Raw genomic sequence first — 71722 nt, forward strand, 5'->3', positions numbered from 1 at the left:
TCCTGAGCTCTGGAATTACATGCTTGTATCGCTCTGCCCAGCTCTACTCTTGTTTTCTTACCAGGGACCTATGATCGCTTGGATTTCAGTTCTTGGCACTTATTTGAGAATATGTTGATAAAGAAAACTTTTTAGAAGAACATTACCCTGTATGTATGTATGTATATATATATATATATATATATATATATATATGTATATATCCTGTAGATACAGTTCTGTATCTAACCCATGCCTCTCAGGGATGTCTGGAGCAGGCAGGAGAGGAACAGAGGTCTGGGCACTATGCCACAGGGGAAAACCAGCCATGGAAGTTGGTTTCACTCAACTGAAGTGGACCCTGGGCTTTGTCTTACAATTTGAGTGCAAGCTTCATCTCTCTCTTCAGTTTCTGCTGATCCCCTTAGTCCACTTTTTACTGAGAAATAAGGTCAAATGGAATATAAATTCCATAACTCCTCTTTACCATCTGACTTCTACGTGCCTATCTCGGGTATCATCTATGGCTGTTGTGTGGTGTTGGCTACATCTGGTTATCTCTCCACCTAAGAAAGACTTGGGAGTCTTTCTCCAGAGTCCCCATTAACATACAAGCCTGCTCTGATATCTTTTCATCTTTTTATTTTTGTTTTGCTTTGTTTGGGGGCAGAGTGTTGCTATGTTGCTTTTGCTGCTCTCAGTCTCCTGCTTCAAGTGATCTTGCCTCGTCTTCCAGAGTCATTGGGACTACAGGTGTGTTTCACCACGTTCAGCAACTTCTCAGCTTTCAAGACAGAAAGCAGAGCTCAGTTTCTTCATTGGTTCTGAATCTATTAGCACCTATTTGCCCCATTACGGTGGAAGTCCTCAGAAGGTCCTCAGAGTCTGCCACTCACATTCCCTGCCTCCTCCATCCCCTCTACCAGACCTTCACTGACTTCACTGTCAAATAGTCACTAAGGTCATTGGTGATGCCGCTGGCTTTCCAGCGGTCTGTGCATCTTCTTCAATTCTACACTTGACACATTCCTGAGTGCTTACTTTGCCTTGGTTTCTGGGACACTATAGATTTGTTTTCTGCTTATGTAAATGACCGTGGGTCATCTCCAGTCTTTGCAGCCCCTCATATCTCTGTATCTCAAGACTAGAAACCTTGTGACTTAGCCCCCGGGGCCTCTGTTCCTTTCCACACACTCACTCCCTTGAGTCTCATGGTTTTCAAGGTTGTCTATAGGTTTGCTGGTGACTGTGGCTTTATCACCCACCTCATCCTGGGATGGAGTGTCTGTCTGCTTTGTCATTTGGTTCTCACAAGATCTCCAAGCAAACGTGTCTCAACAACCACCTGATTCAATCCCTGCCCCAAAATATGCAGGCTTCCTTTGGCTAATTCCTTCCTTCTACTTGTTCAGGCTGAAATTCTTAGTATCAACTTTGACTCTTCTGACCCAAACTGTCTAGGGTCCTGTTGGCTCCATCTCTCTCTCCCCACAGCACTGCCAACCTTGTTCATACCACCGTCTCCCTCACGTAGATTGTGGCAAACTTCCAGCTAATCTGTCTGCTTGGCTTTCCCCACAGTTTCCTTTCCCAAATCTATCTTCCATGTGATGTTAAATTGACAACATATAATTCTCAAATCATCCTCCTATGGCTTCCCATCCATTCCATGATAAAGCTGAGACCCTGGCTTATGAGACCCTCGGCTCACTGGCCTCTAGCCCCCAGGTCTCTTCATTATCAATGTCTACACAGCATGCTTGTTCTTCAGGGCCTTTGCGATGGGCACTGTGCCCACAGCTGGAATCCTCTGCCAGGGATTACACTGCCTTCAGCCTCCTTTCCTTCATCACCTGCTTGGGTTCCAGCCCAGGGAGTGATGTCTTGGAGAAGCCGTGGCAGAGGAGAATGAGAGACCAACTAGATAAAGTAGGACATGGAGAGCCCTGCTAGTTGGATGGATCTCCTGAAACTCAGGGAGTGTCCCAAGAGCTTTCTTCACTGTGGCCTATAGAAAGCAAAGCTAGTTAAGACACATGACAGGATCCTCCTGCTGGCCCAGGAAGGGACAGAAATGACACTTAGTAAAACGATGGAGGAACAAGAACAATAGTTTTGTAAAAAGAGTGAGGATCTAGGTGAAAGTATTCAAATCTCCTTTCTATGCCATGAGCCTGAAACAGGACCACTGGGGCTTTATACTTCAGTCTTAGAACTCAAGATACTTCACAGTTTAATTTCCTCCTAGGAGGTCTTGTCTCACCCAGCAGTGCACTGGAAGATGCTGGGCCCACTTGAGTCTTCATCCAAAGTGGCTGAACCAGCCAGCAACCCAGTTAAAGTTCTAATCTTCTTTGCTTTTGTTCTGGATTCTAAGGGGGAGTCAAAAACTGTCTAGCAACTCCTACCCTGAAAGAAAAGATTCTTGTGAGTTAACTCAGAGTCAAAAGAGAGGGAAAACTCAGAATAAAGCAAGGAAGAGACAAATCTGCAAACAAAAAAAGCAAGCTGAGAAAGTGATCGCCTACACTATGAAAGAGCACACCGCTATTAATATCACCCGAGAGAAGGGCATTTCCAATGTACGACTCATTTACTCATTCTATGTGTACATTCTTTAATTATGATGATTTATTATTATTATTTTGGTCTAGATTTGGAGAGGGAACACTGCAGGTACTAGACGAAGTACAGGAGTAATGGTTAGTCATCTTAGCAGCAACAGTTCTGGGAAGGAGTCTGTTTATTTGAACCTGAGGAGGCTGGGGGAGGAAACTATCAGACAGTCTTGGGACATCATCTTGGGAATGAGCCCTATAGTACCAAGTGAATGCCGTTGTAAAATGAAGTCGTGTTCCTGGGAAGCAGGGAGTTACGTGACCTTCAATGGCTTCAGTAACTCTTCCCTGCCTGACCCAAACATTCTAGACTTTATATTTGTTTAGCATTCTGTCCTCTGTAATTATTACCCAAATCAAGTCAATTAAAAAAATCAGCCACACCCTTTAATGTCTGCTCCCACACAGATGAGATAAGGATGGACCTTTCATGTATCTGAGGTAGCAGGAGACAGATTGAGACGGGTGACACGTTGTTATCATTTATTAACTTTAAATTATTTGAGATTCAAGGTCTGATCCTTTATTTGCTCCTCTTCAAGGTTTAGTTTTGACTGAACTGAGACTTAGAAGCAGATCTCAGCGAGGACAGCGGATGTTTAGTATGGTCTGCAGCCTCTGTCTCTCTCTCTCTCTCTCTCTCTCTCTCTCTCTCTCTCTCTCTCTCTCTCTCTCTCTCTCTCTCCTCTAAGATCAGGTCTCTTTATTAGTCCTGGCTATCCTGGTGTTTGCTATGTAGACTAGGCTGAGATTCTCCTGCCTCTGCCCCTGTAGTGCTGAGATTAAAGGTGTGCACCACCACACCTGGAACCCTGTGCATTAATTCTTCAGCACGATACATCAGTCAGTGTTTGTGTCCCAGGACACTCGGAGTAACAAGATGCTGAACCTCGGCTGCTTTGGCCCTGGGCTTCTTACCGTCCTTGTTTAAGGGCGTTCTCACAGTATATTGGTGGACACTCCTCTTTAGAGAGATTGACGAGCTTTTGGATTCTGCTAGCTCTTTTGGGCTCCAGCTTTCAAAGACACAGTAGTGATCTGTCAGTCCCAACATAACCCCATCCCCCCTTCAACAATAACCAAGTTGAAAACAGTCAGATTGGCACCCACAGACATGTGTTCACTCTCCACGGTTCACCTTGGTCTATAACAAGAAAGCCCCTCACTCAGCAGCAGGCGTGCTCTGACACCTTGCTTCATGGGAAAACCTTGTTTGTCATCCTCACCGACTCAGACCACATAACCCTTCCATTCTTTACCTGGAGCAGCAGCAGCTACTTCTATGGCCATGTGCTTCTCAATGGAAAGTACAAAGTTTGTGTTCGTTGTCCACCCAGTGAGTGTCTGACAGTGGGTGGCTGGGAAGAAGATAGTCAGCTTCATTCTGATGAAGCTGGCCTAGGAGGTGCCGCAAAACAGAGCAGTCACTGTTATTGTTAAGATACTGGCTGGCTTGTAGACCAGGCAATGAAAGTCCGATGTCCCTGAGACACAGTCCTGCATGGTTTCCTTTATTGACTAGAGTTTCCAAGCTGTAGTCACTGGTGGGTAAACTAAGGCAGACTCAGCAGTCTCTTGAGTTAAGCTAAATCTGAGAGTTTGAGGAAGAGAGGCTGTACAGGGAGAGATCTGTGGAGGTCAGCAGAGGGGCCCCTTAGAGATGATGGCAAGTACCAGTCACTGTGTAATAAAGCAAAGGTGTGAGGAAACTAGCCAGGACTGGGCAAAGATTCACCCAGGAGGGCTGCAGGGGGAGATTCCCTGACAACTGTATAGAAATTCTTAGGTATCCCTGGGGATGGAGAGATGGCTCAGTGCTTAAAGAGCAATTGCTGTTCTTCCAGAGGACACAAATTCAGTTCCCAGCATCCATATCCTGTCCAGTCCTCTTCTGGCTTTTGTGGTCTCCCTCATACAAATGTGTGCCGTACATACATACATAGGAATAAAACCTAAAAAAAACAAATCACACACACACACACACACACACATACACAAAACACAAACCTAAAACACCCCAAATCACCAGGTAGCCAGTTAATGTGAACAAAACCAAATCTTGGTGTTAAACTATAGGAAGAAAACACTCACGGCCTCCTTTTGATCATGAGCTAGGCAAAGGCGTCTTAGCTACAATACTGGCAGTGAGATCCTTGACATTTTAAAATGAGCATATCAGCTTTATTGATAATGATACAAAACTGGCCACAGGCCCACAGGTGTTAGGTCGGTCTCTTTGATTTTAGTCACTTAAGTGGGTGGAAAAGGATGTTGGTAATGTCTTGATAATGTCCTTTGAAGTTTTGAATTTTAATGAAGTCCAATGTCTTCTTACTGAGTTTTGTACTTTTGCTGTCGTGTATAACACATTTCTATTTAACCTGGAGTCATAAAGATTTACATATATTTTCCTAAGTGTTTTATAGTTTTATCTTTCTTTGTGTAAGTCTTTGGCCCCCTTTCGGTTAGTTGTTTAAAGTTAGGGAAGGAAGTTCTTTATCGTGAAACAGTGATGGGCTATCAAATTGTAAACAGTATATACAGTTTACTGTATGCCAATAACACTTCAAAGTCAGTTCAAAACTGATTCTTTCAAATGATGTAAATGCTGTATAATTATGATGGAAACTTTAGAAAAGGGTATATAGATTTTTGCTTTTTTATTTCAATTTTTGTCAGCTTTTTAAAACTTAAATCTTAGTATGGGGATATAGTTCAGTTGGTAGAATATGCCTACCTAATAACCTGCAAGCATTGTCTAATATGCACAGGGCCCCGGCTTCAATCCCCTGTACTATAAAAAGGAAGAAACAAAATTCTCAAGAAAATTATTATTCTAAACATTAAATAACAATGAACATTTTAAAAACATAAACACTTATTTCATTATCTAAAATGTCAAAGCCCATTAAAATAATAAAGGCATAAAAGTCAATGCATCCCATATTTGAAGAATCTTAGACTAGAAAAGGACTCAAGTCTTTACTGAGAAAAAAAAATTCTCCTAACTCTTTTTGTTTGTTTGTTTGTTTGTTTGTTTGTTTAAGTTGGGGTCTCATTATATAGCCCTGGTTGTATTAGAACTATCTATGTAGACCAGGCTGGCCTCAGACTGAGATACCTATTTCTGTCAGGTACTGGGAGTAAAGGCATGCACTTCCACCCACCCCTACCCTACCTTTTATTTATTTTTTTACAGTATGTATCTATCATCTTTTAATAAGACATAGTGATTGTCAGTGAAATAGGTTTAACCTTCCTCTTGTCTGTCTCTAACATATCACTGAGGCCTCTTGTGTCCTTTCCTGGCCTTCCTAAGGTTAACCCTGGCTGAGACCTTTCTCAGCAGTGAAGTTAGAATGGACCTGCCTCAGGAAATGAGGGCCTGCAAGCACACTGGGCCTTACAAGACCCTCTGAGCTGAGCAGCTGGAGCCTGCTTGACTTTATCACATGCTGGATGTGGCCAAGAGATAGTCAGGGGAGTAGTAATGAGCTAGAGGCTTTCCATCCACATCTAAGAAGTCCAGGAGATGGGTATGACCTGACCTCCTCCACTCCCAGGTTGCTGTGCTGTCTCACAAACAGCTCAGCTTGGGACACACCCATTCTTTCTTCTCTTTCAGATGGGATATCTCTATGAAGTACTGGCTAACCCAGAAGGCTCTATGTAGATCAGCCCAGGCTTAAACGCAGAGATCCTCCTGTCTCTCAGAGCAGCTACTGGCTGTGGAGAAGAAGCAGGCAGGGGGAAGCAGCCCCAGAGGTCCCGCAGGAGAAGCAGCTTCTTGTTTCCCCCAAAAGTGTTGTCCTAAGCTCTCGTCTATGATAAAATCCTCGGAGAGGAGCATCTTGGGAGATGAAGGGTCTGACTTAGCTCCAAGAGCACATCTGTGGCGTTTGCCTTTTCCTTTCCCGTTGTCAAAGTGGCCTTCCCTGGGACAGAGCCCAAGCCTCAGCTGAAGGAACGGAGGCAGAAGGCAGTGCAGTAGCTGGGAGAGGACACCAAGCTGAGGGGACCGGGTACACCAGGAGGATGAGGAGGCAGAGGAGTGGAAGAGGAGGGGGGCGAGGGGAGGAGCTGTGTGAGGGGGGTACTGAGAAGAGGGGGAGCTGATAACGGGATGTAAGGTGAATAAATAAATAATGAAAAAAATGAGCAAATTACAAAAGTAATTTCAAGTACTATGGGGAAAATAAAACAGGACAAGGTAACAAAGAGACTTAGCAAAGAATGACTACCAGGGTCTGGGTAGGAAGTGTCCTACAAGAAGCTCGTGTCTCTGTCCTCAGATGGTAATGCAGTCCCCGGAAGTGACTGGATCAGGGGTTCAAACTTCATGAGTGGATTAATCCACGGATGGATTCATACTCTATTATTGGGAAGTGGGAGGTGGTGGGAGGCTTCCTGGGCGTGAGCCTTTAAGGTGCTTCTTGTCTGTGGCTCCTCCGTGGTCTACTCTCTCTCGGCTGCCATGAGCTGAGTGACCTTTGCCTCGTATCTCTGCTGCTGGGATGTTTTACCTCATCTTAGGCTCAAAGCAATGCAGTGACTGACCTCGGGCCCAAACTTAAACCTGGAGTCAAAATTAAGTCTTTCCTCAGAGATCTGTAACAGTGACCAGAGATTCAACAGAATCACTTGGTGAACAGTTGTGGGCAGCAGGAATCTACAAGACTAAGGTAAGCCCCACTGGCTGCTGAGGAAGAGCCACTCTCCTCTGGGGGACATGGCTGCGGTGTGTTGCCCATGCCTCACTGGATGGACACATTTCCACAGTGCATATGGGCAGATCTGACTGAACGTGTGCTTATGAATAACAGTAATGAAAAGAACAAAGTCAGGAGAGGGACGGGCTGGAGGGGGCTGCAGGGTTGGAGGGGAGGTAGTAATGTGTGGATATGTGATCAGTAGACTTTGTATAAATGTATCCAACATTCAAAGAATAAAAACACTGCTTAAAAAGACAAGCCCAGCTGGGCAGTGGTGTCGTTCACCTTCAATCCGAGCAACCAAGAGGCAGAGGCAGGCAGATCTCTGAGTTCCAGGCCAGACTGGTCTACAGAGTGAGTTCTAGGATAGCCAGGGCTATAGCTAAACAGAGAGATCCTGTCAAAAAAAAACAAAAAACCCAAAAACCAAAAAAGCTCTAAGCACTTTCAAAAAGCCGCATCTGAGGCATCTTTTCTTTGTAGATGTCATTCCCTCTAAGCTGTTGTAGACTGAAGAGCTAGCTCCAAGATGTGCAGTCCTGGAGTTTAATGCTTAAAAAACAAAACAAAACAAACTAATAAAGGAGTTGTTTTAAAACCAGTCTGGGCTCTTCATGGTATGTTTGTTTAACATTAAATGTGTCACTGTCCACACTTGAGGAGAGATCCTTCAAGAACAAAGACTCAGTGTTTCAGTTGGAAATTTTCCTCATCTTAAAAGTGGAGCTTTATTGGAATGTTTATCCTTTAGGGATGGGCCGTGAACAGACAGAAGAAACATCACCATGTTAGTACTACTCAAACATTCGGGCCTTTGTATGGGACCTCACTTTCCTAAGTAAGTATATGGAACGGCAAAGACACATCAGAAGTTTTATGAGAGCAGTGGTAGACTCTCAGCTTGGCCTGGCTGCATCCCATGTACAAGACCCAAGACCTAGGGGCCAGAAAATCTACAGGACAGAATTGGATTCTTCTTCTTCTTCTTCTTCTTCTTCTTCTTCTTCTTCTTCTTCTTCTTCTTCTTCTTCTTCTTCTTCTTCTTCTTCTTCTTCTTCTTCTTTTCTTTTCTCCCTCTCTCCCTCCCTCCCTTCCTCCCTCCCTCTGTCTCTCTCTGTCACTGTCTCTCTCTCTCTGTATGAATTTGAGTGCCCATGGAGGCCCAAACTGTGTCAGATTCCCTGAAGCTGAAGGTACAGGTGGTTGAGTCACCTGATGTGGATGCTAGACCTGAACCCAGGTCCTCTGCCAGAGAAGCAAACGTTCTTACCTGCTGAGCCATCTCTCCAGCCAGCCCCGCAACGCTCTCTTAATACTGGGGTCAGTTGGAAGAGTGGAAAGCAGGGAAGGTGGGCTTGTATACAGAAACCTGTTCCTGGCGGTCTCCAGTGGCTCAGTGTGTGAAGAAGCCCAAGTGGACGCTGCGTTCTCTGCTTGCTTTGACTTTGCTCTGGGCTTCTATTGCTGGTGTGACCCACATACCAGAGAAGGTGGCAACAGTGATTTGGGCTCACAGTTTCAGAAGGTTGAGCCTATAGTCACTTAGTCTGTGCACTTGGGCATGGCATCATCATGGCTGCGAATGTGTGTGCCTGAGAAGAGTTGCTGATCTCAGCCAATCAGGAGGCAGAGAGAACACAAAACAGCAGGCAGATACAGACAATCAGCCTCAGTGTCCTCAGCTGCCAAAAAGGATGATCATCTGTGCTTCCTCCATGATGGGGATTATGATTTAAATGAGGTCATTTGGATGATAGATGGGCCTGTGTTGTCGCTGGATGCAAGTTGTATGGTTAACAGTGGGCTCTTAGATGAGGTCAGAAACCACACACACACCCACACAGTCATACACACAGTCATTCATACACATACATGCACAGGTACACACACACACACACACAAAGTCACACACATGCACACGCACACACTCACACATGCACAAATGAAAACAAAGCAGCAGCAAAATCAGGTCAGGCCGGTTCTTGGTGTTGTGACTGGAGCTAGTCCCTAGGGTGACTTGAGTACTCTGTTAGAAGTTTTGTGGCAAAGACCTCATGATTTAGCTCTTTCTTAGCTAGCTGTAACACAAGATCCTCTTGGTCCTGAGAACTTCCATCAAGACACCTAATCCCACCCACTTTCATTCTTACTCTCCCGGCCTTTCTAAGGAGGAACAGTGTGTACCACAAACCTGTGTGTGTGTGTGTGCTACATGTATATGTCAGGGTGTGCCCACACACACATGGAGGCCAGAGGTCACTCTTGAATGTCTTCCTCAGTTGCTTCTTCATTTTATTTTGAGGCAGAGTCTCTCTCTGAAACTAGAGCTCAACAGTTGGGCTGGACTGGCTGGCCAACTGGATGGCTCCTGCATCCTTTTGTCTATCTCCCCGGTGCTGGGATTGCAGGAGCGCATGTGTCCCATACTTGTTTTTCTATGTGGGTGTTGGGGTGTCCACCCTCGGGTCCTCATGTTTGTATGGCTGACCAATCCATCTCCCCAGCCCACCTTTTGAGTCTAACTTTCCTTAAAATCCTTCTTCCTCTTGTTGAGTTGGAGCTGGGCAGAGAGAATCTCAAGTGAGCAGAGATATCCCCAGTGCCATGTGGGGATGAGATGGTACAGTGTGACTCTGACAGGCAGAGCCTAACACTGGTTTATCTTCCCCTCACACTGTTGCCTTTAAAGTCTATTTATTGGGCCGGGGGAGACAGCTCAGGCAGTAAAGTGCTTGCCATGCAAACAAGAGGCCCTGAGTTTGATTCCCAGAACCCATAGTGGCACGTGCTTAAAATCCCAGCACCGGGCGGCATTGACAGGCACACCCCCGAGGCTTACTGGCTGTGCAGCCTGGACTCTGGGGGAGCCCCAGGCCAGTGAGAGACCCTGTCTCAAAAACTGAGGTGGGTGGTGCCTCAAAAATGACATCTAGAACTGTATTCCAGTCTCCACATGCATGCATATCCATGTCCACATGCAACTGAGCACACAAGCATACTACCCCATGAACATGAACACATACATATCAAAAATAATTTTAAAATTAATTTATTGTTTGAAATAACTATAGATTAACAGGAAAGGTACAACAATATCGAGTTTCTATATGTTCTTCATTCAGTATCCCACGATGCTATAAGCAGAACTATTTGCCGAAGCTAAAATGTTAAAGCTAGGATAATAGCCCAAAGGTCTCTGCCACACCCACAGCTTCCTCCTGGGGAACATAGCCTCAGTTTTCCCCATCTCAACTCTGGGTGCCGGGAGGGTGGAGCCCAGCACACAGGCTCAGTGCTGTCACCTGTACCCCATATGGTTTTCTAGGCATCACAAGGGCAATCAAAACAATGGGCCAGGCAGAAGGGAACTTGATCTCCAAAGTGGACTTGGTCTGCACGGTGATGGAAACAAGCCAACAAGAGCCTGTCCCTCCCTAGGTGAAGACTAGCCGCATGTGCCCCAGCGATCCGGAGTCCAGCAAGGATGTGCCTGTGTCTGTGATACCCAGCCATACACCAGTTGTCTTAGGGTTTGTATTCCTGCATAAAAACGTTATGACCAAGAAGCGAGTTGGGGAGGAAAGGGTTTATTCAGCTTATACTTCCACATTGCTGTTCATCACCAAAGGAAGTCAGGACAGGAACTCACACAGGGTGGGAACTTGGAGACGGGAGCTGATGCAGAGGCCATGGAGGAGTGCTGCTTACTGGCTTGCTTCCCCTTGGCTTGCTCAGCTTGCTTTCTTATAGAACCCAGGACCACCAGCCCAGGGATGGCACTATTCACAATGGACCCTCTCACCCTTGATCACTAATTGAGAAAATGTCTTACAGCTGGATCTCATGGAAGCATTTCCTCAAGGGAGGCTCCTTTCTCTGATAACTCCAGCTTCTGTCAAGTTGACACACAAACCCAGCCAGTACACCAGTGGAGTAGATGCTCTGAGAAATGGATTTACTTCTTGACTCAATTCAGTTCACCCTTTACCCAACAGCCAAATACTTTAGGGAATCTGGCTTCTGGGGCAGGACCCCATTAACCCACATCATTAAAGTGGTCTGATTTCTCTCAGCGGCGATTGGCTTAGGCGAGGGCAGGAGGAGATGGGAGGGGAAACGTGGTCTCAGAAAGGAGCAGCATCAGAATACAGTTTCGTTATTCTCAACAAGAGACTCAAAGGCACAGTGGCTTCTCATACTGAGTATGGGTCATGTGTACCTGTCTGCAGCTTTGGCATCTACACTGTGAATGAAAACAACGGGACTGAGAATGACAAGAACTGAGCTCTTCCATGACATCACTAGTCACCTAGACCCACCTGCCATAGGACTTGTGTGTAAGCTAAGTTGATTTGGGTTTTCTATTACTTGAGGTTACAAACACCCACCACCCCCAGTGCCAGGAGACCTGTGGCCTGGGAATCTGAAGTCCACGTCGCCAGGCTGGGTTCCCTCCCGGTCCTGACTCATCACTGAGATCTCTACAGTAATTTCCTATTTCAATTCGGACTTTTTTTTTTTTTTTTTTTTTTTTTTTTTTTTTAACTTTAGTGGCTTAAATCAAAACACATTTACTCTCTCACCATTTTGGAGGTCAAAAATCTGAAACTCAATGTGCTGGCAAGGCTTTCTTAGAAGCTTCTGGAAAATCTGATTGCTTCTCTTTCTCAGCTGTATTCCTTTTTCCTTCTGCGAGGACCTTGTGACTGCACTGGGCCCACCCAGGTCATGCAGCATGATCTCTCCGGCCCCTTAGTCCGTCTGCAGAGCTCCTTCCTCGGGTAAGGCAGAGTATTCACAGGCATTAGGGACTGGCATCTTTGTAGGCAGCCATTCAGTTTAAGGTTGCCTTCATAAAAAATGATCTGAGTATCCCCCTCCTGGCTTCATAGAAGCTGGTAGTTTTTGTGGTGTGTCTTCCAGGGCTCAATTTATGTGCATCCCAGCCAGCCCCAGAACACTTAGTTTTTCCGACAACAAGCTTTGGAGGCAGGCCCTGCTTGGATGGAGTGTCTACTCCTTCCGAGCAGCGGTGGAGGTGGATGGAGTTGGAGGCCGTGCATGCAGAATGAACTACTTCAAAGTTGAGAGAAATGGGGGCCTTATTTTTTTTTCCGTAGTAGGGAAGTGGAGAAAGATGTTGTAGATGGAGGTCCCAGATGGTTTAGATGGGCTTAGCTTTTCCTCAGAAGCTCATTGCTTTGAGGGCCTTCACTGACGTCAGAGCTCCAGTAAGTCTGAGTAATCATGGTGCTTGGGCGTCTCTCAGGGAGGCTGAGCTATGGAGTTGTCCTCTAGGATCGGCCGGCCACTGACCTGTTTCTCATCTCCTCCAGTCTTTGGCTGGATTTGTGCAGTGAAGAATTCAGAGTTTACGCTAGCCAGTTTCCTTCTCCAGGACACACGCTGGGCTTTAAGGCTGGGCCAAAGGATCTCATAGACGAAGCACAAGTGTACTTCCCACGTCTCAGCCCTGAATGCATCACTACTTGATCCTCTGCTTTTGTCTTTGCATCAGGTGACTGTGAAACGAGGGGTTGAGAGCAGTCTTTGAGAGCTTTATAGTTGGAATAGGGGTACAGAAAAGAAATCTTTGGAGTCAGAAGCAACAAGACCCACACATTCTAGACATTGATAATACGACCCCTGACCCCAAAACAGGAAATAGAGGGAGAAGATACTATGTTGCAAACCCCTTCCACACCAAGCTGGGATCTTAACTCCTTGCCACTGAGGTCTCAGCAAATCTCACTGCATCTTCACTACTCACCCCGGCTCTCTCTCTCTCTCTCTCTCTCTCTCTCTCTCTCTCTCTCTCTCTCTCTCTCGTCTGGTGTAAGGGCCTGGGTGAGATGATGTCACCACCCACCAGGTCACACCAATCTGTGGGAAGACTTGAAGAGCACAGCGCCCTAAATCCTCCTGAAGAACACGCCCCTTCTTAGAGGGGAAAGCTGTAACTTCCTTTTGTCGGTCTAGATTCTGGTGGTTGGAATATTCAGTAGCCGACAGGACAGAAGGAAAACACCAAGAGTACTTTTCTAGGACAGAATAAGCCACGTGGGTGGTGACATCGGAAGTTGATATGGACACGTCACCAACGGCCCTAAGTGGGTATGATGTTAGCTAGTGAGCTCTACTGTGCTAGGACCAAGCCTCACATTTTGAGGTTACAGAATCGATGCCTCTCCTACTTTAATGGAAGCCATGACGGGTCACGTGACAAAAACACTTTTTGGAAAAGATGAGACTATTGACCAAGAATTTTATACTCAAGGGAGTGTGTGACACTCATGTCCCTCAACCTCCACTGAACCTAGCGAGTCTCTTCAGCTTACCACACATGTAATTAATGCAAGGAGGCCTCCGGGAAGTCTTAGGATCCTCAGACACAGCCCTAAGTGAAGAAACAACACATTCTGGGGGCATAGTTTGAATATTTGTCAGTGATGATGGTTAGAAGTTATCCTGGGCTTGTGTGTGAGTCACGCTGAGTGTCTTTATCAAGAGCGGCTTGAGGAACCACTGAGGAGTTGCCAGGGACACGGGGTTTGAGTCACCCAGTGTCAGCCCCAGGTGACAATTTCATCCAATACCAGGCAGAGCGCAGTAAACGGAGCAAACAAGACCCAACTTATGAGATGCTTCGACGAAGTTTCAACAGCAGGCACTTTTTCTCTGTTTTCCTTCAATGCAGCAAGCAGCTAGAGAGCTGCAGGCCCTGCAGAGTCCTGGGGAAGAGCAGGCAGTGCTGAGGGACAGCTGGGTTTTCCCTGAGCCAAGATAAAGTGGGAAGCCGGAGGGCGCATTCATCCACAGCGAGACTTTATAGTCGGCAGCTGGAGAGGCGGCCAACTTCTGGAGCTCTGCAATGGGAAGCTGGGAGTATCAGATGTCATAGCTCAGCAGGAGGCCATGGTGTCCACACTGTCCATGGGCCAGGGCGGCCGGATACTCGATACACTTGTCAGAACTGCAGATATGAAGGCCTAAAGGAATTCCCTCCTAGCCAAGAAAATACAAAGTCATTTTTATCAGACAGAGTTTCTAGCAGCAAGCAAAAGCAAGTGATCACACAGCTAAAGGAGCAGGCGGGGCTGATGAGCAAGACAGTGGGCTGCTCTCAGGGTCCCAAGGCCACTTTGTACCTTTCTGGAAGTTGCACAGCCGGGTGGAGCATCCTAGCCCCTGACACCAAACCCACATGGCAAAGATACCCTTTCCTCTGCTGTAGCACCCACTGTGGCACTCTCTAGACACTGACCTATCTGCTGCTATGGTTGCAACTGCCTCTCTTTGGAACAGTATGTGCAGGTCAGGGGGTGGAGGAGGGGTTCTTCTAGTAAGGGGCAGAGGCAATTTACCCATTCCCTGGCAAAGAGACTAGAGAAGCCAAGGGATGGAGGCTAATTGTGTTCATCTAAGATATAAAATTGAAGATGCATGATGCAGGAAATGATTGCATGCACACATACATGACAAAGTGATTGCATGCACACATACATTACAAAATGAATGCACACATACATTACAAAATGGTTGTTATAATCAAATCAGTTAATGCATCTGCCTCTTAGTAGCTGTGGGTGTGCTACCACGTTAGGTATAATGAAAACATGTGCTAAGAAGCCAGGTATGGCATCACCAACATTTAAATCTAGCACTCAGGGGGTAGAGGCAGGAGGATCTTCAAGGCCACCCTAGTCTACTTAGCAAGTTTCTAGGACAACCAGAGCTATGCAGAGAGGCTCAAATAGAGCCTGTTTAAAGAAACAAAACCAAAACCAAAACCAAACCAAACCAAACCAAACCAAAACAAAAAACCCAAAAATGAATAAAACACACATTGAGGCATAATTAATCAATATGTTTGGGCTGGTTTGTTTTTGTAAACTGGACACCAACGGGAGTCACCTGGGAAGAGGAACTTCAGCTGAGGAATTATTCCATCAGATGGTCCTATAAGCGCATCTGTGGGGCATTCTCTTGATTAACGATTGACGTGGAGGGCCAAGCCCACTGTGGGCAGTACCAACCCTAGGCAGGTGGTCCTGGGTAGTATATGAAAGCAAGCTGAGCAGGTCATGGAGGAAGATGCCAGTGGAAAGTAGTCCTCTGTGGTCCCTGCTCTTGCTTCTCTTGATGGACTAGAATGTGGAAGTGTAAGTTGAATCAGTCCTTTCCTCTCCCAAGTTGGTTCTGATCATGGTGCTCTTATCACAGCGATGGATGCCAAACTAGGACAGCGTAGAGTATTGCTGCAATGGACCTGACCCTGTGGTGGTGAAACTTTGGGCTAAAAATGCCTAGAGTTTATTGAGTGGTTGTGGGAGCTTTGGGTGATAAGAATGTGTAAGAATGAGAGTGCTGGGTGGTGGCAGCGCATGCCTTTAAGCCAGCACTCAGGATTAAAGAGGCAGAGGCAGGTAGATCGTTGTGAGTTCGATGCCAGCCTGGTCTACAGAGTGAGTTCCAGGACAGCTAAGGCTATACAGAGAAACCCTGGCTCAAAAAGCAGGGTTGGGGGGAGAATGAGAGAAATACAAATGGTGGAGGCCTGGCTTGTGAAGATTCAGAGAGAAGCTCTATTGAAGCCATGTGTGTGATATTTGAATTAGGAATCACTGGAAGTGAAATGTGTGCTTCCTTGGGACAATAAATGCCCATCAACCGGGGCTGTGATTCGTAAGAGGTCCCATCATTGAGGTGAAGTCTTCTGAGAACTGTTTCCTTAGGGTCGGCACACTGAAGCTGTGGTTCAGAGATGGCCAAGGCTGTGTATTTGCCTGGCAGCAGAACTTGGCAAGTAGGATGTAAAGTCTCTCACATGGTGCTGGCTTTGAAGGCAGGAAGAGCAACTGAGGCTTGGCACCAGGAAAGTCCAGGAGAGGCCACTGGTGAAGGCACTGCAGTCTCAGTTGCTGTAGAAACCCCAGGACAGTGGACATGCTGGGATAGTAGGGTATCTGTCAAGGATAGGAGCTGATGTGGAGAGGGCTGACCTAAGCCTGGAAGACAAGCTGTGTGTGCTGCAGACGGCAGAAGGAGCCGTGTAGCATTGGAGTCCAGGAGATGTTAAGTCCAGAAGTTGGCCAATGAATTATTTACACTGCTGGGTTTTGGTTTGATGTGATTACAAGTATAGCCTGATTCTTCCCTCTTGGAATAAGAATTTCTTGTCCACCCCCCCCCCCCCCATGGGCACCCATGCAGCTAAGAGTTAAATATTTTAAAGAGATACTGAACTTTAAAGTCAAACTGTATTTTATATTGTGTTATTAATAGTAATGTGATCTTAGGGACAAACAAAAGAGGAAATGTTATGGTTTAACAGTGATGTGTTTTGTTTGTGTGTCAAGTTGACAAAGTGTCGGTCAATTGGGCAGGTTAGTTTTTGTCACAAGGTAGAGTCTCCTGGGAAAGGGAACTGTCTTCATCAAGTTGGTCTGTAGGCAAGTCTGTGGTGCATTTTCTTAGTTAATGACTGATGTGGAAGGCCTATCCCACTGTAGGCATTGCCTACCTTGAGCAGGTGGTCCTGGGTTGTAAAAAAAAAAAAAAAAAAAAGCCAAACTTGAAGAAGCAGTGGCGAGCAGGGTAGTGATTAGCACTCCTCCATGGTCTCTACTTCAGTTCTTGCCTCCAGGTTCCCACTTGAGTACAAGTCCTGGCTTCCACTGGTGATGGGCTGTGGTATGGAAGTGTGAGCCAACTAAACCCTTTCCTCTTTCCAAGCTGTTTTCGGTCATGGTGTCATAGCACAGTGAAAGAAAATGAAGGGAGTTTGCAGAAGGTGATGGGCTGGTGCCTTCCTGCATCAGAAAGCCTCAGGCCTTTTGCAGACATTCAGCATACTAAACCAAACCTGTATGGACCAGGTAAAACACCAGAGTCATTTTACTAAAGGAAGGGGAACTTAGGAAGCCCGTGCATGAGTATAGAAGGCATGGGTTTTTCTTTTAACCCATCCATTTATTTCTCTTGCTTCCCAATTCCTTCGTGTTGTATTCTGTACTCTTGTCCAGGTTGGCGGCGGGCTGGGGTGGGGGATGGGGTAAAAGGGTCTGCACTTTGTAAACAAGTACCTTTGGTTGTGAGTCCTAGCTGCATGGCTCATCTGCCCAGTGAGTGAGTGACCTTGGTCTGTGGTTCCCCTGAACCTCTCTTTTTCATCTGTAATATAGGAGGTGATGACACTTTGCTCACAAGGTTCAAGGCTGTGATGAGGACTTAATGTCACAGTAGATGTAGCTGGTGCAGAATTCTGGTCAGGTTGGTTGGCTTCTCCTTCCACTTAGAATCCCACTGATATCATTATGGAAAAACATTTAAAAGTGACACGTTTTTAATTGTGTTAGAAGACATAATTGACCAGTCACTGAAGGACGGCAGATACAGCTGTCTGGCATAGAAGAGGACTTCATCTCTGCTTTCCTTTATTTCTTCAACGCCTCATTTATTTTCATCATTGGTTTTTTTCTTTGTTTGTTTTGTTTGAAACACGGTTTCTTTGTGTAGTTCTGGCTGTCCTGGAACTTGGGGATTCCAACTGCCTCTGCCCCCCAAGTGCTAGTATATGCCTCTGTGCATATAAAAGTATATGCCTCTGTGCCTGGCTATAGTCACCTTTCTTGAAGATTAGTTATTTTCATTTCTTCTGCCCTGTGTTGACTCTAGGAACTTGGATTTTCTTTTCTTTTCTGTTTGATTCAGCACAATTCCATGGAAACTCTTATTGTACTGCCTAGCCTTCTGTCTTGGTAAATGAGATTGGTTAGCCACTTCCTGAAACACAGTGTTGTTTCCATGACAACTCCTGTCTCTGGTGTCCTCCACCTTCCCTGTGGCTTCCCTCTCTGTCTGCTGGGCTTTCTCCTCTCCATTGCCTAATCCCTGAAAGTGTTCTACTGTTTGCTTCCACGCTGCTCCTTCTGGTCCTCCCTGTCAGTCTTTGGTAGCTCAGCCATTCTCATACCTGCATTCCAAAGGCTTCTAGATTTTTGTCTCCATTCTAGGTTTGTCCTTGGAGTTCCGGACTGGCATGCTCAGTTGCATAAAAATCACACTGATTCTTTCATTCTCGCCCCTCCCTGCGGCTCCCTCCTTCCCATGTGGGAAGACAGCTATTTACAAGCTAGGAAACAGGCCCTCACCGGATACAAGAGCTCGGTTAGCACCGTGATCTTGGACTTAGAAGTCCAAGAATTTTGAGAAATAAATGTTGGCTATTTAAGCCAGGCCCTTTAAAATGTTTTCACTGGAGAAATATTTACTTGACCATAGGCATATGGATATGTAAATAGGTATACAAATAAGATATTTACTGATAATATAATGTTTATTTTTAAAAATCTTTGATATACATATGTGTTTACGACTTATTAGTCTTGAAATTTTCTTTAGTCTTTAATGAGATGGATTGTTTGTTTTTACACAGAGATTAAATCTTGGCTAAGTGTTTTCTACTGCTGGATATAGAGCACTGTGAAGTTTTTCAGAATTGACTGATATTTTGATCTTATAATTGTGAATGCTAACAATGCCATTTTGCCTAAGTATGTAAAACAAAATGGCAGACGTGTGTTTAGGACCATTTCAGAAATTGTAGAGAAGTCTCTCCTAATCCCAAGCCTAAATTCAATGAGCAATTAAAAAAAATCAAGTCAAGCATTGAAACAGCAATTTTTAAAATCAAACGTTTTAACACAATATAATGATATCTTCCATGCTATAATCCAACCATTGTTTCTATTAAAGTCAGAAACTTTGTATATGCAGTGAACATAACTCTCCACAGCTCATGATATAAAAGAGTCTCAATTCTGAGGCGCTAACAGGAAGTGTTCACAGGTGCTGTGTGACTCTGGGCAAAGCGGGCACACGGCAGTGTGTTCTGAAACAAGGCTGCAGTGCAGTCACGTGATACCAGGGTGAGCACGCAGGAAACATCCAGGTTTGTAACACAATTAATTTTTGAGCTGAGTTTTGTTTGGGTGTGTATTCAGAAGCCTTGTAGTGTTGCCAAGCGTTTGCAACCCTGCCCCCACATTCAGTTACGTGGCTCTACATGGCTGGTGACACAGTTTAAGAAGGTGTAGTTTAAACCACTAGCTCTAGGGTAACTGTTACAGCAGTTCATACAGACCAAGACAAAGACCACACCCTTCTCACTTCCTTAGTGAATGATTCTAGGCAAAACCAGTACTTAACCTTATAAAATAAAACCAGGAAAGCATCTGATTTCCAAGAACTTAACATGTATCAGCAAAGAAGTGCCCCCCATTCTCTTTTCCAGTTTCTTAAAAGGTATTTATTTTATGTGTATGGTGTTTTGCTTGCCTGTATGTGTATGACATATGCACGTTTGGTGCCCGAGGATGGCAGCAGAGAGGATATTAGGTTCCCTGGAACTGGAGTTAGACTGTTGTGAGCCATCACGTGGGTCGGGGAATCAAGTCAGGATCCTCCAGAAGAGCAGCCAGAGATCTTAACTGTTGAACCTTCTCTGTAGCCCAAAAGAACATTCTAGAACAGTGGTTCTCACCCCCCTGGAGTAAACCCCTTTCACATGTGTTGCCTGAGACCATCGGAAAACACAGATATTTATACTATGATTCATAACAGTAGGAAAATTGCAGTTGTGAAGTAGCGATGAAATAGTTTTATGGTTGGGGGTCACCACACAATGAGGAACTGTATTAAAGGGTTGCAGCATTAGGAAGGTTGAGAACCATTGCTGTGGAAAAAAATAGTTCAACAAAATACCAAGAAAGTAAATCTGCATAGCAACTAGATTTAAAAAAAAAAAAAAAAACCCTCCACTATAAGCAAGGTCAAAAGAATGACAAACCAGGAAAAGTATTTGCCACAAAAATTAAAATGTTGATTACAAAAATGTATTCTTTTAAGTTAAAAAAAAAAAAAGGCTATTTGTGGGTCGTGGGGCGGAGAGAGGGGAATGGGCTGGATCGATGGCTCAGTGTTTAATAGCACTTGCTACTTTTGCAGAGGACCTTAATTTGGTTCCCAGCAACCTGAGGCAGCTCACAACAGCCTATAACTTCAGTTCCAGGGGGTCAGCTGCCCCCTCTGTGGGCCCCAGGCACTCAGGAAGTGAACTACATAAATGCAGGCAGTCACTCATACATGTAAAATAAAAGCAAAGCTTTGAAGTAAAAAAATAAGAGAGGAACAGATAGTTCAGAGAAAAAGAAATCTAATCAATTCTTTTTTGTTTTTTGAGACAGGGTTTCTCTGTATAGCCCTGACTGTCCTGGAACTCACTCTGTAGACCAGGCTAGCCTTGAACCCAGAAATCCTCCTGCCTCTGCCTCCCAAGTGCTGGGATTAAAGGTATGTGCCACCACTGCCCAGCTGATCTAATCAATTCTTAAAGGCCCTAATTCTCAAACCCACACAGACTCTCAACCCTGCCCAGGCTCCTGGGGAGCTGGGGGGCTCTTACTTTTGCTCGAGGAGAGGACTGGATTTTCCTGTAAGGAGTATGTTCTAAATCCTTAGTGAGCTGACATTATAAAAGATGCTCAGTGTGATGGAAGAAACTGGAAAAACTTGCAATTTAAATGGTAAGATTTTGTAAATATGAAGATAATTATTCAGTAGCAGAGTAGGTACACACACACAAAAATTAGGATTGCTATAATTATCAATTCCATCTTCTGACTGACAGTGATTCCATCTTGTGGGGAGATGTGAACTGTGGTCTGCAGTATGAGAGAAAGCAGTGGGTGCAATATAGGGTTTTCCACAGCAGGCCTGTTCCCCAGTCTTCTGCCATTCTTAGTCTGTAAGGGGTAGGCTGAGGGAATGGGTATGGTTGGGAAGGTGCAGGGATGGCTAGCAAGACTGCTGCCTTCTCATGGTTCAACCTACCGCCCAATGCAGGTCAGTCATCTCCAGGTCATCCTGAGTGATGTCACCAGGTCTTTACTGGGTGATCTGGATTTGAGTGACAGCTTATAGAATGAGTTCTGGAAGCTGTCCTGCCTGTCCCTGCTTGCCACTTGTTTTTTGATTGGCTTATTTTATTGGTGCCGTTGGCCAGTTTCTCTCCCAGGTGAACAGGTCTGAGATGCCAGCCAGCAAAGTCTCTCTGCTGGGAAAAGGTTTCTTCCCTCCAGCTGCTCTGGACTCTGCTGAAGGATGTACACTGTAGTACCCCTGAGGCAGTGTTGGTGTCCTGACTGTTCTATCTGGAGACTTGCTGGGGCTGAGTGGAGAGAGCATCAGGCTTAACCTGTCGCGCAAAGCTGCTGAGGGCGAGTGTCTGTAGCATGTGCGCCTCAGCTCAAAGTACAAGTGGAATGGCCAGCATCAAATCTCACATCTAGACAGACAGCATCAAGTTACACGCTTCTGTGTATTGAAGGGTTGCCATAGAGTCTTGCTTTAGAGGGGTCAGCCCAAGGTCATTAGACCTAAGTCGGAGCTTCAGGGGTTGCTCACCTCCAGGGAGAATCTCTCCCTTCCCCACCAGAGATGAACATCGAGACACTGGGGCTAAGAACACGATATTGTTTTGTATTTAAAATTAAAAAAAATTTTGTGTAGCAGGATATTTGATATCTTATAAAACTTGTTCTGGCTGCCCTCTGGACCAGTCAGCTCTTGTAACCAACAAAGGGTCCCGACTGAAGCATGTCTGAGATGCAGACCAGCCCTGCAGCTTGTCTGTCTCTGGCCCATACACCTACCTGTGCAGGTACTATCTCCTGCCATAGTCAACCCAGGAGCTGAGTCGCTGGAATCGTGTGGACACTATTGAAACTAGCTCCACTCAGAGCCCTTGCTTTTCCCCAGGAGATTCCAATAAAATCACAGGTTAAGTCCATACCTCTCCTCCAGCTTTTATATCACCTGCTCTCTCCTTTCCCTGTGGCTCACTGAAGCCCAAGACTGTAATGAACTGGAGTTTCCTAGGGTTTCCTCTGCCATACCTGACTACAGGACACCTAAAGGAGCCCAGAGCATGGTGCTGAGCTCGTCGCTCAGTGCTCTCCTCAGTCCACAGCTGCATCTCTCCTGCAGCCGCCTGTTTCTCCCCAGCCCCCAGTTTGCAGGGTGACTGGCTCGTGACCCACATCCTACCCTTAGGAACCCGTTCCCACTGCATGGTGGTGGTTATGTTTTTGTGGTGGAGATCTGACAGGCGGGTAAAATTCTGTCATAAATTCAGACCCCTTTTTGGCCTGACTTGATGTCATAAAAGGAAAAGCTTGCGTGAGGACAGAAAACCCATCTTGTCAGAGTAGGTTTGCCTGAGCAAAGTTCTAGTCAAGGAGGATTTGTCTTTTAGCTCCTGGATAGTCATGAAAGATGTGTGTGCGTGTGTGTGTGTGTGTGTGTGTGTGTATGTGCATGTGCGTGTGTGTGTGTGTAGGGGGGGATGGGACATAATTGCTTTGGGGATTACAAGGGACCTAGTGTATGATCCTGGTTCTTGTGCAGAGGGGGAGGGTCTGAGACACAGGGAAAGGTTCTCAGCACAGATCTCAGAACACACCTGGCTGAAGCGCTTACCTGCACTTCATGGTTGAGTGGAGAAAGGGTTGTACTACAGGCCACTGGTGCCAGCGGGGCCTCATGGCTCCCGGGGGATGGGCAAGAGGGGTGGGTAGCAGCAGCAGACACACCCTCCCTTTGAATCCTTTCAAATGTGCATTCTTCTCTTGGTGTTACCCTTGTCTCACAGGCTAGACTTTGCAGAGTTTAAACTTTTTTTTATTCTACTATTTTTTTTTTATGGGGGGTGCATTCTCTCCTACTCTTGTTTAACAAGCAAGTTCAAGCAATGACTCTCTCCTCTGGATTCCCATGGGACATCTATTTGACACTTGCTGAAACCGTCTGACACCCATTCGCTCCTCATGTCTCAGGCTGGCAGACGTCACCTGTATGCACAGCTGAGTTCTCACCTTAAGGCTGCCTCCTGAGCACCCTGAGCTCAGGGCTAGCCACTCTACAGGCGGTGGCCACACCTCTCCGGCCTCCACCATATGATCATGGGCAACAGATAGCTTCCTATGGAGTGGTGGTAGGACCCAGGATGAGGCTACTTAACTTCCTGTCTTAAGTTCTCCTGTGTTCTGGGAGCCCCGGCTGTTCGCACATTCTGACTCACTGCTTGAAGGTTAGACTGTCCTGTCCTGGAATCAGATGCTGGCTCACTGGAGCCTTGGAGTCGCTCTCTCTCTCGGCGTTCGATGACCCCAGCATAACTGAACAATAAGAGGGTAAAAATAGTTGTGGTTGGCTCTCGTTAAGACTAACTTACATTTGTGGCCAGATTAACTTTGATCTGGCAGACTAGGCATTTTGTGAACAATCTTGACTGCAAGCAGGGCTGCAGGGGTCAAACACATCTGCATCCAGTGACTTTCCTCTGCAGCACCCGCCCACCTAAGGCTGGTTGATGTCCACAGCCTCTGCAAATTGAGGGCTTACTCTAGCAAACAGCTTCTGGGCATTTCCCTCTCGGGAGAAGGGTGTGTGACAAAGTCTTACTATGCAGCCCAGGCTGCCTTCAAACTCTGAAACTCCTACCTCAGCCTCCTCACTGCTAGAACTACAAGTATGTGTCCATTGCCGTGCCTGGCCTCTTGGGCATACCACCCCAGCTCCACCACTTACTGACTATGATATTGGTCAGTCTGCTTAATGTTCTCTCAAAAATTAGGATTGCATAGGCCTGTCCCAGAGCTGAATTATAGGAGTTTACATTATCTAGCATGTCACATATTCTAAGTCACTACTGGTTGTGATTTCTGTGGCCACTTCTCATCCACCCAGTGTTCTAGTTGCATGTTTACTTTCTTCATTTTCGCTCTCATCCCATCTCTGGGCTGTCCGTCTCTGACACCACAGACTGGTTGGATGAATGAAAGGATGTGGTATGAGAGTCAACAGCAGCTTGAGCTGTGGCTACCCAGGACATAGTCAAAAGCCTCGGGTTTCTGAGGGCTACAGTAATAACCTGCCAGGAAAGATGTGCCCCTTGCTAAATAGAGGCGTGAGTACTAATGAGTAACCACTGGCTTTCTGATCGGAATGGAGATCCATTCCACAGGGGTGACTCATACCAGGTACTATAAATGTGGTTACGGGTAACAACTGGGAAGACACAGGCCTTAGGGAAGAACCCACTATTGTTGTTTTGCTCAATAGAAATAATATCAAAATGCCTTCTAAACACCCACTCTTATGCACATGATTCTGTTTTCAGCCTTGTTCAGAGAAGCTTCTTCTTTTTCTTTTTTTAAATTTATTCAGATGAGTATAGTACACTATAGCTGTCTTCAGACACACCAGAAGAGAGCATCAGATCCCATTACAGATGGTGTAAGCCACATGTGGTTGCTGGGAATTGAACTCAGGACCTCTGGAAGAGCAGTCAGTGCTCTTAACTGCTGAGCCATCTCTCCAGCCCCCCCCCCCCCCGAATTGCAAATTGAGGGCTTACTCTAGCAAACAGCTTCTGGGCATTTCCCTCTTGGGAGAAGGGTGTGTGACAAAGTCTTACTATGCAGCCCAGGCTGCCTTCAAACTCTGAGACTCCTACCGCAGCCTCCTCACTGCTAGAACTACAAGTATGTGTCCATTGCCGTGCCTGGCCTTTTGGGCATGCCACCCCAGCTCCACCACTTACTGACTCTATGATATAAAAGAAGCTTCTTTTAACTGATCAAAGTATTGAGAATGAGTGTTGAGCACTCAGCCCTAAAAAGACATCTACATCAATCCCTCCCAAGAAGCAGTGAACATTGTGAAAAAAGGGAACAAAAAAAGAATTTAAGAGCCAGAAGATAGCCAGGAATACCTCAAAAATATGTTTTCAAAAATATGAAATAGTCTTCGGACCATGAACTCACAGAAGCTGTGGTTACCAGCACAAGATTGGGCCAGTAACCATTCCGTCACCAGTGGTGGAAGGGCTCCTGTGTTCCAATTGATATTTGATCATAATCCAGTCAATAACCAAACTCAAGAAAGCAATCTACTTCAACTCTGTGTCTGTCTTTCACGCACACACACACACACACACACACACACACAGCTGGAGAGCTGGCTCAGTGGTTTAGAGCACTTGCTGCTCTTGCAGAGGACTTGTGTTTGATTTCTAGCACCTACAAAGAGACTCACAGTCTCCTGTAACTCCAGATGATCCTGAAAGTTCCAGGGGATCCAGTGCCCTTATGACTTCCATGGGCAACAGGCAGGCAGGCAAAACCCTCCTACACATAAAATAAATAAAATATATAAATTTTAAAGAAGTGTGAAAATGGGAGGGGAGCTTGCTGGAAAAAGACTTGGGGGGTGGCGGGTAGCAAGGGTGAGAGAGCATAACGGGTGAAAAAGACCAGTTCATATGTATGGAGCTGGTTTTCCCCGGTTCTCAAACACACATACATTTCTCATACAATGTAATCTGAATACAGTTTCCCCTCCCTCTGCTCCTCCTAGTCCTCCCCACCTCCCTTCTCATCCAGATCCACCCTCCTTCTGTCTGTCACTAGAACAGAACAGTCTTCTAGGAGATAACAACCAAACATGACAAAATAACGTATAGTCAGATAAAATGAAAACCCTCATGTTGATGTTGGACAAGCAACTGTGGCCTCTGTTCCTTCTGTTTCCCTCCCTCCTCCTGCCTCCTCTGCTACAGAGCTCTCTGAGCTCTGAGGGAAAGGGTTTGATGGAGACATCCTGTTTAAATCTGTGTGTGGCAAGGTGTCTCTTTCTACGTAGTGTCTGGCTGTGGGTCTCTGTATCTGTTCCCATCTGCTGCAGGAGGAAGCCTCTCTGATGATGGCCGAATAAGGCACTGGTCTATGAGTACAGCAGTATCATTAGGAGAGTTTTTTAATTTCTCCCAAGCAGTGTCGAGCGTGGGTTCCATTTCTTAGAGTGGGCCTCACTCTAAGTGAAATCAGACATCAGTTGGCTCCTCCCACGTGTTTGTGCCAACATTGCCCTGGCATGTTTTGCAGTCAGGACAGATTATAGATCAAAGGTTTTGTGGTTGGGTTGGTGTTGGCTTTTTTTCTCTTTTGGGAGTCTGCAGAGTGCCGTTCTGTGTCATAGACACTAGAACATGGGGGTGAGGTTCTTGTAGGTATTAGTTCATCCTCTCCTCAGTCAGAGAGTTGTGTGGGCGTTGTATTCAGCAAAGGAGCCTTGCTATCAGTTTGCAGAGAGCAATCTACGGTCTTGGCAACAGCCCCGGTTGTTTGGGGGTTTCCATGGGACCCCGTCCCCCAACAGCACAACTGGATGAAACCCAGTCCCCGGCACGCGGATGCTTAGTTTGGTTAAAAAAAAAAAAAATTAAAAAAAATAAAAAGGCAAGCAGTAGGCTTCTGTCTCCCTCATTATTTGGAGACTTCATTAGGCTTCCCTCATATGTATATGAAGTTTCCATGGCGACCTTTCCACACTGCTGCCCAGTGCTCTTCCATTCTCCCTAATGCTCTTCAATTCTGTCTCTCCCCTCATTCCTTCCTCGCCGCCCCTCCCCCGCCCGATTCTCCCGTTCTTAGCCCTCCTGTCCCCACTCCAGTCCACCCATAAAATCCTTTCCCCTTCCCAGGAGACCCACATGTCCCCCTTCTAGTTCTTCTCTCTCTGCCTCTCCAGGTCTACAGATTATAGCTTGGTTATCATTTATTTAATGGCTAATATCTAGACATAAGTGATGATATACCATATTTATCTTTGTGGGTCTGGTTTACCTCACTCAGGATGATTTTCTTCCAATAGTTTTATCCATTTGACTGCAAACTTCATATGTATACACGTATGGGTTTTTGTTCTTGCTTTTAAAGAAAAAAAAGGCCCTGGTTTGAGTGTGGGGAGCTGTCCAAACAGCTGCTTCTGTAGCAACATTCTGGAAGCAGGAGGACCCTTCACCGGCAGACTGTTCTCACTTTCTCCTTGAGACACTCCCACTGTGTCACTCAGACTGGCCTCCACCTTGGTGACCTTGCCTCAGCCTCCCCAGGCCTGGGATTACAAGAGGACTTCACCAGGTCCCCTTCCTGGCTACAGGAAAGTCTTTTCTTCAGACCTTTATGGTTCAGAACTTACAGGTACCCTCAGAAGGTGGAGTATGGAGTATCCCAGGTCAAACTTCTCCATCCACTGAGGGGAGCTGTGTGGCCTGGGCCAGCCCCTGACCACCACAGCTATAGCACACAGTGCAGTTTACTTCCAGCCTGTGTGAATGTTCACATTTACAGTTTTGCAAAGCTGAAAGCAACAATAACATAAACTCGCTTCAGTAGTTCTGCCCCTGTGTAAAGAGGGCAAACACCCCCAGGCCAGCTGGAACAAAGCCCCTCTGTTAGGAGATGCAGCTTTCTGAGTCTCAGAGTCTTGGAAGTATTGGAATGACCAGCTCAGTAGGGGGCCTGGACCAGCCCCTCGGTGTGGCCCCTCCCCATCCATGCTTACACCATGGGAGAGTGTGGGAGAGGGCAGCGCCTGGTCCTGCTGGGCAATGGGTGTCGGGGTTAGGGTGGCTTCCATGTGGGAACCCAGGGCCCCAAATACTTTTCTTGTGCTTGAGGGCCAGCACGTCTGACCCTTGTCCTTGGCACCCTGGTCAAGGGCACCTCTGAAGACAGGCTTTTCCCACAGTCTCTAAGAACAGCCTCCCCTTTCATTCAGGAAACCCAAAAGTTAAAATTTCTACTCTGTCTCAAGGATATTCAGGCTGTCATGCCATCTCTGCCTTGACTTCGTTCTTGTCCCTTGGTCCCTCTGTTCATCATCATCTCTCTATGTGTTCCTCCTTTCGTTCCCCTCCCTCCCGCCCTCCCTCCCTCCCTCCCTCCCTCCCTCTCTTTTCCCACCCCATCCTTCTCATCCCCCCTCCCTCTCTTCCTTAAGCCTACTGTAAAGAACTTGGCATATAAGGCCCACACAGTGATATTAACCAGCGAACCTCTATTCAGTTATAGAAGTCATTCAGAAGCCCTGGAGCTTCGCATTGGGTTCACACTTTCACTGTCAAATGCATTTTAAAAAATACACTCTCCCTGCCACAAAACCACAAACCATCTATGGTGAAGTTAAAACCAGAACAATTAGCTTCACATCCTCTTTCATGCTCACCTGTCCGTCATTTGCATTCTGTTCCTCCTCCTTCTCCTCCTTTCCACACGGTACACTGTATGACATGCACACGCATTTACATGTATACACAGATATACTGTAGGCTAGGATTTACATATGAGAGAGAATGCATTTTTCCCTCTTAAGAGTATGTAATCTTGTTAATAATATGTATTCTAAGTCCACCCGTTTTCTTGCAAACTTTGTGATGTCATTTTTCTTCACAGCTGAGTAGTATTCCACTTTACATATGTTCTGGATTTTCATTATCTATCCTTTCATCTGTTGATGGACAACTAAGTCGTTTTCACTTTCTTGTTATAGTGTGGATAACAGACTAAGAAACACTGGAGTACAAATGTCTCTGTGGCCGACTGTACAGTTCCCTGGCATATGCTCGTGAGGGAAACAGTTGGGTTGTGTGGTAGTTCTAGTTTAAATTCTTCGAAGAAGCTCCAAACTAATTTTCACAATGATTGTATCAATTTTCAAGTAGAAAGGCTTCTTGTTTCTCCATATCCTTTTCAACATTTATACTCAGATTTCTTGATAATAGTCATTCTGACTGCAGTGAGGTGATATCTCAAAATTGTCTTAATTTGCATTTTCTGATGGTTAAGGAGTGCAAAACTTAAAAAAAAAAAAACTAAGATTTGTTTATTTTGTACACATGAGTCTTTTGCCTGCCTTCTCCCAAGAAGCTTTGAAGGCTGCAGACACCCCTCCTCACCCTGCCCTGCTTCCTCATTTGCCTGGTCCTTCTCAGCTGAGTACCCAATGGCCATGCACTGTTTGCTAGAGTGACCATTTATTTATATGTTTCCCTTGTGTGATAGCTAGAGTTAGCCACGAGTAACTCCCCAGCTGGCCCCGTGGTCTCCACAGTGCTATCTTTGTCCCCAGGAATCCAGGTTGCTGATGCCCACCTCTGTAGCAACGTGGGCCAGTCTGCCATCCTCCTGACAATCATTAATTAGCTTGTGGACCTTCCCAGGGCCCAGCGATTGAGGGTTCAGAGGTAGCATTCTAATTTCTCACTGGAGAGCAGAACAAACAAGTGTTACCCTTTAGTGGACTACAGGGAGTTTGTTTTCTCTGCCAGTTGAAGAGTTAAAAGGCAGGAACAAAATTTCAAGCACAAAAGGTAGCACAGGGAAAATTTTAGATGTAGCACCAGAATCAACTGATGAAATAATACTTTTATTGAAGATGAAGATGCACATGTGCACATTCATACACACACGTGCACATTCATACACACATCCAGACATATACATACACACATCCAGGCACATACATACACACAGACACAGTACACACGTGCATGTATGCAGACATACAGGAAGGGACACTGAGAAAAAGCTCCCGTGCATAGCAAAAGAGGAACTTAGGAAGCTAAACCTGGTCTCTCCTGAAGACCTGGGTGTTTTAAGGGGCTTTTGTAGGTGGCAGTGGCGTTCTTCCTTCCTTAGTTTAGTGCATCACAGTTTAAAGAAAGGGATGCCGACAACGAGCCCATAACTTTAGATAAAGGTGTGCTGTGTCTGGCCTCGTGGGAGCTGTCCACCGTCAATGTCAGGAGACAAAACCTGCTAGGCTGAGGGGTGAGGAAGGAAGAGGAAGATTTCTAGCTTTCCCATCTGTCGGTGGCCCCTTTCCCATCTGACTCTCAGGGATCTCTCTAACACAGGGTTCTCAACCTTTCACACAGCTACAACCCATTCACACAGTTCTCATGTTGTGATGACCCCTAGACCGTAAAACTATTTTTGTTACTTCATAACTGCAATTTTTCATCATTATGAATTATAATGTAAATATCTGATAGGCAGGATATCCGATATGTGACCCGCAAAGGGGTCTTGAACTCACAGGTTGAGAACCATTGGTCTAAAGCCTCGTCTTTCATTTTCCCATCTCAGGGGTCACCCTAACTTCTGTTAGGGATTCAGGGGTACACGCTACTCTAAATACTTCAAGTTGACAAGGGGACGATGTAGGGAGGGCAGCAGCGACAGTGCCTCTGCGAAGGTCAGCCTAAGGGGCCACAATAAATCCATGGGGAAGATCCAGAACATACAATAGCCGTTTGGTGAGAGCATGGTATGAGTAAGTGCAGTAACATTGCAGCACACAGAGGGAGACTGTTGGCACTACTGTAATTCCTGCTGAGAGCCTAGTTAAGGAAATAGGGTAGGCTAGCCCATGTAACCCCTGGCAGGCTTCGCCGCGGGTGTCAGATTGACAGTTTCTTTGCCATTATTGTCCGCCGCAGGTACACACCATTAGTCCGTCTCAAGCTTTTCCATCTGCAGACCTTGCTGGCCTCCAACTAAGAAATCTGCCAACCTCTGCCTCCCAAATGCTGGGATTAAAGGTGTGCACCACCACTGTAAGCCCCAGTCTGGTGATTTTTAACTTCTGTATAATATTTAGATAAACTTAGAGTAGAAATGAAACATTTTAAAGTAAATCTTGATTATACATATATTTTCTAAGCCAGTACCCAAAACTGTTAGCAAGAGTAAATTAATAACTAATGACAATTCGATATTAATGTTCTAAACTTTGACCATATATATATGTGTATGTATATACATATATGTATATATACATATACACATATACATATATACACGTGTATATATACACATATCAGATATCCTGCCTATCAGATATTTACATTATAATTCATAATGATGAAAAATTGCAGTTATGAAGTAACAAAAATAGTTTTACGGTCTAGGGGTCATCACAACATGAGAACTGTGTGAATGGGTTATATATATATATATATATATATATATATATATATATACACATATATATGTGTATATATATATATATATATATACTCTACATCTCTTTTACATAACTTTTAAATAATTTACTTATACCCTTGTAACTTGTATAAGCTGTCCAGTTTTCCCATTCCAGAAAAAAATTCAGCCATCTTAATTTTTATATACAAATCTTTATTAAAAATGTTTTCATCTTACTGTTTTTTTGTTTTTGTTTTTTTGGGACAGGGTTTCTCTGTGTAGCCCTGGCTGTTCTGGAACTCACTCTGTAGACCAGGCTGGCCTCGAACTCAGAAATCAGCCTGCCTCTGCCTCCCAAGTGCTAGGATTAAAGGTGTGCACCACACTGCCCAGCATCTTACTGGTTTCTTAATATTGTGACAACCTAATGACACCTACCAATACACCGACTGCCTGTTTTCTCCCAGGGGGATTAAGCTGTATCTATCTCCTCTCCATAAGGTCCCAATGAGAAACCAAAGTTCAGTTTCAGCAAAGCTCCAGCTGGGGACCGGTGAATTTGTAAGGCTTACTTACAGAGCATGGTGACCTGAAAGCAACACACTGGAAAATCTTTCTCAGTGTGGACGGTCTTTCCCACAGCCAGTACGTTGGAGCCATTTGGCATTCCTGTTCAAAAGGGTCTGAAAGTCCACCCTGCAGGGGTTTGTTATTTATAATGAGTTCTGGGTGGTCCCGAGGTAAGAGAAACGTTGGACATAGGGAATTTCAGGGACCGTTCTCTCTTGTTTATCTCTCTCCCTCAGAATGCCTGGAATTGAATGATGGTATTATAATTAAGAATCCTCCCTGGGGGCCACGGTTCACCATCCCCCAGAGGGTATTTACACCTCACACAAGCTGAGAGAAAGTCTAAAGTTTTCTTTCTAAATCCTTGGAGTTTAATTTACTCCAGCTGTCCAGGAGGCCAGCCAGTGGGGGACCTGAAGAAATCTTAGCAGCTTCCATTTCCATTATCCAAGACTGGGAGAGACAGACAGTCCCCTCATTCTCCTGAGTCTCTAGGCCAGCATCCTGAGAGGCATATTCTAACCAACTAAAGGGGCAGCCAGTTTGACCTGCCATCAGTGCCCAGCGTCTGACCAGTTCTTTCTCATCCACGTCTGTGGTCTTGTACTACCATTTTCACCTGATACCCTAGAAGTCTCTGATGCTTTCATTCTTGGAAGCACACTGTTCCCTTCTAGCCTCATCCATAGGACACAAGAAGGTGAGGAGCCTGCAGTCTAAGAGACAGTGGCCATCTCCTGGTCGTATTCATGAGCAGACTGATAAGGTTTGAGCCTGCACTCTGAAAGACAGACTCCCCCCACTCCTAAGCTATAAACTGGCTTAAAGCCCTGCTGTTTGGAGTGATATAAAGTAAAGTAAGCTCTCCTCTCCTGGTAGGGGAGTGGGTGAGACCACAGCACTTCTTAAATAGTAGCCTGAACAAGTCAGTGACAGTTAAAACGAAACTGTGAGACGCTGGGCCTAATATAAGCATCCTGACTCCCAGATAAGAGGGGAGGTTTGCGTTGATCAGGGTGGAGTAAAAGGGGGGAGATTCCTCTGCCTTAGGGTCTCCCTGATCTCGTGTTTATTTTCTTAATCTATCAGTCCATATTACTCCCCCCTCCAGCCCAGATAGACAGCATGGTAAGCACCTCTGGTGACTGTCTAAATTGGCAGAGCCTCCTTGTAATTCACCACATGTGACCTGGATTCAAGTCCCTGTGACTTCTTAAGCACTAGACACAGAAAACAAAATGCCTAGTATTTGGCCCCGGGGCCACTGCAAATCTCAGCCTGTTAGTAAGCTGGCATTGGCATTGGGGGCACAGAGGGGGAAGCTCTTAACTCCTCCTCATGATCTAGTGAATACATCATGAAACACACTTGTGTTAAAATCTAAGGAATCTGCCATGAAGGTCTGATATAACCTCTAGTCTGGTAACGTCAACAGAGTCTCGTGGTTACTTCCTGCCTGTGATGAGCTCAGCTCTATGATAAAATGAGCCCATCCTGTCCCAGGACATGAAGTCCTCATGAGGCCAGCATCTCACAGATTTAATGTGGATGGTCCCCACCTTTCTTTTTCAAACAAACATCCGAGTTAGATCGGTGTGGATATAACAGAAGAAATTACCCTCGGGTGTGGAGACTCTGAGTAACAAACCAAAGTAACAGAGGAAGGAATTCCATGGTTTCTACTCAAAGCCGTGAGAAAGGCTAGAATCCTGCTTGGCTTCTAGAGAGGGAGAAAAACTTAGTCACCATCTAATTTGTAGGTTAAAAACCAATAGTGAGCTTGCCTCTCTCTTAGAATTGCAGAAGAGACAGGGAAAGGATGGAGGGAGTTTCAGGGATCTAAAGTAAAACCCCAAAGGTTTGTGTGTCGCTGGGTAGAAAATGACTCCCCGATCTCCCTAAGGGGTGTGACCCTCCTAGCTCCTGGATTGGGTTTTGCCTTGAGCCCTGTGAGATAACATCGCTTCGGAGCCAGGCTGTAAGTTAACAGGGAAGATTTAGTTCTGCGCACCCATCTCATGTCAGTGGAATAGTTCAGCTTAGTTCCCACGAACTAAGGCTCCAGGCACAGGCATGGACCGGAAGGGTCCTGAGCCACTGGCCTTGAGGGAGTTCGTGGGTCCCAGAGGGTCAAAAGAAGTAATTTCAGGCAGGAATCTAAATCTTAGGCTAGAACAAAGAAGTAATTTCAGACAGGAGTCTAAATCTTAGGCTAGAACAAGGAAGTAGGCTTCAGACATGAAAATGACTTTGGGCTAGGACAGGGAAGTAGGCTCGGATACTTTGGTCATCCTGATAAGCCCTTAGAAACAGTGATCATGGGAGTGTTCATGTAATTGGGTTTATTGTCTTGCTTGTTCCTTGACTATTTGCATCTATTGTATTGCTAGTTCCTCAACCTAGAACTGACCTTAATACATGCATGTAATCAAAATGGTATAAAAGCATAAAGGAGGAAGGGGGATGGGATAGGGGGTTCTAGGGAGGGGAAGTGGGGAAAGGGGGTGACACCTGTATTGTAAATAAATAAAGAGAAAGATTCTCTTTTTAAAAAAGAAAAGAAAAAGAAAAAAATGCTTTGTAATGGAAACACCGTTTAATTCTCTGAAGGTCTTCACCTTGTTCTGACCTGTGTGGCAGGAGAAATCCAGGAGTTCTGTTCCTCTTCTGAGCAGGGCATTGTGGGTAGTGACAAAGCAGGAGAGACAGTGAAGCTGTGGCTATGGGTGTCTAACTCCTTCTGTGGTAAGCCGTTTACTACAGTCTGTGCTGTCTTGGGGTAGAAATGAATGGTGAGACTCTGCCTTCAGGCACCCCGGCCACGGGTTCTGGTTCTGGTGGGAGGAGTTCAGAATGGGAAGACTGACACAGAGTAACATTCGGCTGCTCCCAAGCCGGCACCTTCGGGAATCTTCCTGGTGTTTGTTTATTCTCTCTTTTTCCAGCCCCTTCATGTTCTTGAGAACTTGAACCTCTGGGCCAGCCTGGTGCTCTCTCATCTCTGCCACATTCCACTGAGTGGCTTTGCCTTGGGCAGGCCCTTGGGTTAGAGTTCTCACAGTCTGCTAGCTATCGTATCATCATTGAAGAGAAGACACCGTGCTTCTAGAGTCAGATCTGGAAATATTCGTGGATGAAAGAAACGATGCTTAGGGATTTGCTTCAGAATATTCTGGAGGGTGGGTGTGAGGAGGCAGAGGGGAATGACAGAATCTGGTTTGCTAAGAGCCCTGGATGACCGTCTGCGAGTGTTTATTTTATCAGTTGCTATGAACATTTAGAAACCATGCTTGGCCTTCAGAGGTCAAGCCTCGGGTAGCTGCCAAGTTGAGAGAAGGCCATCCTCTTCAGCTCTCTTTTGGAGGGTGTCTGAGCATGGGCCTGGTTCAGAAGGAGGCATTACTACCCTCCTGCATTCTTGGGAGGGATACATCTAAGGGTGGCCTGGGAGCTAGCAGGGATGTGGGGTTGGGACATTAAGGGAGATGGGTGTGTCAGGAGGTGCCAGAGGTAAAGCGGAGGCACAGAACAACCCCAGAGAGCTGTCTGAAGCTGTGGGTGACCCCAAGGAGCTCCTCATGATGCACTCTAGTCTGCAGTTTGCCCTTTTGATATGTCACATCATATGGGAGTGCATAGGACATCGGGGCTCAGAGAGAGAGTGAATCAACATGAAACAGTGGAGCTTTAAAACCAACAGAGAATGTCAGGTTCCCGGCTCCCTGCTTAGCCAGGGGTTGTCAGTCCTTGGAGATGCTATTCACCACACATTTCTTTCACCCTAGGGACATGAACCTTCTTTGGCTTCAGAATTTACTGCCTCCATCTTCTGCTCAGTATAATTCTCACACAGCCTCGAAGCCTGACTGTGGGCTCAGCCCTTACTCATTTCTCCACGGCCTGGCTTCAAACAGCAAGCTAGGCTACTTCTGGTGTCTGTCACAGCTCCTAAGATTTGGCAACAACTCCTTTCTCCTGTGAGGACTGACTTTCGTCTGTGTAGTAGATTACAGGGGAACATGACAGTCACTCCGCCATGAAGTGGTCAGGCTGCTGCTCCTCCCCTAGATTTCTGAGCCATCAGGAGGTAGGAGAGGAAGCCAGGCCAGGCCAGCTCCCTGCTAAGTCTTGAAAAGAAACCTTGAGTATCTGTCAGAGGCCCTGACCCCCCACTAGTCAGCTCACCTTCAGAAACCACATGGAGAGGCCGCATGGGAAACAGAGGCTTTGAGATTATGTCATAGACAGGCCAGCAGTCCCTGGGTCCTAGGAGAAATTCCTGGAGACTCCTATCCTGGGTATCTTGTCTGTAGTCCTATGAGAAAACCACAAAAATCACCCAACTGAGCCTTAGCAACTCACAGAACCACAGGAGCAGGCAGCACTTGCTGCTTTCTGATAGAAAGTTTGTTCATACTATCTTCAAATAGTATGTTTGGCAGCATTGTTCCTGGGAAAACTGTAGGGGACTAGAAAATCCCTTACAATAAAAACCTTCCACATTTTGTTCATCAGTCAGAGTGCCCTGAAGGTCCTCAGTATAGAAAGAGGAGGGAGCCATTGTCATCACTTAAGCATGGGTCAGACCCATGACTGCAACCTGTGTTTCTTCACCATGTGGTCACTGACTTGGACAGGAAAGGGGACATCTTGTGTCCTTAGATTTCCCTGAGACTTCAGCTATGAGAAGGCATTCTCTCCCTCTCCTCTCCTCCCTCTCCCTCTCCCTCTCCTCTCCTCCCTCTCCCTCTCCCTCTCCCTCTCCCTCTCTCTCTCTCTCTCTCCCTCCCCCTCTCCCCCTCCCTCTCTCCCTCTCTCCCTCTCCCTCTCCCCCTCTCCCTCCCCCTCCCCCTCCCCCTCCCCCTCCCTCTCTTATCTTAGCCATCCTGCTAATTGTCTGGGACCAGTCCTGGACCAGTGTGCATGGCACTTGACAGTTACTCACCTGCCAGGATGCTGAACTAGACCTGTTTCTACATAACCATGGCCTTGGGGCAGCTGGCCCTTCTACTTTTCTACCTCTGCACCTGCAGAAAGGACACCTCTGTTGGGTGGAATTAGGAAATGTTTCATTTGTGTCAAATGGTGGTCCAAAGGGTAAATGAGGGGACCAAAGAGGGGGGAAAAATGGGGTACCCATGTTTGTCAGCATCTTTTTATATCCTTCATAAATCCTCCAGGAAACCGAGGTTACAGAGTTGCCTCGTGGACATGCAAATGTCATTGTAGAATCATGGCTTGACCCAGGTCAGCAATGCCACACCACATGAGTAGGCAGGTAGGGAGGATGGGTGTAGAAGACACAACCATTACTCTCATCTAGACCCTGGAGGATGCTGTTCTTCCTTACCAGCGTGCTGGCTTGCTAGCCAGGGCAGATGCTGCGATTTCCAGGAGTCGACATTCCTCATATTTTACTTGAATCAAGTTATTTGGATTCTATCCACAAAAGTGTCTAGGGAATAGAGCAACAAAGGAAGAAGTCACAGCCATGGCAGGTTTGGAGGCAGCTACTGAACAGTTATGTCTTTGGGGCCTATCCCCATGGCCCTATGGGCGTTAACTAGTGGCCCAGGAGACTGTGCCAAAGGCTGTGTCTATTTGGAATCGAAACTGAACCTTTTGCCTAGAAAATTTGCCCCAGAAGATTTGTCATTCTCTCTCTCCTCTGGCTCCTGGCCACCACCCCACCAAACTGGGAGAAAGGAACACTCAAACACCAGAACACTCGCGTCAGCCTGTAATCTTGCCTCTTCTGTATTATGCACACTTGAGAGACTCAGAGCTTGAGAAGATTGTATTGTTTTTAAAAAGCCTTCAAAATATGTGCAGGGTTGGAGGTGGAGAGACAGGAAGTGAAGCCTGGCAGACTCACAATGTTTCCTTGGAGACTTGGATTTGATTTCAGTTCTGCGCAGAATACCCCTCAGCCTTGTCTGCTTCACTCTGCAAGGAGAGAGAGGTGTGTATACCCTCTCTCAGTGCCCAGCCCTTTGATTAGCGAAGTTGGAATTGGCCAACACCAGGAGGTTCTGAGGAAGTATTTGTTGACTGAAAACATAGTTTTTGCAGACACCAAGCTGTGGCTATTTTCTTAAGTGATTTTGTTTAAGGGTTTACTTGATTTTTATTATGTATGTGCCTAAGTGGACATGAGTATGGGTGCCCAAGGAGACCAAAAGACGTGCTAGATCTCCTGAAGGTAGAGTCACGCTGTCCAATCTGAGTGCCAGGAACTATGGTGACAGCAAGCACCTTTAACTCTCCAGCCCTTGTTATCAAATAACTTAAAATTTTTTTGTTTAAAAAAAACAAAAAAGAAAAAAAGAAAAAAAAATCTGCAGATTAGAACTCTACAAAGAATAAAATAAAAGAAAACCTTAAAAAAAAAAAAAAACCCTACGAGACATCTTTCTTGGCCACACGTTCTGGTTAAGTAGCTTGCCTTGTAACCTGAAAATAAAACAACCCACCTCATGTATTCTAAACATGATTTCAATGACCTTGACAAGGTCTGGTATTCCTCCTCTCCACTCTTTCTTTGTCCCTGTCACCCCCACTGTACCAACCCTGCTCCACCAAGCCTGTGGTATCACAGTGTGGGGTCTCCTCAGGGTGTGGCCTCCAGTGACCACGCCCTGAAGGTGAAGTTCCTACAATTCCCAGGCTATTCAGTGTGGCTGAAGAAAATTTTATTTGGAGAAGGCCAAGGTGCCTCTAGCCCTCAACCACAGAGGACAAAGAATAAAACCTGTGGCTACTTGGAGATGGCTCAGGAAACCTCTGTGGCAAGAGCTATGCCACAGCTTGTTTTGTGTAGCAGAGAAATGTGTCTTGGAGGCAGGAGATACGGACTTAGGCTATACTCCCTACTCTTCCCGACTGGCTTCCCCCAGTGGCAGCTTCCTGCTTTCAACACTGAGGGCCCAAAGTCCTGAAGTCATCTCCACCTGTGCTTCTCTCACACAAGTAGTCCATTGGCAAATGGGCCCCAAGTTCAAAAGACACTGAGAGCCTGGGCCCGGTGCGTTACTTCCTGCATCTTAGATCTGAGTTACTGATGTTCTGCCAACCGTCTTCTCAAGCTGTCCTCGGCCTTCTGAAGCATGCCATCTGTCTTTTTTAAATTATTTGGGTTTTTTTGATATTATAATCATATCGTTTTTCCACTTCCCTTTCCTCCTCCAAAACTCACCCATATACCCTTCCTTGTTCTCTTTCAAATTCATGGCCTCTTCCTTAACTGATGCTATATACATGTATATATACAAGCATATTCCTAAATACGTAATACAACCTGCTTAGTCTGTATAATGTTACTTGTGTGCATGTTTTCAGGGCTGACCATGAAACTGGAGAACCAGTTGGTGTGCTCTTCCCTGGGAAGAGTATTTCTCCAGATTTCAGCATTCCTTAGTTCTTGTGTAGTGCTGAGGCCTCATGGTTTCTGCTCCCCCCACCCCCCCACCCCCGTCCACTTTAGCGTGTCTGTCCCATGTTGTTATCCTTGTTTAGCCCATGTTTAGGCAGTCATGTTGATGAGGCTCTATGGTTACAGCTTCTGACATTTCTAGGAGACACAACTGCACAGCAAACACCCTGATTCTCCAGCTTTTCTGATCTTTCTGCCCCATCTTCTAGGGCAGAAGATGTGTTGCAGATGTATCTGAGGGGACTGGAGTCCACAGCCAGGCATCTTTATTGGTGATGGTTTTCTGTAATGGTCTCTGCCTGTTGCAAAGAGAAACTTCCTCGTGAGAGGTAAAGACGGCTCTCCTCCGTGGTTATAAGAACAAATATTCAGGATGCAGTTAGGGACTGTGCGGCTTTAATAGAGTGGTGGGTTGGATTCTCTTCTGAGATCCATGACTTCACTAGCACTGGGTTGTTGGTTAGATTCCCAGGATGAGGCATGGCTTCCCTCTTGTAGAGTGTTTTGAAGTTAGTGGCCCGAGCAACTCAGACAACAGTGGAGAGTGTCACCCTTTGCAGAACTTCTTTGCTTGACTGCTGTCAACCTTTGATTTTTGAGAGGGAATCTCTGATGAAGCTGTTTATTGACTTGGCTAGGCTGGCAGGACAATGAGCTTCAAGGCATCCTCCTGTTGCGATTCCTGGCCCTGTGAACCCCCAGTGCACATCCCAGAGCCTGGCTTTCTATGTTGGTTCTGGGAGTCTGCCTCATGCTTTTGTGTCAGGGACTGACACAGCCACTTCCAAACTCCCCCACTTATCTTTTTCCTGTGTGCCTTAAGACAGTGGCCCTCAACGCAAACCTAACACTCTTCATTTCATTCTGAGAGCTTGTGACAACTACACACTATCTGCTGACCTGTTTATTCACTGGCTTTGGCCACTAGAATGTACTCCTTAAAGAGAAAGCCAGGACAGTGTCTGCAAAACAGCAAGTGCTCACTAGGTCTTTTCTGGCTTCCTGAAGCAAGGTCATAGCAAGAGACTCATGGGAAGCCAGTCTTCTCTCAGAAGGTCATGTTGGCCCTCAAGGCCTGAGAGTGGGCAGATGAGAAGGGACTAGAAGCCTTTCCTATAAAGGGAAGAGAGATATGGAATCAATCAGGAGACAAGGCTAAGTACAATACAGGGTGAGGGCTGTGAGAAGTCGTAGAACTCTGCTCTGGATGTGGGGAGATCTCAGTCTGAGGTCCCATGGGCACAAAGCTCTTGGGTCAGAAGTCTCCAGGCCAAGACGGCTGGTGGGAGACCAGTGGTCTCAGCCCTTGGGCACCCAGGTGCCGCAGGGAGACTGCAGAAGGACTGAGATGGGGAACATATGGGCTGGACCAGCCAGCAGCTGAAAGGGACAAGGGAGAGAAGCTCCAGTGGTGCCTGGTGGGGTAGAGACTCTTGGTCGAGGCTACTCGCTTGGCTGGGTCATGGTTGGCTCCGTGGCTGGAACACAGAGAAGTCCTCCAGCAGGAGATTAGGCAGCAGCTCACTGGGGCCCATTAAGGAGAACCGTAGAGGGGGCCTTCAACCAAAGACAAGAGGAAGTCCATGGTCTTAAAAGGTTTATTATCATGGCGGAAAGTGGATGAAGCTGTACCCTGTGTCCTCAGGGCAGGCCTGAGGTTAAATATCTTTTGCAAGGAGAAGGGTCTGGGAAGGAATGCTTAATTGGCTATACCCTCTGGCCTTTAGGTATCTCATTAATATGGAGATCTCTTGAGGCTCTGCGGCCTGTAGTCATGCCTTTTACCTGTACTACCTGACCTAAGGCCACAAACCTTTCTTTGGGAGAGGCTGTGGATAAGAGAAAGGAACCTGGGCCCAGGAGCAAGGCTGAACACCTACCATCCCATTAGGGTCACCGGGGTTCAAAGCAGACTCAAATGGGTACCCTGCTGCCTCTCACAGCCCACTGCCCCACATTAATTAACAGCCCCCATCCCCCCTATTATGACACTCACAGTAAGAGAGCTGTGAACGGGATAATGTTTTATTGGAAGTGGACCTGTTTAGTGTGGCCTGGTAGGTCATAACTACTTGAAACACTGAGGCAGGAGGATCACTAATTCAAGGCCTGCTGTGTCTCTAGAGAAAGTTCAAGGACAGCTGAGGTAGACTACAGAGACCTTGTCTCATTTTTTTTTTTTTTTTTTTTTTTTGAAAAGGCCAGTACCCTACATAGCTTTAATCAAAGGATTTGGGAGGCAGAGGCAGGTGGATCTCTGGGAGTTCAAAGTCAGCCTGGTCTACAAAGTGAGCTCCAGAGCCAGAGCTGCGTAATAAATAGAGAGACCTTATTAAGAAAAGAAAGAAAGAATGGTTAAACAGTTGGGAATACAGCTCAGTAGGATAATGTTAGCATGAATGTTCAATCCCACTCCAGTGAAAACAAACAAATTCAATGAAGTTACAGGGCACAAAGTTAATATGTAAAAGTAAACTTTATTTCTGCACATAAGCAATGGACAATATGATAATTAAATTGAGAAATAATTACATATATAATAGCATCAAAGGAAAACAAATTAGGAATGGAATGTAAAAGACCTGCAAGCATTATATGTGGAAAACTATCAAACGTTAATGAAGTAATTTTAAAAGATTTAAGTACATGGGAGAAAGACATTTTGTATTAGGTGGTGGTTCTCTCCACAATGATAAGAGTTAATGTACAATGTCACCAAAGAGTTTTTCAGAATCACTCTCAATCTCCCTGTTTCTCACCCACACACATAGAAATGATATAGTTTGATATTCATGTGGAAATTCAGGCATGTATCAATCTGAGTTGAACCCTGGTATGTAGCATGAGCCTGCCTGTGGGTTATATACCAAAGGCTGGGCAACTGACTGGTGATTACAACACTGGAGAAAATGACTCTGCCTCCCCCAGCAAGGATTAACTGCCAATAACTCCTCAGTCATGGGAGAGGATTCGTGAGCCTCTCCCTCATCCATGCTGGAATATTGACAGCTTCAGTCTTGTGGAGGCCTTGTGCAGACAACCATAGCTGCTTTGAGTTCAGAGATGCCCTAGCCTTATCCTGTTCAGAAGATGGCCTTTCATAGTACTTCTGCCTATCCTTTGGCTCTTGTATTTTTCAACCCCCCTCTTCTGCAGTGTCCCTTGAGTGTTTGAAGGGGTGATATAAATGTCCCATATAGGGACGAGCACTCAAAAATCACTGATTTTTAGCACTTAGACCAGTTTTGAGTCTTGGCATTTATTGGCCATTGCCCACTGCAACAGAAGTTTCTTTGGAAAAGACTAAGAGTAACACGATCTACAGATAGAAACACAAATATTTAGAAGTTGGGTCAAGGCAAATTAAATTGGAAATTATCTTTTCAGTAAGTGGTCATATGTAGCGGAATGAAATTGGGTCAATACATCATACCATGTACAAAATTCATCTCAAAATTAGTCCAAGATATAAACATAAGCCTTAAAATTATACTCTTATTAGAAGAAAATACAAGACATAAGTCTAGAGTACTACGATCTTGAATTGAGCCATGCTTTCTTAGATACACTAAAAGTGTAAGTGACCAACAAAGTATGTAAGTTCAATGATCATTTTAAAATTTAAATATCATTTTAAATTTAAATTAAAACACATAACCCAAGCCAGGTGTGATGGCACATGCCTTCAATTCCAGCCCTTGGGAGACAGAGGCAGGCTGGACTACACAGTAAGTTCCAGGATGGCTAGGACTATATAGTGAGACTGTCTTGAAAACAAACAAAGCGAGTCCCCAAAACACAAGATAACAAACACACTAAACACACTATCAAGAGAGTGAAAAATGCAAGCTGGAGGAAGTGATTCACACCTGTAATTCCATCACTCAGGAAACTGAGGCAAGAGGATATCTGTAAGTTCAAGGGCAGCCTGGGTTACAAGAATGAATTTCAGGCCAGCTTTGGCTATAGTACGAGACCCTGTCTGCATAAAAAAAATATGGAAACACAACTCACTGAATGGGAGAAGTATTTGTAAGTCATTTATAATAGTCTAGTATTAACATTGTATATAGAATCATTACAAGTTAATAATAGACACATAACAAATTAGATACACAGTATCTTAATAGACATTTCTCCAAAGAAAAATACACTCCTGTGTCTGTGTTGCTGGGAATTAAAAAGCCTAGGATCTGGATCATTTGTGTGCCAAGCAAGCCTTTACCACTGAGCCATACCCTAGCTATAAAGAAGACATACAAATGACCAATAGCTGAATGCAAAGATATTCAGGATTAATAGCCACTAGGGAAAAAACAAACTATAGTGAGCTGCTACTGAGCACCTACTAGGATGAACATAGTTAAAAAGCAGAGAGCGTTGGTTGACAAGGGTCAAAGAAACCAAAGCCTTCTACCACTTGTGGGAATGTAGGAAGGTACAACACCCTTGGAAAGCAGTTGGACAGTTCCTCAAAAACATTAAACAGAGTCATCATCTAACTCAGAAATTCCACTCCTAATTCTCTACCCAAGATAACTAAAAACACATGTTCTCATAAACTTATACATGAATGCTCTTTGTGTTAGTCAAAGATCCATCCCTGTAAGAGTGCTTAAACAAAATGTGATACTTTCATACAGTTAAATATTACTTGCCCATAAAAAAAATAACAAATATAACACGAATGATATGAAAACATTATGGAAAATGAAAGCAGCTCATACAGCATGAAGTCATTTATATGAAATGTCCAGACAGAGAAATCCATGGATGGTAGACCTGTGCCAGGGAAGGGGGAGGAAGCAATGGAAGTGATTCCTAGGCAGGATGAAGTTTCCATTGGAGATAATAACAATATTTTGGAACTAGACAGTGGTGATATTGACATAATTTTTGAATATATGTCAAACCACTGCAATGTACACTTTAAAAAAATGAATGTTATAGTGTTTCAATGCAAATTATTAGGGGAAAAGTCCCCCAGGATATACAACTAGTTAATATAGAAGTTATGATTTGAATTCAGTGTCCATGAGCTTGAGGTCATGTGTTATTAAGTCTTGCTAGGCAGCCGGGGGCCCCTGGGAACTGTCTCAGGTACTCACAGAATGGCTTCTTCTGGGAGTGCTTTGGGCACAGTGAGTTGAGTGTCTGTGTCACTAGCAACTGACACGGACATACATTCAGCTCAAAGTGACTCAAACAACTCTCACCCTGTCATGATGAAAATTTTATCACAGTCTCAAGCTTGTGTGTCTGGTTTTGTCTTCTCTTGGGTGAAATCATTTCCAGATAATGCTCCGGCTCTTCCATGGCTGTATTTGGGGCTACTTGGGAAAATACAGTAGCAATATTATTTGGGCTAAAGGAGAATATCCATGTCTGCTTCCTGACCATTATCTTATCATGGGTATTAATAAGAGTCCAGGAATATCCCTTCCCTGAAGTCTTAAACAGGATTGATTTTCTCCTCTTCGGCTCATCTATTTACCTGTTTAGCAGCTAGGATCTACTCATCTATTCATTTGTAAACATCCATCCATCCATCCATCCAACCATCTATATACACATCAACTCACCCATCTATCCATTCATACATCCACCCACACATCATCCATCTGCTCGTTCATCATTGTTCTGTTCAACCCTTCTAATTCAGTATGACCTGTTATACAAGGCTCTTTGTGAACCTGGGTTTTAGAATATGAGCCAAGTAATTATGTTTTTCTAAGTCTTCTAGGAATTTATGAATTTAGATTCTTAATGGGATGTGTGGATGGTAGAACTATTTGGCAGCCATGATGACCCAGTCAAGGATTCCCAGACAGTTTCACAAAAGCCGAGCTTCCCTGAGTTTCCCCGCTAATTTCCTTTCTTTTCTTTGCTGTAGAGCAAGCCATTTTCCCCAAAAGAACTTGCAAAGGTGCAAGCTTTTCCCCGAGGGCTCCTCTGCACTACACAGACCCTTTCATCACTAATTCAACTTGTAATCTTGGGGAAGAAAGTTCTCCACTTATTTCTGAGACAGCAAAACAAAAACAAAACAACCATAGCATGAGACAGTCCTAAGGCTTGCTCTGTGGAGCTATTATTACTCTGGGCTCCAGGCAGGCCTGGGCTGCCTCCCATCTCACCCCTGGCCACTCAGGAATGGCAGTAGGACAATCCTAAAGGCTGGCTGGAGCCTCTGAGTAGGCTGCTTAGAAATACTTAGCTGGGGAGTGGCAGCCAAGAGGGAGCCTGCCTACCCAGCTGTCTCCAAGAGCATGCCAAGTTCAGGCTTCTGCTCAATCTATCCTTTCCTCTGCCCCCATTCAGGATTCCTTCAATCTTCTGGGTTCATCCGATTCTTACTGTGTTTTTTTTGTTGTTGTTGTTTTGTTTTGTTTTGGTTTTTTTTTTGAGTCAGCACAACTCTGTCTCTTGGGACCATTACACCTCTTCGTCCCACAGCTCTCTCCAGTCACTGAAAACACATTCATTTCCTTTTCATGTTCAAGCCAAAGACAAACAAGACTTGGCACCTGCCTTTATTCCCCAGAATAGGGAAGACAGGAAAACAGTTGCAGGGCATGCTGAACACCCATGACTGCTCTCTGACTGGCCCTGCCCCCGGAGGCTGGGCTCCAGCACTGTGGGGCACAATTTCTTCATGCTTTCTTGATCAAGTGTCCTGCCTTCCAACTGGGAGTAAAGGAATAGTCTTGTTGCAGTTCGCTTGCTTGCCTTTTCCGAGCCTCATGTTGAAATTAAATAACCACTGGAATAGTATTAAGAATTGGGACTTTTATAAAGTGATTATCACGAGGGTCGTCCTCTCATGAGACTGGGTTGATTATCCTGGAGTGGGTTCGTTATTGAGACTATGTGTTTCTGGTAAAAAGTTTAAGTTCAGCTTCATACAGGCTCCTTTCCCCTTCCACCTTCTGCCTCAGGCTCTGCAGCAAGAAGACTCACAACAGATGTCACTACCTTGAGCTTGGACTTTCAGGGCTCTGGAATTGTGAACAAAAAACCTGGTGTGCTTAGGGAAGACCAATCGGTAGTGTGAATAAGCAAAAGAAACAGCAGCCGCAATCACCTCTACCTCCTCTGCTCCTCAGATGCCAGAAGGTTCTGCAGATGGAGAGTCAAAGCCAAAAAAGCAGAGGCCAAGGAGGAAGAGAAGGAAGCCCGGGCACGGAAGCGGGAAAACCAAACCAGCAGTTCCCACTGTAGACCCTCAAGAACCAGAGATCAGGCTAAAGTATGCTACCCAGCCGCGAGATGAAACCGATGCCAAGAACAAGTCTTTTTCCCCTTACATCCACGTAGAAAATAAGTGTGAACTTGGAGCTGTTTGTACAGTCATCAATGCTGAAGAACAAACCAAATTGGTGAGGAGCCGGAAGGGTCAGAGATCTCTGACCCCTGCGCCCAGCAGCACAGAAAGCAAGGAGCTCCCAACTTCATCTTTTATGCTGCAGGGGCCTGTGGTAACAGAATCTTCTGTTATGGGGCACCTAGTTTGCTGTCTCTGTGACAAGTGGGCCCATTATGGTAACATGGGTGACCTCTTTGGACCCTTTTATCCCCAAGATTATGCAGCCACTCTTCTGAAGAATACCCCTCCTAAGAGGTCCACAGAAATGCACAGCAAAGTCAAGGTTCAGCACAAAAGCGCTTCTAAGGGTTCTAAAACTGACACTGAGGAGGAGGAGGAGGAGGAGGAGGAGGAGGAGGAGGAGGAGGAGGAGGAGGAGGAGGAGGAGCAGCAGCAGCAGCAGCAGCAGCAGCAGCAGCAGCGGCAGGGGCGGCAGCGGCAGGGGCGGCAGCAGCAGCAGCAGCAGCAGCAGCAGCGGCAGGGGCGGCAGCAGCAGAAGGAGCAGAGGATCCCGGCTGCTCCTGCTCATCCTAGGTTCAAGCAGCACCATTCTAGTGGAGGTCCTCGGTCCCTGTCCAAGAGGCGCCATTGTAAAAAAGCAGCCTCTGAGTTAAAAATCCCTCAAGTACCTCTTGACAGCAATGAATTTTGGGTCCATGAGGATTGTATTCTCTGGGCTAATGGAATCTACCTGGTCTCGGGCAGGCTCTATGGCCTGCAGGAAGCGCTGGAAATCGCCAGAGAGGTGTTATGTTCCCACTGCCAGGAGGCTGGAGCTACTTTGGGCTGCTACCACAGAGGCTGCTCCTTCCGATACCATTACCCATGTGCCATTGACGCAGACTGTTTGCTGCATGAAGAGAATTTCTCGGTGAGGTGCCCCAAGCACAAGGTGGGATTTAGGAGATAAGGTGGTGGACACACGTGATGGAATGGAATCCTCCCGCTGTGCAACCACAGCCCACTCTGCCCTGCCCTGCACCCCTGCTGCGCCTGCCCGCCGTGCCAGCACTTCCTTCCTGTGTTCCCACATCACACTCAAACTGGTGACACCACAGGAAAAGAAAGACACAAGATTGGAATGGCTGTTTCCATGGACATAATCGCTATAGTGGCAATGTGGGAGATGGGCGAGGGGGTGGGCTGATGGGGAAACAGGAAGTTAAAAGGGAGGGATACAAATACATATATATATATATAAATCGATTTTTAGTCTGGAAAGACTGTTTACATGAAAGGTGCGCTATCCCTTTTGATTTTATTTTAAAATTATCTAGTTAACTTAAAATTTGTTCCAATGACAATAAAATTTAAATGTGAAATTGAACTGAACAAACTCATCTCTTAAAGGAAGGGGTGTGGCTTCGATCTTTAGCCTGTCTCACAACACAGTGAACGTTAGACCAGGACTGAAAGAGTAGACAAGTGACAACCACCCTTCCCTTGGTCAAATCTGTCTCAAGGGAAGTTTGGGGGAGGGGGCAGAATGCAGATGGTCATTTTCAAAAGTGCAGGGAATGATGTTTAAACACAAAAATCAATTTTTTCTTTCCATAAAAAATAATGGGTGTGCTTTATAAATGATCACTTGTGTTATTCTGTCATAACTCAGGCCGCACGCGCATTCATGAGGGCTGCAATCCTTATGTCTTTAGTCCTCGTATATATTCCTCTGTTACTGCCAGAAAGATTCGACTAATGAGACCTATCCTTTGCAGAGTATCTAAATAACAACTAGCTGAGTCAGGGGCTCTTCCTCTTGGGCTGAGGGGAGAGCACAGGTAAGAGGTCATCTGAGATGTCCTTGATTACAGTCATTAAGATTGTCCAATATGATCAGCCTCTCAAGGAGGCCCCTTCTTGCAATGCAAACCGCCTGGAGCCACTTCTAAGACAGGTTATTTGACCTTTCTGAGAGATAGGTCATTAGAGCCCAAGACATCATAAAGAAGTCAGAGAATGGACTCTGCTTGCTCCTAGCAAAAAGTCAAGTCAAGGACCTGGCTCAAGGATCCCAGTTACCTGTTCTGACACCTTCACCCCTCCGGCAGCATTTTCTTGGGTCCTGTATCACATTCATGCTGGGCCACTCTGGATTCTGAATGAGGTCTGAGGTGTTTGATCAGGATGTCTTGGTTCCCAAGCAAAACTGATCAAGGAGACTCTCAACACCAAGGGTTACCTTCCACTGTGGCCTAAAATCAAATGTCTCTGCTCCTGGGGCGTCAATGGCCTTCCCACAAGATCAAGACTCTCAGAGGATGGTCGTTTTCTCTCCAGAAGTGAAAGCATAGCACTGGGTGCAGAACTCTGGTCCCTGGTTTGCAGATGTGGGATGTCAGGGTGCTGTGAGGGGTTGGGCTGGTAGCCAGGCACAAATGCTGATTTTGTATGTTGGCTGTTTCACAGTCCTGTGTCTCTAGGAAGAAAAGCAATGCTCCCAGAAGGGTGTTCCTCAGAAGTTCAGCTAACAGTATCAGAATTGAGGTGTGCAGGAAACCACTCCAATAAACACACTTCGGGAACAAACTCCAAATACCTCTTACATAGGCTCTCACTTACGGTTTATGAAGTCCTTTGTTATTTTGTTTCAGTTCGCCGATAAACGGGAGATGGGACTGTCCTCACCTCAGGGGTGAGGAATCTGATCCAAGAACTTTGCTTGGGGTATCTCAGGTAGTCATGGATGGAGGGGCGGAGCAGGCTAAGAAACTAGGAGGTGTGTTCTCGACCCAAACATCATAGATCTCTCTTCTATGGCTCATCCCTTGGTGAGTCTGACTTACAGCATGTGCCATATGGTCTCTGTTCACAGAGGACCCGTGTGGACCAGTATGTGGACTTACGCAAAGGGACTACATACTCCTTAGGAGGCCCCAACCCTTAAAGCCGCTTCCCTTGCAGAAGCAGAGCCTGTGTGATACACCCCATTGGATACATTGGCCCCGTGATCCATGGGGATCTTGTGGAATTCTCACAATCTATCCTGGTGAGGACTGGAGGGAACAAATGTGAGCCTGTTCACATTAGAGCATCTTCCTCCTGTCCAGTGAGGGGATGGCAATGGCATGCTTTGATGGAGCCTCCTACTCTTAGAAACACATTTGGGTTTTGTTTTAAATTTTCATTGTGAATATTCATTATTATACATGATACTGTGTTACATAAGGACATTTTCATACAAGTGTATCTTATATTTTGAGCATAGTCTACCACCGTTTTTTTTTTTTTTTGTTTTGTTTTGTTTTGTTTGTTTTATTGAACTTGGCTGCTGTCTTATTGAAACGGGGGTTGGCTTCAGAGCTCAGGGTGACCTGGAACTACATAGCCAGAGCTAACCTTGAGTTCATGATTCTTCTGCCTAGGGGATCTTGGGCATCTGCTGTCATATTTGACTCACTAGGAAGTTTTTTGTTTTTTGTTTTTTTGAAAGAGTCTGTAACTGGCCTCTACAAAAACTTGGTTTTATGACGGTTTCTTAACAATTAAAGATCAGATGCCTCCAAAAAATTAACATCAGCTTAAAAAAATAGTTCCTGGGCTGTGGAAGTGGCACATTGGGTGGCGTGCAAGCAAGCAAGAGGACATGCATTTACCCCAGCACCCGTGTAAAAGGCCAGACATGGTGCCATACCCGTACAAGCCCAGTGGTGGAGGTAGAGACTGGTGCTGACTGGCTATAGATCCAACTCATCTGTGAGCACTGATTCCAGTAAGAGATCCTGTTCAAAAGCCAAAGGGAGCAATGAAAGAAGACACGTGCCGCTGACTCACCGACCTGTGCCCTACAACCCTCCCTGAGGCCCGCACATACACACGGATAACCCTCATGCATGCAGACATAGTTAACTTTCCCTCTCCTTTTCCGTGCTCAGTCAGCTACCTTCTTCCCATCATCACCACCATCTGGGTACTTACAAACATAGAGTTATAATGTCTTTTCCCCACCTGAAACCACTTTGGCTCCTCTCTATGACAACCCAATGTGTCCCGGAGGAAGTGAGTTATAAGGCTTGTGCCTCTCAAGGTTCTGCTCTGCCTGATTCCTGCTCTCTCTGCTTCCTGGTCTGCCACAATGTCCTGGGGCTGTCATCTGGACTGATCTATCAGGGTGGACTGAAACTCCCTGGAACCACGAGTCCTGATATACCTTTCCTCTGCTAAACTGTTTCTGTCTGGTATTTGGCCACCGTGACCCAATAACAAATACAGCCCCTTCTATCCTCACCCCAACCACAGTTCCTCTGCTTTGGGGGCTTTCAATTCACCCCAGCTGTTCTTAGGGGAGAGCATGTGGACAAAAGGCTTCCAAGCAAGACGTGTATGATGGATGGCCATGCAGGGGGTCTGTGTTATGACAGAGCATCCCTTCTCACTGAGATATGCCATTCTGAGGATAGACTTCAGACGCTGGGGCACAGAGCCAGGCCAGCTGTGTGGAGTTGTAATCCAGCCAAGCAACTGAATGTCTGCTTTCAGGCAGTCTGAGGAACTGTTACAGTCCTCTGCCTCTGCCTCCCAGAGCCTGCCCTTCTCTTCCAGTGTCTGAGAAAGGTCACAGGAGAAAGATTCTTTGGTGCTAGCATTCCCCATTTGATACCAAATCTTTGAACGAAAGCCTGTAATGGATGTGCTTGCTTACACCCATCAGCCTTGAATGGAGTTGTTCAAAACTCTCAGAACACTAGAGGAAATCCACCCAATAGGGACCCTATCTCTGTCAACTTCATAGTAAGCTTAGTAATCGATTAACCTGGTGTGTACATTAACTGACCTCCTTGCCTTCTGTATTTACCATTGCGCGCGCGCGTGTGTGTGTGTGTATATGTGAATGTGTGTGCACGTGTGAGTGTGTACATGTATGAGTGTCCATGCATGCATGCATGGATATGTGTGTATATGCATGCATGTGTATGTGAATGTGTGTGCATGTGTGTGTGCGTGCATGTATGAGTGTGCATGCATGCATGTATGAATATGCATGCGTGCATGGATATGTGTGTGCATGTGTGGATGTGGATGTGTGTGCACATGTGTATGCGTGCATGTATGAGTGTGCATGCATATGTGTGTGTGTGTGTGTGTGTATCTGCTTGGGTTTCTGGATTCTGAGCTCCCTGGCCTGAATGCAGTTTCCTCAGTTTCCCCAGGAGTGGCAGGCTCTGTGAGAGTCACCCATAGGCCACGGTAAGACCAAGGCTGTCCAACCAGGCTCGTTCTCAGCTTTGCCATGTAGTTTCTGTCAGAATGGTGCAGAGGTGCTCACGGTTTTCTTTTTCCTAGGGCTCAGTTTCATGTGGGCTATGCAATTTTTATAAAAGGACATGGACCAACCAGTCTTGTTGAGATTCACTGTTTCTGGAGTTCCTACCATAGAAGAGTTTCTAGTGTAGAATAAGGAAACTGGCAGCGTCATTAAATCAGCATCTGCATTTATGAATGCAAACATCCTAGCATGAAGAAGTCCAATTTTAATATCCTCTGAGTAAATACACCTCTTTCTCCTTAAGTTTAAGTCAGAAAGGCTTCATGTATGGCCTGGTGTCATGAGACCAACTGCTCGGAGCATCCCATCAGGTTCATGTGACCGTCTTCAGACCTACATGGAGAGCACACCTGCTCCAGGAGGCTCAGAGCCATTGTCACCTGCCAGTTCTGGGTCATGTCAGCTACTATTACTACTGCTTCATCTGGGTTTGATTTCAATAAGTCCTTATGTTCTGAGACTCCTCTGTGGCCACACCACTGTCTTCAGAGTCTGGGTTTATCTGCACACACTCTAACTGCTCTGAAACCTGTGGTGTCTGGTACTTGTGGGCCACAGGGGAGGGACAACCTTACAAAGTGGCTCACATCCCCTTGATTAGATTTCTTGAAGCAGAACATGGTGTTCTCGCCACCCCCAGGATCTGAACCACGTCAAGAGTGCTGTATTTGCTCTGAGTGGCCCAAATACCACAAGCACTACTCAGGTTCAAAGTTACCTAACCCTGGCACTCCAAAGTCCGGCACATGGTGCGCATGTCTGCGTTTGAAGGTCAAAGCCTCAGACAGGGCTCAGACTGCTTCTCCATCTGAAATGTTAGACTAGCACACCCCTCTGGAACAGACTGTGTCTGCAGGATTCAACACGCACACGCACATGTGCATACACACACTAGGGCACTGCTGAGCTCGGGCCAGCTCTTGCGTTTACAGTAGCTTTCCAATCCTTGATCCCTCTGGACTCTCGTGCAGATGGGTACATATGCACTTTTACTGTGCAAAGCTGGAGACAACGGAGGGAAAGATCCTTTTTGTGTCCTATTAATGGCACTCCCGTAAGGGAGTATTCACATTCAGTCAGCAGCACTGTGAAGGGGTAGTTGATACAGGTGCTGGGAGACGGGCTACTACGTGCTAAATATGCTTGTAGGTTACACTGAAGTGACGTGGCTATTACAAGAAACCAGAACAAGCCACCTAACTGTGTAAATAAGTTACATGAACACAGAACTGTAGGTTTAGAAATTATTTTCTTTAAACATTATAAGGCATTGGCTTAGTTCAAATGAGACCTAGAACCTCTTCACAGAGTAGTTCTAACTAGAGTTATAAATTCTCCCTACTATCAGTGGAAAATGGGATTTTTAGTAGTTCTGCCAGAACAAATTTTAGCAGCTCAAGGCAGTAGGTAAGATCTTTACTACACATCCCTGTCCATCTAAGTATTTTTCTGCTGTATATATTACTGGTTGGGTTTTAACCACTCCAGAGATGTGGTTTCAGAACAGGTTGCCCCTGTAAGGGGAGATTAGCATGGAAGTCGGGGGATTTCTCTTCTACTGCCTTTGTTGGAAGCAAACACAGATGGAGGATAAAGCAATCATTTTCTGTTTCCCTCTCTCTGCGTCCCTGTGCTGGGCTCACTGAGGAATTTCTTTTCGGCTGACCTGGCAGGCCTAGGAAGGAGCCAGGTGCGGGCCGGGTGGGCGAGGAGGGTGTTGGCCTTTGGGGAACTGATTAGGTTGCGTTCAGAAACCCAGTAAGGGCCTTCAAAGCCTCAGGGTCGGTTTAGAGAGAATCCTCCAGGCACTGAGGAATTTCCCCTCCTCGGAGGGTTCCCAAGAAAAGGGGTAAAGAATTAAGTGATTCATTCGGGACATCTGACACCCCCTTCAGATCCTCTGGGTCTGACCCACTCTGTGGCTGCACTCAAGCCGCCCCATCTGCGATGAGGTCATCTCATTGGGGGCACAAAGGATTCCAGGGGGAACAGACATCACATACTGCGGCTATTCACAGCGCCGCGTTCCTCCTGGCCGCCAAGGACTAACAATGAACCTTCTCAGCGTTTCATTTGCTTGCAAGAGAGACGCGGGTTAGATGTCTTTCAGTGCACACCCCACGGGCACACAGTGCGGTTATTATTATGTCCTGGCTCTAATGAGGGCCTGGGAACAGCTCCCAGTGGCCTATAATTAAGTACATTTAATAATAAACACACACACACTTCTTAGGTAGTGTAAGAAGTAAAAAAAAAAAAAAAAAAAAAAAAAAAAAAAACCATGTTCCCCTCTCACCATCGTCCCCTTTACAAATAAGAAAACACAGAAGCCTATTTTCTCTTTCAAACAACTGCAAAGGATGTCTGGCTACCAGGGAAGGGCAACTAAATTACTGGGAAGCATTCATTCCTTCTGTGTTTAAAAAGAATGGTTCTGCGTACTCAGGCTGTGGTGTGGAGGCCTGCTTCTTGAGCTGCTTGTGAATGCTATTTCCAAAGGCTGCCATGGACAGTGTCCTTGGGGCTCAGCTGCCCTTTGAGGGGTGTTTCCTCAGTTCACTGCTGTACCCAGGAAGAAAGGCGCTGCTTCAAGATTCTTCCCAGAAGTGTCCCATGCCCCAGTCCCCATACCTCCAAGGGCCTGAAAGCACACAGATAGAATTGTGGAAGGTGGCTCTATGATGCAAAGACAGTTTGCAGGAAGAGAGAGGAAGGAGGCAGTGGGAGTCTCCATGAAGCAGGGAGCAACAGCCTGCAGTGTGGGTGAGGGGCTCATGCAAGCGCTCACAAGGTGAGCAGGCGCTCTGGCCTGGCCCACCTGCCTGCGACTGTGGATGTCCACCTCTAAGGCTCCATGTCTTCATTTGTAAAGTAATACCAACAATTCAGCGGACGATCAAAAGTCTGTGGTCAGAAATCTGGTGAAAGCGCCGAGTTTTCTGAGTATCAAGCACTTTATCAGGAAAAAGTGCTCATCTTACAGGCGGTGGGAACGGAACTGACACGATGCACAGAACCATGTAGCATGTTCCTCTGTGCAGTAAACCATCAGCAAATAGGAGTGGTGGGAATTAGTCACGTGATTACATTTGGAAGGCACTTACTGAATTGAAACTTTGTGCATTTTGGGATAATCGAGCAACTGGAACAAGCAGGTGACTAGAAATATAAACCACACTCACTCATTGGGTGGCGACACCATATTGGGAAGCGACTGCTTTTATTTGACAAAGATGGGGTACTGGAAGAGCTGGGGAACATTTTCTCTGTCCTATAACTAAATGAAATGAATTTTCGGGCCTGCATGATGACAGTGTACATGGCTAGGGTACCATCACCACAAGACTAGTTTTCTAGCTTATGCTAAGTCAGCACACACATGGTGCCCAGCGCTGACTTCACCGTCAGCTGTGAAGAGCAGCGTTTCATTAGATGGCTCGAGAGACAGTTCTGTTGGACTGTGTAATTTTAAAGACTTTGAAAAACAAGAGAATTTGGCTGAAAAGTATGCTTTGCTTTAGTTAAATGGAAACAACTCTCCAGTCAACACCCAAACATGATGCTCTGAACTTTGGGTAATTTGTCAGACATAAGCATTCACTACTTTCAGCGCTGTAATTTGGATGGTGACGTATACTCTACTGTGGAACTCTGGAGAATCAAAATGGACTGATACAGGGAACCTGAGGCAGGACATCTTTATTCCTTCATCTCAGGTAGCAGGGCGAATAAAAGTCACGTGAGACAGCAAGCACCCTAAGAATCGTTTGGTGCCTTTCTGTCAGGTGAACGGAACTATCGGGAGGATCCAATGCCTTATAAAGTACTGCTGTCCAAATACTTTCCAGACAAGGCTAAATGCTGTAAAATTGTTATTTGCTGGGCAGTACTTACTGGAGAGAAAGTGGAAATAACTGTAGACAGTACATGTTGGGTGGGTTTGTAGACTTGTCCCTCAGTGTCAAACAAAGGCTCTGTCTGGCACCTGGCAGCAGATGACATATTAAGGCAGCCGTGGGTGATTTCTATCCTTTGGGTTTAGAACTCTGCCAAGCCTTACAGTTCTGTGCTTGCATCCTTCAACCCTGACCTTTTAAGAAATGCAGGTCAACCCGTTTCCTTTGCAGACCTCCAACCCACCCAGAGCACATTTCATCTCCAGGTCCGCTCGCTGCTGGGCAGCAGCATCCCGCAATGGCACAGGTCAGTGTGGTTGCTGTCTTTTCGGAATTCTCTCTGCTTCTATTTGCATCCAAACCTTGGATGGCGAAGGTGCTTCCTAGATACTGGACAACATGGTGGAGGTGAAGATCTGTTGTAAAATCTGAGGGATCTTCTTGGTGTCCATAGCGATGAAGGACCGGCCGGCTGGCAGAGTTCTCTGAAGCCTGTCAGAGGGAAGGGAAGGGAGGGAAATCACCATTGCAAATCAAGGCTCCATTCCAGCCTCTGCCTGGCCTCCACAGCATCCAATGGGTTCTTAGAAAAGGATGTTTTCACTTTCTCATACCCAACCTGCAACCCTTGTCTCACTGCAATTGTCTGTCTCTAGGCAGTGCTGGGCCTGCGAAAGCATCAGGGAGCAGCAGGGAAAGAGCTTTTCAGTGAGAATGTGAGTGGTTTTCAGGTTCTACGGCTCCTTATGTGTTCTAGTCCCTCAATAGGACAGTGCCCCAGGGCCCGTCTGGAATTAGCTCACCTGCATCTGGCCTCATGCTCTACTTCTTTTTTTTGTTTGTTTGTTTTTGTTTCTGTTTTGTTTTGAGTCCTTTCTTAGAAAACAGTCCTCCAACAGGCTACACAGCCAAGTCCCCAAGTGGCTCTCTGGTTCCTCCCCCCCACGTACAGTGAAATGCAGTCTGCATTATCCAACTGCCGCTCGACAATTCCGAGGATGAACAGGCTTATGGTAATTTTTTTAAAAATGTCAATTTATCATTTGGAACAAAAGGCCATCTTTGAAGGCAATAATATGGCAAGACACAGATGTATCGAAAAGAACGCCGCCTTTCATTGTGCCAACAAAATTTGGTTTTGGAATGACATTTAATAAAAGTCAGGCACTCTGTGCAGTATCATGTATTTGGCGTGCGGGGCAGACCAGCTAAGTCTGCACCATGTCTTCTTGCCAGCAAATGTTGGACCATTTCCCCAGGAAACCACAAGGGTATTATTGTGCTTTCTTAAGTATTCCAACAGGATCTGTTCACTAGAAAGAAAGAAAAAAATACCCCCTTCAGCTCGGCCAGCATTTGCTGAGCTTGCCGTCTGCCTAGCTCTGGTGCTGGGGAAATGTGGACAGATGGGGCTTTGAGGACAAGAAGGTTCCAGAAAATGTGAAGTGCTGCATGAGAGAGAGCTGTGGGCCACACTAAGTGAGCCGGCGTCCACGGTGCCAAGGCTGCTCTCGGGCCCACTGTGAAGCTGCAGCCCCCGAGGGGCTGAGGCTGCCTGGTTTATGGGAGTCTGTACCACAGAGCCCAGCATGCAGAAGAGCAGAGCAAAGCCAGGCCTTCCATTTGTCAGACAGGATGGTTTTTCTGAGATACAGTTTCAGTTGTGTTTTCTTCATTTTATGAGTATTTTAGGCAGAGAAAACCTGTGAATGCTTTCTGTTAGTGTGGTTAAATTATGGAAAGTGTTTCCTGGCTTCTCCTTTTGGGTAATCACAGATGTACTGATTGTCTGGCTATAAATTTCTATAGTTATCATGTAGTGTGATAACTATAGCATATAACTATCCATACACACTTACATACAGATAGTCTTCCTTTGTGTCCAGGGTGTTTCACCTACACACACACACACACACACACACACACACACACACACACACACACACGTGCGCGCACGCGCAACTCTATGTAGGCATTTATATATCTATGCATATATATACACACACATCTAAATATATACCCATATTAGTTATTGAAGTTTGTTTATGTGGATATATATATATGTATGTATGTTTGTTTGTATGCATATGCATATGTAAGTCTCTATATGTCTGTGGCAGTTTGAATGAGGATGGCCCTATAGGCTCATATATTTTCAAGTTGGTCCTCAGTTGGTGGAAAGGATTAAGAGTTGTAGCCTTGTTGGAGGAAGTGTGTCACTGGGGATGGGCTTTGAAGTATCAAAAAATCCATGCCGGACCCAGTGTGTGTCTCTGTGCCTGCTGCCAGGAGCTCAGGATATAGAGTGCTCTACTACTGCACCAGTGCCACAGCTGTCTGCTGCCAGCCATGGTGAGCACAGGTTAACCCAATGACGCTGTGTACAAGGCCCCAAGTAAATGCTTTTATAATGAGAGTTGCCTTGGTCATAGTGTCTCTTCATAGTGACAGAACAGTACTTGGGATGATGTCTGCTTACACACACCAAATAGACACACATTATATTCAAATGAGCACAGTTTCTGTTATGCTAGGAAATTAACTATTGTTGGTTTCCTTAATTTTTGCCAATAGTTGGAATTGGGGTGTCATGCATGCTAGGCAAGTGTTCTGCCACTGAGCTATTACCCCCCTGAGCTATATTTACTATTTTGAGTATGATTTGAAATAACCTAATGAGATTAAGCTTGGAGGTCTCTGTAAAGTACTTAATCTATAAAACACTGTCTAATCTATTAGTGGGAAAACAATTAAAATTATAAATTTGTGTCCTAAAAGTCCTAGAGCATTATGTTCCCTCAAAACTATGAGTGCTTGTCCACACAGGCCAGGGCATTGTGAGCCCAAGTATGTCATTCGCTGACCTGCCCTCCCAATCCCCTCAGGATGAGGCTCGAGAAACAATACATGCCAGGTGTGTATTATATCTGCTCTCTGCTGTGCCAATACTCACCTGGCAGCCTGATCTCCCAAAGAGCCGATAAAAATGGCAAAGGCATTTACTTGAGGATCGCTCGTCAGGATCTGGGCGAAGCGGGCTGGGTTTATTCCATATCGGGACAGATTCGCATCACTTAAGATGATGACAAAGTACTCATCAGCTTCTTCTGTGGTAATGTCCTTGATGGCGTGTTCCGTCCCCTCGAGGGTGTGGTCCCCACTCATGCAGAACTGAGAGTGGGCATGCATTGTCTGGAGGTAAGAGTTGGGCACAGAAACCACAGGTGAGCAACTCCTTTTCAACAAACATAACTATTTTTCTATCAAAAGACTGCCTGCCTTTTGATTATGTACTGAGAGATAACAGGGCACAGCATAGTTGTATGGGGTCGACTTTCCTTAGAAACGAGCAATGCTCCCAAATGTTCACAATTGACACCTTTACAACTCAACCTTCTAGTTAAAGCAAGAAAATATGTAATTGGTATCATCTGGAGGAGGGGCAGGACGTAGGGGGAAATAAGGGACAAGCTGAGCTTCCAGTAAACAAGTTAATCCGATGCTGAACAGTTTCCGGTAGCAAAGGGGGAAATCTGTTTTAAGATCATGGTGTCTACTGCAGGGTTAAGTATGTGAGACTGAATTTATTACTCAGAATTACCCACAGAAATATAAACTTTGAAATACAGAGTGCCCTAAAAGGGCCATTTTTCCCCTTTCTACTTGAGCCTGTGTGACTGTGGAATTCTAATCCCAGATGTTCAAATCGGGTAAGACGACAATGAGTACTCCGAACACATATAGGGAACAGTTAACTTTAGATGGCAGAAACAGGGTTTTAAGCAAGAAAGGTGGTGTCTATTTGTTGCTTGAGATATCTGTTGCTTCTTCAGTGAATCCTAGTTTTTTTTTTTTTTTTTATCTAATCTGATAGAAATTCTCACAATGTAGAAGGAACAATGTATTTACCTTCAGAATTTCTAATCTCTGCTTATTGTTCTTGGGGATTTTGTTAACTGGAACGAGCTTAATGTTGTAGCCGTCTCCCGAGTGTCCAGCGATGTCGTACTACATGCAAGAGAGTTGGAGAGTTCAGAAGTCGGTGAGTAACAGAACAATCATTGGTCCAGATCCCCAACTCTGGACTGTTCCAAGATGATCAATATTTGGTCATAAAAGAATGTAGACGTGTGCTATCAACAGAGGCAAATGATTTTGGACTCATTCTGTTTGGGTCCAACTTCTTTTGAGATCTCTGTCCCCTGGAAGGAGGTATGAAGGAGACTTTCATGGCTGTCCCAAATTCCATGTGTACATTTCAAGGGAGATTTTGTAAGAAGCACACACAGTGCTGGGCCGACTGCAAAGGGGCTCTCGGGATTCCAGTTGCCTCATGCCTGCTCTCTATGCTCTTCCCATAACTGTGGTCACGTCGGGTAAACAGAATGGGATATCACATATGATTACATTAACAGAAAGGATTCTGCCAATGTAATTACGTTTGCTTGACTGCGAGTTAGTCAGAAGAGAAGTTATTTAGTGGGCTTAATGTAATCACAGAGCTCCTTTTAAAGGCTGACAGAGGGGAAGAGAGATTTGAAGCATCAGGGAGATCTGACATGAGGGAGTTAACCACCATGCAGATGGGGGAGGCCATGGACACTCGTGTCTGTGGCCTTCAGAGCCTGAGAGCCAGCAGGGAGTTAGGGACCTCTGTCACATTTCAAGCAACTCAGTTCTACCAACAAGCTCAGCCTGAAGCAGACTTTCCCCAGAGAACAACTATTTCTAGTTTCCTTTTGTTTCTAAAGGTAAAACATACTCAAAGAAATTAAAGTACAGAGAAGGCGAAAATTATCCACAATTGCGTTCAAGTGACGCTCTCTCTGAAGATACACGATGATAGAAGCTCTCGGGCGTTTAGTGCCTTCGGACAGACATGTCCAGTGCAGAGACACAGCAGACACGTCAGCATCGGCACAACTTTGGCTGATATTGACCATGTGACTGAATGACCTGCTTTTCCACTTATTAATATATGGCATGTAGCTTTCAGTTTAGGAAGCACCTTTTAACACCCTATCCCTGAGCACACAAAGTACTGAGTGCTGAGGAGTCCAGTGTTGGAGTCAGGCCCTGCTATAAAATCCAAAAAGCAGCCAGAGGTAAATTATCTGGGAGAGCCGTCTCTCTGAACCCTCCCACCTCAATTAGAGACATTTTGTAATTACATGAAGGCTGGGACACTGGGGAAACTGAGAAATCTGCAAGGAAACTAGTGTATGCTTGGGGGTGGGGACTTCTGGGAACATGTGGGATATCCACCAACCCAGTGTTAACCAACAGCTCTTCTCCAAACCCCTCCCACACACCCCGCACTAGGTGTTATGGGGGGAGGCAAGCAAGCCTTTGCCCATCTGCACCTTTGCAGATGATAGGTTCTTACGTGATTGATCTCTGCACGGTTAGTTTCTGTGCATGTTTACTGTGGAGATGCTCTCAGAGAGCTTGCAATCAACTTGGGGTAAAAAGCAGCTTGCCTTTTGTGTATGGGCTACATTCTTTTACAATCTGGAAACCAGAGCACTAATTTTCATAAGCCAGATGACAAATACAACATAACGTGATTGAGGCTGTCACATCTGAAATGGGAAGTAGAAATATTCCTGGTGAAAGTGCCCCCACCCATTTAAACAGGAAGTAGGCAGGGCTATCTAGGAAAGATGAACTCCACTGTGGATGTGCCCACACTGTGCACTGAGGAGGGTGGAAGGGAAAACCGAGCACTCATCCCCAGGAGGAGGACACAACCAGAGGTCTACACAGGATGCTGACACCTTTGAAAACTGTAAACCTGGTTACAGGTTAAACATGCTCTTATCTCCTACTTTGAAAATTTTATATCTTAAGGACCTTCGAAGGCAGAATCAAGTTATCAATATGTGGCCTTCTTGAAGCCAGTAGAACACGGTGGTGTGGGGAGGTTTTGCCTATGGTCCAGTCTTGCTGCCCTTCAGATCCTGATATGCGTATACCAGCTGAGTCTTCCCTAGGAAGGCAGACCTAAGAAAGTCTCACAAAGAACCAGAGAGCAAAGGAGGCGAATTCATCAGGATAGTTACAAGTCGTAAGAAGGCCCGGCCTCTAGGTCCATGTGCACCTCCCCTGTAAGGGCTTGGACAGAGGAACCTTCAGGAGGGCTGAGGGATTAGTTTAAGCTTCTCAGGCTCCCTTCCCCCACTTCTATTTTGGTGTTACTGGGGATTGAACCCAGAGCCTCAAATGTGCTAGGCAAATGTTTTCCCACTATGTGTGTGTAATTAATATATATATATATTTCTTGAGACAGAGTTTCTCTGTATAGCCTTGGCTCTCTCTCTCTCTCTCTCTCTCTCTCTCTCTCTCTATATATATATATATATATATATATATATATATATAATCTATCTATCTATCTATCTATCTATCTATCTATCTATCTATCTATCTATCTATCTATATTTCTTGAGACAGAGTTTCTCTGTATAGCCCTGGCTGTCCTGGAACTTACTCTGTAGACCAGGCTGGCCTCGAACTCAGAAATCTGTCTGCCTCTGCCTCCCAAGTGCTGGGATTAAAGGTGTGTGCCCCCACTGTCTGGCTACCACTGTGTTTTATCTTCAGAACTCTTTTTATTTTGAGAGAGGGTCTTTCTAAGTCTTCCAGGCTAGCCTTGAACTCACTGTGAATCCAGGTGGTTCTTGAACCTGCAAATCTCCTCCTGCCCATGTAGTTGGACACAGCTTGTACCACCAGGCTGCTTTCATGATGTGCTGAAGTATCCATTAAAGAAAGGCTTACACAGAGAGAAGAAGCAGACTCCCATGCTGCACTGGGGTAAGAGGACTATGAGTGACCCAGCTTTCCCTGCCTTTAAAGGGTGATTGGGATTCCGATTTATCAGACGATAAATAGACATGACCAGGTAGGCCTTCACCTGTGTATCTCAATGTGTTTAAAAACAGTAATTCACTTATCCTTAAACTTGTCTTACTTCAAGGAAAACATACATAAACTAACTTTGTTGTTATTTGCATGAGATTATATAGCCCAAAGTAGCTTCAAACTCATGATCCGCCTGTCTCAGCCACCCAGTGCTAGGATAACGGGAGAGCGGCATCACAGCCAGCTGAACTCTCTAACTCTTAAGTCTGCTAGTCACCTAAGCTGGGCCGTGCCAGGACCTCATGTCATCAGCAGGACAGGCCCCATGTGCTTCTAGGAGCAGCACAGGAGTCAATAAACAAGAGCCTCCTTGTCCCTGTCAGCCACCCAGCATCTAGGCTGTCATTTTTCTATGTGGCTTGCAAGGCGTCCTGGAAATCTTTGTAGAGTTTTGTACTTAAGCCTTCAGCATAAATATTAAATGACAGCTATTCTGAAACCCTCAGAGAGGCTCTCTCTAACGCTTCTTTGCCTTACAATTTGTTTAGACCCCACTTTTGCTGGGTTTGTTTTGAAAACCTCATTCCTTTAGAAGGAGGTATAACAAAAACAAACCAGAGTCTCGATCAAGAGAGAAAGTTACCATCCAGCAGGAATTTAAAGCAGTGTGCAGAGGAAACTTGGCACAACACAGAGTGAATATGACCGAGGCTTCACCTTCTATTAGGAAGGATCAAGTGCTGGTCTGGGTACAGCTAGGCTTTATTAGGCTTCTGATTACAGCTTGGTACGCAGTGGTATCTGAGGCTGTTGTGAATGCTGACATGTGGATTCTGTGTTCTAAAATGGCAGTGCTATGGCCAGCAAGGAGTTAGTGAATGAGTGGTTGAATAGGTCAAGGGAGGTGCTTCCAGAGCCCTGCGGTGTATGTGAGTTACCAATCTACCATATCCAGTTAGCCCTGCTTCCTATTATGGAAGTCAATATAAGGAGAACAGTGTTCTCAAAGTCAAGGTGTGACATGGCTTGAACATAAAACATTTTTTGATTTAGAGCAAGACGCTTAACCTTTCAAACCCGCCTTCCTGCCTTGCCAGTGGTGCTAGTTTAGATGGTCTCTAATGGTACCTGCTTGTAAATCACTCCTCCTCTCTGACAAAGAGGGATATCTGTCTGACCACTTCCCAGGGTCGCGGAGGGGCTGGGTGGATATTGCAGTCCATTCAGGGATGAAGATGGTCCGTACTTGCTTTGCTCTCATCACATGCCCAGCATCTTCAGAAGGCTCATCTTAGAATCTCTGAACCAGCTCTGCTACAGGTGCTAATGCTGATGCTCGGAGGGGCCGGCAGCCTTCCTAAGACAGAGGTTTAGTGTTGTCTCTAAATTCATCTATTAATTCAAGTTACTACAGAAAACTAGGGATTCCTCAAGCTGGTCCTACATCTATTCTTAAAGTTTTTGTTTTCATGACTAATATCCCTACATCAGTTACTGAGTCAATTCTGATGGTCTCAGCAAACCCTGCGGTTTTTTTTTTTTTTTTTTTTTTTTTTTTTGGTGGGGGGAGTCCTATCTCTGGGTAATAGTATAAATATATTCAAAGTCTAAGCCTAATAGGATGACTGGTCTCCATATTTAAACTCAAAGAACATTCTTAAGGCACTGGGAAAGGAGTAATTACAGACACTCAGCTAAGTGTGTCTCCGTGAGTCATATCTTTCTATAGCCTTCTGGGAAGCAATGCAGTCTTCCTAACTAAGGTCTTCAAAGAACCCGTGTCTATTACATCACCTCTGTGTGGCTGCATATTAAGAGTAGGGGATAATAATAAAATGTTTTTACTTTTGAATGAATTTTTGAAAATACTGATTTGTCATAAGCTTGGACATATGTAAAACAGATCCAAGAAACAGGACAGAGCAAGTAAAGCTCTCCAGTGGGGGTGGGGCCACAAGTAAAGCTCTCCAGTGGGGGTGGGGCCACAAGTAAAGCTCTCCAGTGGGGGTGGGGCCACAAGTAAAGCTCTCCAGTGGGGGTGGGGCCACAAGTAAAGCTCTCCAGTGGGGGTGGGGCCACAAGTAAAGCTCTCCAGTGGGGGTGGGGCCACAAGTAAAGCTCTCCAGTGGGGGTGGGGCCACAAGTAAAGCTCTCCAGTGGGGGTGGGGCCACAAGTAAAGCTCTCCAGTGGGGGTGGGGCCACAAGTAAAACTCTCCAGTGGGGGTGGGGTCACAAGTAAAGCTCTCCAGTGGGGGTGGGGCCACAAGCCCTGACATTTCACATTTAGCAGTGTGACCTTGGCCAAGTATTTAACGGCTGTGAACCTTTGCTTTCTCATCTGTAGAAAGAGGCTGGTGAAAATAATGCCCAGACCCAAGGTTCTATGACACTCTAATGGAATAAAAAGCCGGTTTCTGATAGTTTGAGGAAATGCATGTATTGTGTCTTGTACTCATCTGTTGAGGGGAGTGTGTTTCATACTTGTGAAGTGAGGACCCACAACACCATCTACAGAAGGAAAGTCCTCGGAGTTGGTGAGAAACAAGAGTTCAGTATGGTTCTAGAAAAATGGGTTTCTTTTCCATCTTCAGTTTTTGCACTATTGAGGATAAAACCTAGGGCCCTGCATAAGCTAAGGGGCCTGGTTAGAATTTGTTAACCTAGGAAGAGTGAACCTCTGCTGAAGAGCTGCCTAGATCAGCCTGGTCTGGGTCATGTCTGCGAGAGGTGTGCTGAGGAGAGAGGACCCTGCCTACTGTAGCCGGCTCTACACCTAGACAGGCGGACCTGGGCTGTACAGGAAAGCCGAGGCTAGGCTAGTGAGGAAAGCCGAGGCTAGGCTAGTGAGCAGCGTTCCTCCTGGTGTCTGCCCTGACTGCCCTCCATGGTTAGTGACTGGGAAACGTAAGCCACATAAACTTTTACTCCCTAACACGTATGGTCATGGCGTCTGTCACACTCTTTACCACCCAAGCTGTATCCCCAACTCCTTCTTAGCAATGGAATCCTTGTAGCAATGGAATAAACTGTACGAAGTCCACTTTATGCACCATTGCACAGCATAAGTGGAACTATTTGGGTAGTGCTGAGGGAGTGGGGTACCCTAACCCCACCTGCTCCCCACAAGCTTCCTTTCATACTGTTTGCCTGACTTACATACCTTTATAAAAACAATAAAATAAAAACACTTTACATTATTGTCTTTCCAAAGCTGAATTTCTGAGTGAGAGAATAAACTCATTTTCTGGTACCATTGTTTGAATGTTTAGTGAAAAAACAGTTTTGGAAAAAACTGTCGAAACATCAAAAACTTTTGAAAAGAAAGTCTATTTTAAGATGGCACTGACGACTCCTGGGAGCTTGGAGACAAGAACAAACAGGGATGAAGGAAAGGAGCTGCCCCTGACTGAGATTTCACTCCACATATCATTAGCATCCCGCCCAAGTGCTGTGTGACCGGCAGGAATGGTGCTGGCCTCCAGCTTGGAGGAGTTGATGCTGTCTGTCTGTAAATTGTGCTGTTCTGGGAATATGTGAAGTCAGGTGGCTGAACACTCTGAGGCACTTTGAAGACTCCAAGAGACTTAGCAAATGTCACGCTGGTGAATTAGGTTTCCGTCTCAGTAACTCTCAGGCTTGAGGGTCCCTGTGGTTTGGCATGGGTTGTGCTAACGTGGGAGAAAGTGGTGGTGAGGACTGTAAGTGAGCCTCCCAGTCCAGACTGTAATGACCCAGAAGGCAGCACAACACAAGCCAAACACAACACGAGCAGGTGCCAAGAGGGACGGGCAGCGTGCAGGCCACCACACCAGCAGGCACTTCTGAAGGCTGCAGAGCATATGTGGAGTCCAGGGCTAAGTGCAGGAAGACTGAATTAAGGACTGTCTGGAACTCAGGCAGGAGCTTTAGATCACACTGCCAATCCCCAAAGACACCGAGTGACGCCACTCTGGATTCTCTACAAACCCTCATTATCTGCTCAGGAGTCATTATTTTATATTTTCCAAGTAACTTACGGCCTCTCAGTAGTTACTGCTGGACCTTATTTTTCTTTCATAAATGAGAAATTGAACACATGGACAGATTAGGTGGTTGGGAATAATATAATGATGACATAGGAATACCAAGTATTTCTAAAACAAGACCAAAATGCACGAGTGCAGCTGAAGTCTGAGAGACCAAGCCTCAGTCCCACTCTCCGAGAGTGCCACTCTCTGTACTGGGTGCGCCTACTCCTCACGGACCCTCAAGGGCACCTTTGCATCCACATACCTGCATGTACCCTAATTAGAGCAGGAGAAGCTCTCATGGACTATGCGTCTGCATTACTCTTCTGTCCTCTACAGAGGGGGTTTGGGAAGCCCTAGCAGAGACTGGGTGGCCTGTAGCCAATTAACTCTCAAGATGTGTGGTAGGGGTGACGGCAATATGACAGTTTCCAATATATAAGCACGGAGGGAAGGCTGGAAAAGAGCTTATGAGGGGGCAGGTTCAAACCCAAACGCTTTTGAACATTAGATGAGATGTGGTTATTTATGCTGACCCATGGCTGTCTAGCCACCCATTGGTCAAAATAGTTTAAATAAACATTTTCTCTTTAAAACATCCAGATGTAATCACATATGAGGTCCAGGAGGGTCAAGAGATGGAAAGGCTGAATGGCCAATGCAGAGGGAGAGAGCCTGCTGCTTTGTTTGCCCCAGCAGGAGTGTGCTCTAAAAGGCTGATCACCTCTGGCTCCCAGAGGAGCAAGTACTGTGTCTTACAAGCTGTGCAATGCTACTCAGAAGCTTCCCAGATTTCCCCGTGTGCTGTCCTTACCCTGTCAGAGTGAGTCTTTGACTGGGGCTCTGGGATTGCTGGCAACAACAATAGAGCCAAGAGGGGCTCTTACATAGTCCACACGTTTCAGTGACTATGATGGATAGCGTTGCAGTTGTGACAGGAAGCAGAGCGCTTTCTCATGCTCAGCCATGTGTTATATGCATTTACCCCCTGTACTGTGCAGAGCCTTGCAGCCCCACAGTAGTCGTGGCTGGATGCTGCTCATTCCTCACACTGAGCTCTGAAAGGCCATTCTCCCAGGGATGTATACAGGAGCCCCGGGAGAGCCAGCGAGCTGCAGCTTCACAAGGAGCCTGCGTGAGATGGGAAGTCAACGTCTCCTGTTTTTGCATAATACAGAGCCATGGCATGGGACGCAGTCTTCAGGTACATTGAGGTGCCAGCTTACATGGCAATGGATTTGACTGTTCCTCAAGGGTTGTTTTATACAGTACAGAATCTAGAGTCCACATGGTTAGGCTGTGTGTCCTTCACAATGTCTGCACACACCCTGTCTCTCCAGCATGTGTTGGTGGTCAGGTTATCTGCTGGGATGCCTGTGTTTTCTATGGACAATCACAAGCAGGTGAGTTGGCTCCTATTGGCTGGCAACATGGTAGAATGGGGATTTCCCTCCCTATCCGCAGACCTCCAGGGTGGGGGATGATAGCAAACTGCATAATAACAAGCTGGAAATAGTTTGAACAGAAGGCAGCTTCCTCTCGGGTGAATCGTCACATCGGCTGAGGAAGTACATTACTGTAGGCTCACTGTTCATGTGGAAAGGGAGAGGGAACCACAGCACAGGATGCTGTGAGCAGACGGTAGCTGGAAGCAGGATGTCAGTGCTCAGAGGCAGTAGATGGGGATGCCCAGGAAAGTGAGAACAGGCTTCAGTGTTTCCAGGAAACCCTGTGGTTTAACACCAATCACACAACTTGTATGTTACAGTGATTTTCTCTTTGGGAACTAGAGGTTATTGGGCCCTTCGATTATGTTACTACTGAAATAGGTGAGGCAGCGGCCATGTTCCCTGCTGGTGCCTGGTGTTCCGGGTGGAGTCTGCATCCACCTTTCCAGTACTGACCCTAGGTGACCAATGGAGCTCTAGATGCCCAGCTCTTGCCATTACCTTGAATTTCTCCTCGTAGTTCTCGAAGGCTTCCATGACCATGCACACTGCTTCCATTGAGCGCTCTAGCCGGCGATCCACCCCGTTGAAGCGGTACATACTGCCAGAGACATCTACCACGAGGCGCAGGCGCTTGGGCTTCTGCTGTGGGCTACCCAGCTGAGGGAGGGAAGGGAAGAAAACCACCGTCAGCTGGTTCTCACCCTGGCATTGCAGTGTCAGCCCCAGGTGGGTAGATCTGACCCAGGCTCAGGCCTGCACAGGGCTGTCCCAGAGGGTAGAGGTGATGACTGTACCCTAGAAAGCAGATGCTAGACTGGCTGTCAGGAGCACATGGAGAAGAGCTTCCTCTGGAATGTGGTAAAGCTGCCGTCTGGAGGCTGATAATGCATTTTAGAAATAGCCTGGGAGGATAGAAGCCCCCGTGTCCCTTGCTGTGTGTCAACGCCCCTGGGGAGTGTGGCTGGAGGGAAGCCTCATTTGTTCTATTACACAGTCAACTTGAAGGCCATTTTTCACCTAGGCTGAAGAAATGCCAGACTGCTAAAACATGGTTACGTGGGAGGGGGTCTGGCCGAGAATGTAAGCATTTTCAGAACATCTCGTCTCTTTAGAGCCTTTGGCTTCTCTTCTGGTTGCTGAACTTCTTTCTTTTTTCTTTTCTTGGCAGTTAAAGTGGCGCTGAGCTGCTATCTGGCAAAAATTACTGATTAAAATGTGAAATCTTAAGAGATCAGCTTGGGGCCCAGATCTGCCAACGCGTAATTAAAAAAAATGTCAGTAACAGTAAATAAGAAAAATTCCAGATTATTCTATTATTATATACTTGCTGGCATGCATGAAAAATGATAGGCAGAACTAATAATTTCAAGAAAACACTGTAGAGGGTGGTAGGATGACTCATGAGATGGCCTGGTGGGTAAGGGACTTGCCATGGAGCCAGACAATCTGGGTTCCATTCCCAGGACTACATGGGGGAAGGAGAGAACTGACTCCTGCAAGCTGTCCTCAGACTTCCGGTACACCTGCTGTGGCATACATGCCCCCTTCCCCTGCGTGTGTGTGTGTGTGTGTGTATACATACACATATATGTATATATACAAGATAAATAAATAAAGATATCATGGATGTTTAGAGAATAATAGTAGGAAGCAAATTTTATATATTCCTTTAATCCGTGTTGAGTGTGCCCTAATTAGAAGCAACATGGCGAGCTGGAGAGATGGCTCAGCAGTTAAGAGCACTGACTGCTCTTCCAGAGGTCCTAAGTTCAAATCCCAGCAACCATATAGTGGCTCACAACCATCTTTAACAGGATCTGATGCCCTCAAAAATTCTAAAAAAAAAAAAAATTCTAAAAAAAAAAAAAAAAGAAAAAGAAAAAAAAAAAAGGAGCAGCATGGCACACGCATGTGCATGACTAACTCACAGATGTGTCCAAACACTTGCTGACCACAGTGAGTGAGTAGAGAAAGCAGCTGTTGACTCATGGCAATGACACAGAAACAAGAACTCCCAAATTATCACCAGATCCACTCTGAGTAAACATTACAGAGTGTGGGCTCCTGCTCTCGCTCACTGCGCCCCTGCTCCCAGTGCCTACTCACCAGTTTTGATTATTCGGGGCAATAGGAAACCCCAAAGTTCACTCAGATGCAATAGTTGGCCGCGTTGCCACAGACTGGTAAATACTTACTACAATTAGTATAACTTAAGAGAGAATTTCTTAAGGCATGTGATGGACACAGATTGTTAGAGTTCCAAGAGTAGGAAACCAGTAAGATTGCTGTGTCTCTCACCTGAATCCTCTGGGATTCATAAGCAGCAGAGCGTCTCCCATTCCCACACCCACAGTGTACCTACTCTGCAGCTAGGGAGTGGATGGACCTGGAGGTGGCTGCATAGGTAGCTCTTGGCTACTGGCTTCCTGGCTACTGGCGGATGCAGGGCTGGTGGTCAGGGTTTGTTCTTGGTTTCTTCTCTGAGGTGGCTGGACTAGGGTAGGAAGGTTGGCTTCCCCTCCACTGAAGACTATATAGCATCATGAACTACCCTTTTCTGCTCAATAAACTAGTATCTTCTAGTTTTAATATTTATTCCTTTGCTTTACCTAGCTGAACCTTAGGTCACAGTCTGAACCCTGCTGTTAACTGCTCTAGATTTGTTTAAAGCTCACTCACCTTTGTGCTGATTTTGTTGTTGTTTTGAGAAAGGGTATCTTTATGTAGCCCTGGCTGTCCTGGAACTCACTTTGTAGATCAGGCTGGTCTCAATCTCTCTGATTCTTGAGTGTCATGATTAGAAGAATACATCACCATGCTTGCCTCTTGCATTGACTGTTCGTAATATTATTCTATTTTGTGCATGTGTTCTATGTCTTGAGACTTTAAAAAAAAAAATCTGCCTGCCATAATGCTTTCTGTACTTGCGTATTTTGGGTTAATGGTGTTTTGACACAACTCATGAACTCTCTACAGAAGGCTGATCTATGTGGGTCTGGGCTCAGAGCTCCCCATTATTTACCTGGGGTTCCAGATCACCCCGACGTTTGTAGATGGCCTTTTCTCCAGCCAGCCCGTCAATAATCTTGGCATCGTCTAGTTCTCCAGTAGCTTGGTGTCTTAGCCACTGTCTTTCTTTGCCTTTAGCCTGCAACATCACAAACAAAGGCACATGAGTCTTTACCTGCATAGCGCTACAGTTCTTTGACATACTTTCTTGCATGCATAACAGGAAACACACTGGGATCCTATCAGTGAGGTCTCTGCAAGAATGTCGTCACATGGTCTCTGCTCTGCTTATAAGAAAGGCCTTTAGAGTGTGGTTTGTCAGGTGTAATTGTTTTAACACATGGAACAATACAAAGAACTTGCACAGAGGACATATGAACAGGAAGACAGTATGCAAATGAACCCCAAGGGAAAGTTCAATGTCTGGAAATGTAATGATGACGTATTTCTTATGGATTTTCTGTCATAGTGATCCCAGAAAATTTATTAGGTAACAAAATAATCAGCTTGAACTTGTTAACAGTGACAGAGTCTGGGAGCTGATCTTCAGCGGTCTCCCTTCTGGATGGGAATTTTGCTACTCGAGTTTTTGAGACTTCGTGTGGAAACTGAAACAGCTGGGGAGGATGGGAGCAGTTGTGCTATACATGGCTCTCT

At 45.8% G+C, this 71722-nt stretch overlaps 2 protein-coding genes and 1 long non-coding RNA gene across 4 annotated transcripts in view; 1 reads left to right on the top strand and 2 right to left on the bottom strand.

Moving 5' to 3' along the window:
- Positions 1-34283: 34283 nt before the first annotated feature.
- On the bottom strand, positions 34284-37260 carry LOC143441571 (uncharacterized). Its single transcript, XR_013109131.1, has 3 exons — positions 37124-37260; positions 35959-36088; positions 34284-34890 (listed from the first exon to the last, which is right to left on the bottom strand). It is a non-coding gene; the product is annotated as an uncharacterized LOC143441571 (long non-coding RNA).
- Positions 37261-40440: 3180 nt separating this feature from the next.
- LOC117705199 (transcription factor 20-like) lies at positions 40441-49458 on the top strand. The gene is given in 5 exon segments (XM_076930518.1): positions 40441-40623; positions 46238-46298; positions 46301-47009; positions 47106-47442; positions 49387-49458. Coding segments are annotated over 5 exon segments (1362 nt in total).
- A 5564-nt stretch (positions 49459-55022) lies between these two features.
- Vwa8 (von Willebrand factor A domain containing 8) overlaps positions 55023-71722 on the bottom strand; it is a 320110-nt gene continuing 303410 nt past the window's right edge. For both annotated transcript variants that reach the window (XM_034497994.2, XM_076930688.1), the window contains 5 exons: positions 71079-71204; positions 68555-68713; positions 59643-59741; positions 58687-58925; positions 55023-56225 (listed from right to left, as the gene is read on the bottom strand). In XM_034497994.2, coding sequence (XP_034353885.1) covers positions 56117-56225; positions 58687-58925; positions 59643-59741; positions 68555-68713; positions 71079-71204 — 732 coding nt within the window. In that variant the 3' untranslated portion in view covers positions 55023-56116. The remainder of the gene's footprint in view (positions 56226-58686; positions 58926-59642; positions 59742-68554; positions 68714-71078; positions 71205-71722) is intronic.

Source organism: Arvicanthis niloticus, chromosome 3 (assembly GCF_011762505.2).
Source record: "Arvicanthis niloticus isolate mArvNil1 chromosome 3, mArvNil1.pat.X, whole genome shotgun sequence".
NCBI classification, from domain to species: domain Eukaryota; kingdom Metazoa; phylum Chordata; class Mammalia; order Rodentia; family Muridae; genus Arvicanthis; species Arvicanthis niloticus.